This window comes from Cupressus sempervirens, chromosome 11 (genome assembly GCF_028749045.1).
Source record: "Cupressus sempervirens isolate cs-2001-9-10 chromosome 11, ASM2874904v1, whole genome shotgun sequence".
In the NCBI taxonomy this organism is placed as follows: Eukaryota; Viridiplantae; Streptophyta; class Pinopsida; order Cupressales; family Cupressaceae; genus Cupressus; species Cupressus sempervirens.
The window spans coordinates 469189929-469262017 of record NC_143128.1 but is presented as its reverse complement, the minus strand read 5'-3'; positions in this window follow the sequence as shown (position 1 = coordinate 469262017).

The following is a 72089-nucleotide window of genomic DNA, read 5'->3' as shown; positions in this document are numbered from 1 at the left end:
CATATTGGTATGCCAACATGATATCTTAGTTCATCTATGGCCCATGAGAAATGAGACCCATAAGCCACATGGTAGCAAGGTGCTTGCCCACTTTATGTAAAGGTCATTCACTTTGAAGAAGTGAGAAAGTGCTTGCCATAGATCTATGCAAGATCTGGCAGCATATAAAATTGTGGGATCCAATAGAAAACTAAGAATATATGGAAGTATTATAAGGTTTTAATTTCATTTATTTTTTATTTCCATGGTATTTGAATATTTTTTAAAATGGGAAGTGGTTGTTTATCATTTAAATTCAAATTCGGCAATTTTGGTGGGAAGGTAAATTTGGCCAACACCAAACAACATTGGAACAATTAACTACTGCTACCACATATTTTTTGTCTATTGTAGACTGAGAAATACAATTCTTCTTCTTGCTTGTCTAAGACACTAGTCTTTTACCAAGAAATAATGCTCCACCACTAGTGCTCTTCCTATCATCAACACTTCCTACCCAATCAACATCTATGAAGGCTTTCAAATCTAGATTGCCTCCTTTCTTATACCATAATCCATAGTCTTCAATACCCTTTAGATATCTCATGGTTTTCTTGATTGCCATCATGTTATTTTCTTTGAGATTTGCTAAGAATCTTGCCACCATACCAACTGCTAATGCAATATCAAGTCTTGTGTGCACTACATATTGGAATTTTTCAATCATTGATCTGTATGTGGTTTGATCTACCTCTTTTAAGTCATCATTTTTGGAAATCTCATGTCTAGTAGACATAGGTGTTCCAACTGGCCTTGAATCTTTCATTCCAAACTTCTTTAGTATCTCCTTGAGATATTTGGATTGAGTAATATAGATACCATCTTTCTTCTATTGGATCTGCAATCCAACAAAGAATTTTATCTCTCCAAACATGGACATCTCAAATTTTTTACTCATCTCTTCTAAAAATGCCTTGAATAAATCATCATTTCCTATATATAAAGTGTCATCCAAAAATATATAAGCTAACACAATCTTCTTGTCTGGTCCTTCTTTGATATATAGGTTATTGTTATCATTTGTTCTTTGAAAACCAAACTTTATCAACTAGTTATAAAGTTTTTCATACCAAACTCTAGGAGCTTTCTTGAGACTATAAAATACTTTGTGTAATTTAAATACCATATCCTTTTTGTTAGGATTCACAAAACCTTTAGGTTGTTCTATGTAAACTTCCTCTTTAAGAATTTCATTCAAGAATGCAAATTTTACATCCATTTGATAAATTTTAAATCCTTTATGTGAAGTATAAGAAAGTAAAGTTGTAACACCTTCTAATCTAGTGATAGGAGCAAAATTTTCACCATAATCAATACCTTCTTCTTTAGAATAACCTTTGCATACTAACCCTTCTTTGTTTATGAAAACTTCTCCATCTTTATTCAACTTATTTCTAAAAACCCACTTTGTGCCAATTATATTTTATCCTTCAATCTAGGAACAATAGTCCAAGTCTTATTCCTCTCTATCTATTCTATTTCTTTATTCATAGCTTCAATCCAACTTTCATTATCCAAAGCATCTTTCATTGATCTAGGTTCAAATTTAGCAAGCAGACATGTACCTTTCAATTTGTTTATTGTCATTATTCCATTTGACTTGTCTCCAATGATTTAATCAGATGCATGGTGCCTTCTAACATATCTTTCTAACATAGGTACTATGGATTTGGAATTTTTTCCACTAACCTTTTTATGATCTTCTATATCAAGCTCAAGTCCCACTGTCTATGACTCAGGTCCATTAGCTTCAATTTGCTCTAGCAACAACTTAGTAGCTTCTGACTATGACTCAATTCCTTCGTACTGTGACTCAGGTTGTATTGGTTGCAACTTGGTAGCTTTTGGAGATTTTAGGGACTTGGGAGGTGAAGTCTATTGACATTCAATTTGATTTGGAAATGTATCAAGTTTATAGTAGACAAACTTTCTATAACTCTCAACTTCTTTGTTGCTTTCTTCTTCACTCTTTTCTACAAATTCATCAATTCTTACATGTTCACTTTTTATGATGTTATGATTTGATAAATTCAAACATTTATATGCTTTTCTTATGTAGGAGTGTCCTAGGAATATGCCTTCATCACCTTTGACATCAAATTTACCTTTCCTAGATTCCTTCAAGATATAACATTTGCTACCAAATACTTCTAAGTAACTTACATTAGGTTTGTAGTCATACCATAGTTCATAAGGAGTTTGATTTGAGTCTTTCTTCAACTATACTATGTTCAAGGTATGGACTATAGTACTAATTGCTTCCTTCCAGTATTTGATTGCAATACTCTTTTCTATCATTAAAGTTCTTACACAATCCATGATAGATCTATTCCTTCTTTTAGCTATACCATTATGTTGTGGTGTAACAGGGGCTAATACTTGTCTCTTAATTCCTTTTTCAATGTAGAATTCATTGAACTTATTAGAAATGAATTCACCACCTCTTTTTGATCTCAAACATTTCAGCTTCTTTCTAGTTTCTTTCTCTACTCTTTCCAAATACCAGTTAAATTTTTGAAATGATTCAGACTTTTCTTTCAAATGCATTATAGTCATCATTGTAGAATCATCATCAAAAAAAAGAAGAAAATACTTATATCCACTATAGCTCTCTATCCTAATAGGTCCACATAAGTCTATATGAACTAACTCTAAGACTTCTTCAGAATGATAGTCCTTTCCTTTGAAACCTGTCTTTCCCATCTTACCAATTTAACAATTTTTGCATAGGTCGATATCAAGTTTCCTCATACTAGGAATACATCTTACTCTTTTCTTCTTTCTTATCTTGATTAGATTATCAAAGTTCACATAACATAACCTTTTATGCCACAACCAACTTTCTTCTACTTGAGCAATAAAACATGAACTTTCACTAAGATCTAGGTAGAATAGGTTACCTTTTGTTTGTTTTCTAGACCCAACCAGATTTCTTTTTACATCCAATAGCTTGGACTTCCCATTAATGAATTCTACATTGAATCTAATACTATTCAACTATGCCACACTCAGTATATTATGCTTTAGTCCTTCAACCCAATAAGCATTATCGCATCTAAGTTCATTGGTTAATGAGCTACAACCTTTTCCCTTTATGCAACATGATTCATTGTTTCCAAATCTCACACTTCCACCATCATAATGTTCTATATGTTTAAACTTTTGTTTGCCACCAGTCATATGATGTGAGCAGCCACTATCAATAATCTATGTAGTATTTTTGCTAACATGAGAGATAAGTGTCATTTTATCTCCTTCATTATTAGATTCATTTTTTATAGAGATATATATAATTTTGTCATTTTCATTACTATCTAAATATTTAGCCATAAAACAATATTTCTTACATTTTTCCTTGTAGCCCTTGAGGTTCTTGAAATCCTTCTTGCCTTTGTACTTGTTGTGCTTCTTTTCATCTTTGTCTTCTCTATTTGGACATCTTGTAGTAATGTGTCCAACTTCTTCACAAGAGAAATAGATTAAAGGGATTTTACCTTCATATTTTCCTTTGCCTTTGGGATACCTTCTTGCAAGTAGTGCTTCAATGGCTTCAAGATCACTATTAGAACTATCTTCCTTTTCACTTTGAGATTGTTTTCTTTTAGATCTTGTATCTTTCTTCTTGAGTGATACCTTGGCCTCAAATGCATACTCAAGATTGCTAGAACTAGTAGTATAATTATCATAGTTAACTAGTTCAAATGTCATCAATCTTCTAACTAGAGCATCCAAAGTTATCTTGTTATTTGGATCACATCTCCTTTCTTGAATAACAAATCAACTAATTACATAGATAGGAAAAAGGGTTATGAGTACCTTGCTTACCGATGTTACATCTTCAATTGTTCCTCCAGAGGCTTTGATAGCACTGACACTAGCTTTGATTCTCTCAACATATTTTTCAATGTTTTCATCCTCTCTCATGTTCATCTGATCAAATTGGCCTCTCAAGATTTCTACCTTAGCTCTTTTTATGCTATCATCACCTCCATATATATCCTTTAGTTTGGTCCACATGCCATGAGCAGTAGCACATCCTTTGACCTCATCAAACTCAACATAGCTAAGAGCTGATATAATATCAATCATCGTGATGTTATGATTTTTCTTTTCAACAATCTCTTCTATAGTCAATGTTCCAGTAGGAGCCTTGTAAGCATTTTCCAAGTATTTCAAATATGAATCACTAATGGTTACTAAGTGCAACTTCATAAGTTCCTTCCATACATGGAAGTTATTTTTGTTTAGCTTGGGAATCTCTCTCTTGTAAGACATCTTGATCTTTAGCTGAGGTCCTTGAAACCTTTCTCTACAAGCACCAAGAAGCTTTGATATTGATTGTTGGAAATATAAGAGTAACTAAGAGGGGGGGGGGGGGGGGGGGGGGGGGGGTGAATCAGTTACCACTAAAATAAATCCTAGATCCCTTATATGTCAATGCATAACATAAACTTCACTGAAAATATTGATGCTTGCTTAATACACATGCACTCGGTTTACACTAGTAAATGTTGTAACTTAGCAAACACTAAAATAGCAATAGTAACTTGAAAAACACTAAAATAGCAATAGTAACTCAGCAAATGGAAATCTTAAGATATTTTATGTGATTATCTTTATTTAACTTAGTTTCATACACATAAAAGGAATACTATGAACACAAGTGACACCAAGTTTTAACATGGAAACTCAATTTGGGAAAAATCACCAATTGCAACTAGTTATTGATTTTCACTCTTCTACAGTGAGCCCTATTAGGAGCCAACCCTGTTAAATGTTACAAAACACACTATTAGGTGTGACCCTATTAAATGATTTAATCACCATGTTAGGAGTGGTCTTGTTAGGGGTCTTTAAACACTTCAATCTAGAAAATCCACCTTGTTAGAGGATTTACAAATAGTTGTTAAGCCAACTCTGTTAAGAAATTTAGATCACTATCTCAAGGGTAACAATGAGATGACTTGATTTATGATGCAACTAAATTGATGATTACATATCTCAATTTTGGCTTGTATGCTTGATCTTTTCTGATCAAATGTATCTTTGTAGCTCAACAAGGATATTCTACTTATCCTTTTAATTCACTTCCTCTAAGAATCTTCAAATCTTATATTACTTACACACATTTGATCCTTAAATTGACCTTATATTTATATCTTACACATTATCAAGTCATCTTGAATACAACTTAGAATACTTAAAATTCATCTCCTTAGTTAGCTAGAACCAACAAATAAATCAATTGAACTCAATATGCCAAAACAAGAAAATCCTTCGTTAGTTGACCCTGCTCGGTAGAAACTAACATAGAAATTATTTTCTTGTATTCCAAGAGTTCCTTTGGTAACTAAGTGAGCTCGGTTAACAATGGTTCCATTCAATTTTTTCTTTATTAACTAAGTGAGCTCAGTTAACACTCAACTTCTACAAACTTCTTTTGGTCACCTAAGTGAAACCCATAGACATTGTCTTTCAAACTTGGAAAACTCTAGAATGCTTTGCTGACACAAGAAACTGTCTTCACCATCTGAGTGATCTTGGCATAGATTGACTGGCAATGATATGAAATTTTACATAACATTAAAGACAATACACAATTAACCAACTATATTCAACAAGTAAGAGAGGGGATTAAGGGTTAGGAGTTAGATAGAGAGAGAGAGAGAGGTCAAGGGTTTGAGAGGTAGGGAGAGAGGTTAGGATTTTGAGAGTGAGAGAGAGAGGTTAGGGGTTAGAGAGAGAGGGGGATTAGGGGTTAGAGAGAGGGGCATTAGGTATTAGATAGAGTGAGAGATGGGTTAGAGGTTTGAGGAGAGAGACAGAGGTAGAGGATTAGGGGTTAACATAAAGAGAGAAGGGTTATGGGTTAGAGGGAGTGGGTGTTAGGAGTTACTAAGAGATAGAGATAGAGGTTATATATATAAATTTAATAAAAATATTTAATTACATATGAATTTAGTTTTTTTATTGAGAAAAAAGGTTTTGAAGGGCTCTTTAAACACTAGACAATGAGATCTTAAACATTAGACATTAATACAATTTGGTGAAATAGGACAAAAAGAACAGAGCCAAAAACTGAATGAAAGCCAACTATAAAAGGAAAGCACATCAACCACTAATAGAAAATATAAAATAAATAGAGATAAGAGGAAATCAAATGGAATTTTACCCATTTTATTATTATTATTATTATATATAATACAACATTAAATTAGCATTATGCATAATCCAATCGGGTTATTTCTATGAGTGTAATCGGATTAGGTTATGTGGATTCAATATTTGTAATTCAGTCAATCATAACCTAGTCAAGCTTTGTCTAGTAGAGTAACATAGTTGGGTTTTTTTTGCTTCTAGCAAAGTAATTATGTAAACATAGAAGCTCAAGTCTATGCCTTAAAAACCCAATTAGGTTATTTGAAAAGCTTAAACCTACCCAAATTATGGTTTGGTAATAGCCTTGGGAGTTAACTCAAAGTCTTGGGAGCTCATTTTCCCTTCAATTCTATTCCTTCAAACATTTTTTCATCTTCTAAGATGGATTCTTTTCTTTTCCTTCATAAGGTTTCGAAACAGTGAAATAGGTATATCTAAAATCACCACCATAATCTCACATATCTTCTTAACTTTGTAACCATATAATTTTTTCCTTTTTTTGACAATATTAACATTATAAGCTTTAATTAGTTTTACCATTATCTTCACAATCCTCATAGACATATCTAAATTTTATTTAATAAATATTACTATAATCAACCAAATTCCAAATAAATTAAATATTATTGTTCTGCATTTCATTCTATACACTGTTTAATATTTATTTCAATTATTTTGATACAAGTTATGCCCAATGCATGAACAGGTACCAAAGTTTTAAGATTTGATCACTTCAATAATTCAATAAAAAAATACTCATAAAAAATTACAAAAAAAAAAAAAAAAAAAACTTTTAGATATCATTCTTAACTATCATCCTACCAAATATTTTCAAAATACTAAATGTAGCTATGTCTTTTATGTTTCACATGAAAACATATATGTTATGATTTTATTTTTTAAAATAAAAAAAAAATTTCTAGTGTGCAAGGTTTGACCCACCTAATCTTATCTATTTTGCAAAAACTCTAATAGTTTAGAAAAAATAATGAATATTATGCATTTATGAATGGGGTTAGGGTTTTTCTTAGAACTGACAGTATTCAACCTTTATATTACACTACTAGCAAAGTTCATACATGGGTTCATCCAGAGTGCATATCAAGATATCTGCAAAAATCTAAGCTATTCTTGCAATACTAGATCATGTGCACCAAATAGAAGTGTTGGCCTTGGTGGACTATTGGGTGTCACTACAACCTAAGGGAAGACTGATGTTTTTGCAACCCTTAGTTTTGGAGCCATCAATCAATATGATTGAACATAGATCTTTGATCATGGATTTTTTGTCCATACTAGTCTCGCATGATGACCCAGTGGATATTTGCACTGACCTCCTACAAGCATTGTTGATTGAGGAAACAAATGATCTCCAAGAATCACAAATAGAAGGAGTTTTACTAGGTAAAGAGCCAATGGAGGAATGACTTGTGCTTGGTATCAAAGTTTTGTCTTTTTTACTTTTGTATGATGTGAAGAAATCTAACCATTTTGATATTGTGGCTTGACAGGAAATTATGTCACCTAATGATTCAATTTAGTTGGTTTTCTACAATAGGTCCTCTTATTTATGCTCATTAATGAATTGGATGCCATTTTGGACTTGAGTGTAAGGGATTGATACTTTGTTTTCTTGTGTGAAATAGATTCAAACTTTGCATCAATTTGTTGGATACCATTTTTTTGGTTTCTCCATGATGTATATTTATAATGTGTATATTATAGCTTGTAAATATGAAATATATATAGGGTTTCTTTTTAATAAGTAACATATTTTTGCATATTTGGGTAGTTGAGTTGGTGAATTTTGTGATGTCTTGGGTATTTGAGAGGTTTGATATTTGCATAATTGACTACCAAATTGGTGGTTCATTAATGTTTGGTATGATATGGGCTCAACGCTTTTTTTCATAAACTCGTCATTTGATTCCCTTTATTTGGGATATCTTTTTTTATTCATATACTATTTTAATTTTGGTATTCAATAAGGATTGGAGGTTTTCTTACCAGTTCTTTCCTCCATGAACTTTAAACAAGTGTTATTTTCTTATTAATATATTATATAGTGGCTTGACACTTTTGTCAAAAAAATAGTTTAAAAAGTAGATTCAAAGCACTAAAATTTATTTATTTTACACATCTTTTGTCATTTTGAGTGGATAACACTCAAACATCTCATCCAAGTTCAAGTTTACCTAATTTTTCCAAAAATGGTATTCACTTATATCCCTCTTTTTGTACACTATCTTAGTGCACTTACCCTTTGGTAGAGAGGCTCTTCAAATTTGTGTTCTCCATTACTGCCATATTATTAATCTTAAGTTGGTTTTGACATATGAGTTACAATATACTTAAGTCATTTACATAGTTCATATCGAACAAGTAATACATGTCGAGTATAAAGTTGTCAGATAGTATATGTCAAGCCATAATATGAGCCGAGTAACTGGTAAGTGCCAAGTCACTCAAGTGTTGAGAAAATGGTATGTGCTGAGCTATTCAGATGATGAGTGATCAGTGGATACCAATTCATTCAGAGGCCAAGTTACAACATTGAAGGTGTAGTTGATGTCAAGCATCAGGGATTTCAAGTGTCGAGTTATACAATTTGACATAAATGTTTGTGATGGCACAAACTTCTATCTAAACCATTTTTGGGCCAACTCAAGGATTTTTTTATGATCTTTGATGATAAGGATGAATCTTAATTGTGAATCCCTATGCATTACATGCATCTAATTAGAAAAAGGGAATGATTAAGTGGAAATATGGGTGAATCACTACCATTGATTCATACCTAACCCTAAGTCACCTAGGTCTTCTTAAAGAGGAAAAACCCTAAACTTTATATGAATGCTTAAAGATAATTAAAGAGAGTTTGTATGTGCAAATAGAGAATTCATGGTGACTAAGATGCTATGATTTGATTTACATTGCAAAATTAGTTAAAGGAGAATAGAGGAAAGGAATTAGAAGACAACGAAGATACATCTGATCAGAAAGGATCAAGTATACATCAAGATAAAGGTGATCTAATATCAAGCAACATAGTGCTAACCAAAGGATCATTGTTGAGACATTCTAACAGGTGAATCAGTTAAATCTCTTAATATAGTAGTCTTGATAGGTTGTTGTAAATCCTTTAACAGGGTGCTTACTTTATTGTAAGTTAAATTCTTTTTACTAGGCATACTTTTAGCAGGGTGCTGAAATCCTTTAATGGGGTAAGATCTAACAATCTTGTAAGCCTTTAACAGGGTAGATCATGTTTCATGATCAAACATTGTAACCTTCATTCGATACACTTTAATATTGTAGTAGTAAAGATTTGTGGGTTTCATCCCCACCCCAATTTTACCTTCTCCTTGGAGGGTTTCTCGGTAACCAAATATCTTGTGTCATACACATTTTGAATATTTTACTTTCATGCTATGGATGTATATGCTTAATTTGGGATTTACATAAATTGTGAGATGGATGTGTGGTGAATGTTTTTGAGGTTGAAAGTTTTTTAAGTGTTGATTCACCCCATGCCCTCTTAGATTTTACTTCCCTATTGCATTTCCAACAATTGGTATTAGATTTGAGTTCTCTGGAAAATAAAGCTTTGCAGCTTTGAGGAAATATCTTGGAGATGGAAGTCTACAAGTTGGGAAAGACTATTGGAAACCAAAATATTGAAATACAACTTACCCTACATCGGTTAAATGAAGAAAGAAATGAGTTAAAGATATTAGTAAAGAGAAGGAAGGAAATTGATATCGAAGAGAATGACACACAATACCCAGAGATTGACACTATTAAATTATTTGTAGATGGAAATACCAATGAATTTGATACAATAGTTTCAAATCTAATGGAAAAGAATGGAACCCTAACTAAAGAGGTCAAAAATGTCAAAAGAGAACAAGAAGCCCAATCAGTATTACTATGTGAGGTGACCAAGCAAAAGAAGAAAGTTGAAGAGGAAAAAGTCATGATTGAAGATGAAAAAAGGATTTTGACCAATAGACTAGAAGAGAAAACATCAGAGGTAATTAGGATTGCTAACATGCAATTGGAAACTTTGGGTCAAATGATGATTGCAAATCATGAACTAAATGCAAAGGATATTGAGATCACAACACTGAAGTTGTAGAATGAACAACTAAGAAATGATCTAAAAAGAGAAAAGGAGTTTGTTAGTAGTTTCAACAAATCTAGTGAAGCCATCAAGTACTTTGAGCAATTGATGAGATCCTCTAGATCCAAAAATGATACTTCTAGATTGGGTTACACTACTTCTGAAGAAGGAGAATCATCCAAAAGTTGTGAAGAAAGAGGTAACAAAGGTAAGAACTCCAAGCCTACTTGTCATAATTGTGGTAAGATAGGTCATACTACCAATGTTTGTATAAGTAAGACTGCAAATCAAAATCTTAAGAAGAAGTTCATGGGTCATTACCACAAATGCAACAAACAAGGTCATTAGGCACATGAATGAAAAACCAAGACCATAAATATATGAAGATTTGAAGGATATCGCTATAACTGTCAGAAGTATGCACATAGACCATATGAGTGCAGATTCAAGCCTAAATGGCCATCAAAAAAGATAACAAAGGTAAAGCAAAATGGAAAATCTTATAATTGGGATTATAATACTAGGTATAGTTGTCACTATTATCAAGAGTATAGACATGTTACTAAAAATTACATAAGAACACATTTTAGAAGTGACTACAAAAGATGGTTGATTCAAACCACATATTTTAATTGTTTGAAGATTGGTCACATAAGTAGGAATTGTCCAACAAGCTCAAAGGCACCAAGCAATGGATTCAACAAAGGCAAAGGAAAGGTAGATGTTGAGAATGTTAGAGATGAGATGAACAAGACATGGAAGAGAAAGGAAGATTGTAGCACATCAAGTGTTCACCCAATGGGTCAAGTGATCACAGCACCTTAAATTAAGAAATCAAGAGGTATGTGGGACTAGTATTTAAAAGGATATACTATAAATTAGTACCAAAGATTTAGTTTTTAAAAGATTACATATGCATGAATAAAGATGTAAGGTGTTGATTTTAACTTGGAAGAAATCTTTAAGTTTTGCTATTTTTCATGATACTGCCAAGAATGAAAAGTTTCACTATGGTTACCGAGTGAAATTTTAGTTGAAGTCGAGCTATCAAAGGTGATAGTGTTGAATAAGCTCATAGTGGTTGTCGAGTGGAAAAGGAAACTTCACGAAAGTCGAGTGAGTTGAAATCTTTATTGAAGCTGATCTTACATTGTGTAAGCACTAAGCATTGAATGCAAGGTTTTAAAGTCTATATGATTGATTTCTACTTATTTGACATCATTCAAATTTGAAGGAAAGCACAAAGAGAAAAAGGAAAATTGAAAGAGATCATTCTAGCATTTACAAAAAGGATTCAACAATCACTCGACACCATCATAGAAAATTCACAAAGGTATTTATCATGTGTCAAACTATGCAATTTCAATTTTCACAAACCCTAGTTTACATAATAGCATCTAGCTCTTTAGCTCCTAAGGTTAAAGAGGGTAAAAAGGTTTTGAATGTACAATTGATAAGAAATGAGATCAAATAACAAAACTTTAGAGTCAATATTGATAGCTTACAAGAAAGAACCATCTGGTGCATTGTCGATGATACCACCTCAAGTTTTGATGATTCAAGATGTAAGATGTTGCTATGTGTGAAAGGTGGATAACATAGGAGACATGGAAATTAGGGAAATCTATGGGAAAATATGTGAAAACTAAGCATTGAAGGATGAATTCAAAATTGTAGAGAGAAAAGGGTTGATTTGTGTCCTAGATTTTCCAAATGTTTTCAAGATTGAATGGATTAAGATAGTTTTGAGTAGAATTTATGATAATTCTATATGGTTAGATAATGGATCGATGAAAATCACAAAGAAAATTGTAAATAGAGTAATAGGCTATCCAACACTTGACTGACCTAAAACCATGAGGAGTGAATCTAAAGAGGTCATTAAGAAGAATACAAGGGCAATGTGGAACAAACAAGGCATGGCAATTGATACTATCTCATATCCCCTAATTGCATTTGTAGTGAGGATGATAGCACATAAATTCTACCAATCAAGCAGACTCAATAGTGTACCTATTGAACCCTTGGTATTTGGTCTTTGATTGTTGTCATTGATATCAATAATGAGCATATGGTATGACTAAAATCATGTAATTCTCTTATTTAATGTTCTTCAATATTGTTCAAAACATTTTCAAGACAAATACTTAAGTGTTATACAATTAACACTTAATGCTCATATTGGTTTTGAAAACAGTTACAAAAAAAATAGTTTTGGTCTCTTAGAAGGTTGACAGGACTTTTTATCAAATAAGCCCCAACAATCATACCTTTTTGGAAAGGTCTGAGAGTTAACTAAAATGGGTCTTTATTAGTTTTTGCATAACAGGTGTGGAAAGAGAAAAAGTTTGTTTATGAGAAATAGTTACCAAATTGTTATGACAATTTTAGTAGTTTTGAGTGGTTTTGGTCTAATGGAGGTTTGGGGTATGTACTTGCCTCCATAATTTTTAATTTCTTAGTTTATAAGTAGAGGATACATTCCTCTAAAATATCCAATAGGTGGTTTTGATAGAAGTTTTAGAATTAGTGTGGAATTTCTTGTAGACCGAACAATTCGCAAGCAAATTTTTAACAGCAAAGAAGAGGGTAATGCTTTATGTTTTTTATTTCATATTTGTGATTTGATTTTCATTGTATAATTTTATCAAAGGTAGAATAATGGTTATATATTTCTTCTCCATTCATTCGTATTAGTATTTGATCAGATCTTTTAATGGAAAAAGAAAATATATTTGGATATTGGATGTTTTGAGGAGAATAGAAGTATATCCTGCATTGTATTTTCAACAAGAAGTTGAAACTAGTGATTCATGATTTGTGTTGTTAAAAATATGATCCTTTGATTTTATATCTCACTTGTTCATTTTTGAAGTTGGTGCTTCTTGTATTCATGAAGTTGGTGCTTCAGGTGTAAGGGATTGGTGTTCCTTGAAATTGGTGTTTCTAAAACAGGGTGTTGGTGCTTCCCAGAGTTGTAGCTCTAAAATATTTTCCCAAGAGGCCAATAAATTTTTAGATTCAAAATGGTTTTTTACCTTAAGGGTTTTCCCACATTAAAATATTATGTCACTTTGTTATTCATTAACTATCTTGCTCATGTGTTAAATTTTTACAACTTGTAATTGTTTCAAGTTTTTAAAAGTATTTTAAACCACTGATTCACCCCCCTTCTTAGTGGTGTTTGTATTCCAACAAGTGGTATCAGAGTAGGGTTCCCTATATCAATTTTAACAACTTTGGGTAGACTTTGGTTGAATGGAATACTTATCTTTTATGGCTCAAGATAGTTCTTCAAAGGTTCCTATTTTTGATGGATCTGATTATGCTTTTTGAGAAGTAATGACACAAACATATTTGTTATCTATTAATGTTGATATTTGGGCTTCAGTCATTAGTGGTTATAAAGTTCCTAATACTTTACCTACAAATCCTAATGAAAAGAGGAAGTATGAAACTGATATGAAAGCTAAATTTGCTATACTTAACATTTTATCTAAAGATGTTTTTGTTAAGGTAATGCATTGCAGTTCTTCTAAAGAAGTATGGGACAAATTCAAATACACATATAATGGTAATGATAGAGTTAAATAAGCCAAGATACTACATTTCAAATCAAGATTTGAAGACCTTAAGATGGGTAATGATGAAAAGGTAGAAGATTATCTACTTAAGATAGATGAAACTGTAAAAGGCATAAGAAGACTTGGTGAAAAAATTGATGATATTGATGTTGTAAAGAAAGTTTTGAGATCTTTTCCTGATAAATTTGATTCTAAGATATTTTCTATAGAAGAAGCTATAGATATTAACAAGTATATAATGGAAGATATTCATGGAGCACTTGTAGCTTATGAAATGAGAAAGTTTGGCAAATAGTAATCCACAAGTAAAGAAGTAGCATTCAAGGTGGAAAAGAAAGTGAAGCAATTCTCTTTAGAATTAGAAGATCTTGATGTTATTGAAGTGCATTTATCAAGGAAATTAAAATAAAAGAGCAGGAAAATACAAAGGTAAACTTCCTTTCAAATTCTTTAATTATGGTAAAATAGGACATTTTACATCTAAGTGTCCTTATAATAGTCATGATGAAGTAGATGATGAGAAAGAGAAATCAAGTAAAAAGAAATTCTATAACAAAAAGAATTTATTTAAGAAGAAGAAGAGTTTGATTTCTGATGTATCAGATAGTGACTCTAGTAGTTTTGAATGTGATGAAAATGAAGTTTCATTCATGGTTATAGAAACTACTTATCAAGTATCAGATAGTGATGATAATGTTGAACTTGTTGAGGTTAATTTAGAATGTGAATTTATTTATGCACTTAAAAAGATCAAGGAATTAAAAAGGAATTTAAGTGTTCAAGAAAATCAATTCTCAAAAGAAAAAGAGAACTTTGAAAAAGAAACTAAGGACTTAAATCAACAAGTTATAGAATTGAAATTACAAATTGAGGAACAAAAGAGAATTGTCTTTTGTCACTAAGGAAGAGTTAAGTTCTAAAGATCAGGAATGTACAAGGTTAATGAATGAAGAAGTATCATATAGAAGAAAGTTAGAAAAATATAAGAACACTACTTTGGATGATATGTTAAGGAAACAAAGAAGAATTGATGATCTAACAAGAATTGGTTTTGAACTTGGACAATGTTCTAGTGACAAGAAATATAAATCTTTATTCGAGATATTTAAATTTGAAAGTAAGGATACAAATTCAAATGCAGGTAAAAATTATAGATTTTAATCAGATTTATAATGATAAAAATTAGGTTATATCAAACACTCCATTCATGGGTAAAAGATACTCAAACAAGTTCACTTCTTTTTCTGATGGGTATTTATTCATGTGTCATCAACATGGACATAGAATAATTAATTATAGATACATGTCAAGGAAGTATTCAAAGATTCATTTTGGTTATTCCTTTCCTAAAATGAATAGTCTAAGATGTAAGAAATGCAATCTCTTTGGTCATGTTAGGAGTAATTGCAAAACTAAGTCAATTCAGAATGATCAATCTTATGCTAGTCTACAAGTTGATAAAGAATTTAATACTAAAGTGACTAAGATATGGAGGCCTAAGATTAATAAGTCTATTTTTGTTCAAATGGCTCTACATTATAAAGAAAAGGACTTTTGGATAATTGATAGTGGTTCTTCTAGACACATGATAGGAGATAGAATGAAGTTTGACAAATTGATTAACTACAAAGGTGGAAATGTTAGTTTTGCCAATGATTCTTCAAGGCAAATTAAAGGTTTGGGTTCTTTGATGCTTAGTGACAAAATGTACATTCATGATGTGTATTATGTTGATGGATTAAAGTAAAATCTTCCAAGTGTTAGTCAAATTTGTGATCATGGAAATGAAGTTGTTTTTGATGACCATGGTTGCCAAATCAAATTAAAATCTAGATAGTTGGTCACATCAAGTAAAAGATCTAAAGGGAATGTATACAATTTAAAAGATATCACAAATACTAACAATCATGAAGATGTTTTTCTTATGGGACAAGTGAATGAAAGTTGGTTATGACACAAAAGGCTTGGGCACTTGAATTTTGACAACTTGGTAAAAGTTAGTAAGCATCAAAAAGTAAGAGGTATGTCATGTATAAATAGGCCATATAATGTTATTTGTGATGGGTGTCAACATGGTAAACAAACAAAAGCATCTTTTCCTTCAAAAGAATATTTTTCTTCTAAACCATTGCATTTAGTACATACTAATTTATGTGGCCCTAGAAAGACAATGTCATTAAATGGTGAAAATTATTTCATGCTTTTTATAGATGATTATACAAGAATGACATGGGTAACATTCTTAAAACATAAATCAGAGGCATTTAACAAGTTTAAGATTTTTAGAAAAGTGGTTGAAAATGAGTCAGACATGAAGATTAAATGTTTATGACCTAATAAAGGTGGTGAGTTTACTTCAAATGAATTTTTTGATTATTGTGAAAAACATGGCATCAAAAGACAATATGTAGCATCCACAACACCTCAACAAAATGGAGTTGTTGAGAGAAAGAACCAAACAATGAAAGAAATGGCAAGGACTATGTTAGATGAATCTAAAGTACCAAATAGGTATTGGAAAGAAGTAGTTTAAACAAAATTATATATTTTTAATAGGGCACAACTAAGGGTAAAAATTAAGTACACTCCTTATGATTTATGGTATGAAGATCCTACATCTATTAAGCATTTTAGAATTTTTGGAAGTAGATGCTTCATTAGGAATTCTGATGATAAAATAGGAAGTTTTGATTTAAGATGTGATGAAGGAATTTTTTAGGATATTCTTCTCAAAGTAGAGCTTACAAATGTTTTAATAAAAGGTTGAATAAACTTGTTGAAACTATACATGTGAAAGTGGATGAAGTTGTGAAAGATAAAAAGGAAATAAGAATGGATAATACTTTCCTACAAGATAGTCATAAAGACTTAAAAGAAGTAGATAATAAAGTTGTTGAAGTTGAAGAAGAGATAAAAGATCAAAGAGAAACACTAGAAACTATAGGTACAAAGGCTATAGAAACAAGATTGAAGAAGTATCATCCTCAAGAATAGATTATAGGGGATAAACATGCACATATTCAAATGAGAACAAGAACCACATCTAGTGAATGTGCTAATCTTTGTTTCTAATCCCAAATTGAACCTAAATCATATAAAGAAGCTAGTATGGATGAGTTTTGGGTTAATTCTATGAAAGAGGAACTAAGTCAAATTGAAAAAAATAAAACTTGGGAATTAATGCCTAGACCTAAAGATAAAAATGTAATAGGTGCTAAATGGATCTTTAGAAATAAACTTGATGAAAATGGAAAGATATCAAGGAACAAGGCTAGATTGGTTTGTAAGGGTTATGCACAATAGAAGGTGTGGACATTGATGAAACTTATTCACCAATGGCTAGATTTGAATCAATTAGAATCTTTCTTACATATTCAACTTTCAAGGGCTTTAAAATGTACCAAATGGATGTTAAAAAAGACATTTCTTAATGGTTATCTTGATGAAGAGGTTTATATGGATCAACCTAAAAAATTTGAAAACAAAGACTATCCTAATCATGTCTACAAGCTAAAAAAGGTTGTTTATGGTTTGAAACAAGCTCTGAGGGCTTGGTATTCTAGGTTAGATTAGTATCTTATCAAAAATGGCTTTAGAAGAGGTGGTGTTGATAGCAATTTGTACATATATGGTAAATATGATGATTTTCTCTTTTTTTTTTTTATGTTGATGATATAGTATTTGGATCCAATGATGATGCTTTAAGTCAAGGTTTTTCAAAGCTTATGCAATCTGAATTTGAAATGTCCATGCTTGGGGAACTATCCTATTTTCTTGGGTTGCAAATTTTTTGATTGAAAAATGGTATATTCTTATCCCAAACTAAGTATGCAAAATAAATATTCAATAAATTTCATATGGAAGATTGTAAGCCTATGGGAACACCAATGATAAAAGGATGTAAACTTACTAAAAATGATGATTCTCCTTATATTGATCAAATTACTTATAGATCAATGATTGGTAGTTTACTATATCTCACAACTTCAAGGCTTGATGTCATGCATGTTGTATGTTTGGTTGCAACCAAAATTTCAATCTTCACCTAAAGAATCTCATGTTATGATAGTTAAAAGAATTTTTAGATATATTCAGGGTACTTTTGATTATGGAATTTGGTATCCTAAACATGATTATTTCAGATTTATTGCTTATACTAACTCAAATTGGGTAGGTTTTCTAGATGAAATAAAAAGTACTTCAGGAGCAGCATTTTTTCTTGGGTAACAGGCTAGCATGTTGGCATAGTAAGAAGCAAGAATCTACTACACTTTCTACTATAGAGGCTGAATAGATAGCCACATGTTCTTGTTGTCAAAAGGTTCTTTAGATGGTTCAAACTTTATCAAATATGAAAGTAATAGTGTCTAAACTAGTTCCTATCTATTGTGATAATTAGAGTGCAATCAATATTTCTAAGAATCCAGTTATGCATTCACACACCAAGCACATTGATGTTCACGATTATTTCATAAGGTAATGTTGAATTAGAATTTGTTCCTTCTTTAGATTAGCTTGCTAACATATTTACAAAACCTCTCTCAAGAGCCACATTTGAAAGGTTAAGAGCAAGATTGGGGGTTTTATCCCTCTCTTCTCTTGCATAAGTTCATAAATGAGTGATAGGTTTCAGCGGGAGCATATTTTTCTTCTCTTTTTGTTACACTAAAACCTTGGTATATCTCCTTTGTCATTGATGTCAAAGGGGGAGAAAAATGAAGAAGATGTCTACATGATGGATATACAGGTACATGTATACAGGTACAGACACAAGATAGGTACACATGGATATATAGGTGGAAGTTGGTATTGACATCAATGCCAAAGGGGGAGTGCGTTGAACCCTTGGTATTTGGTATCTGATTGTTGTCATTGATGTCAATAATGAGCATATGGTATGACTAAAATCATGTAATTATCTTATTTGATGTCCTTCAATATTGTTCAAAACATATTCAAAAAAAATACTTAAGTGTTATACAATTAACACTTAATGCTCACATTGGTTTTGAAAATGAATATTAAAAAAATAGTTTTGGTCTATTAGAAAGTCAAAAAGAGTTTTTATTAGATATACCACAACTATCACACCTTTTTGTCAAGGCCTCAGAATTAGCTAAAATGGGTCTTTGTTAGTTTTTGCGTAACACATGTATGGAAAGAGAAAAAGTTTGTTTATCAAAAATTGTTACCAAATTGTTATGATAGTTTTAGCAGTTTTGAGCAGTTTTGGTGTAATGGAAGTTTAGGGTATGTACCTACCTCCAAAATTTTGACTTTCTTAGTTTATAATTAGAGGTTACATTCCTCTAAAATATCCAATAGGTTATTTTGATAGAAGTTGTAGAATTGGCATGGAATTCCTTGTAGACCGAACAATTTGCAAGCAGATTTTTAACAGCAAAGAAGAGGGTAATGCTTTATGTTTCTTATTCCATATTTGTGATTTGATTTTCATTGTATAAGTTTATCATAGGTAGAAGAAGTGTTATATAGTACTTCTTCATTCATTCATATCAGTATTTGATTAGATCTTTTAATGGAAAAAAGAAAATATATTTGGGTATTGGATGTATTGAGGAGAATAGAAGTATATCCTACATTGTATTTTCAGCAAGAAGTTGAAACTAGTGATTCATGATTTGTGTTGTAACAAATATGATCCTCTATTTATATCTCACTTGTTCATTTTTTAATTTGGTGCTTCTTGTATTCATGAAGTTGGTGCTTCAAGTGTACGAGATTGGTGTTCCTTGAAATTGGTGTTTCTAAAACATGGTGTTGGTGCTTCCCAGAGTTGTCGCTCTAAAAGATTTTCCCAAGAGGCCAATAAATTTTTAGATTCAAAGTGGTTTTTTTCCCTAAGGGGTTTTCCACATTAAAATATTGTGTCACTTTATTATTCATTAAGTATCTTGCTCATGTGTTAAATTTTTATAACTTGTAATTGCTTCAAGTTTTTAAAAGTACTTTAAACCACTAATTCACCACCCCTCTTAGTGGTTTTTCTATTCCAATAGTACCATGTATTTCTATTGACATGGGCTATATGATAGTTAAGAAGGATCATACCTATGAGCTTGTCAAGTTGCAGATGCAACAATTGTCAAAAAATTGGGAGCAATAAGGAAGAGCAAAAGTGCACAATGTAAATTTGGTTCAATTCTTGTATGAATGCCCTTTTATGTTCAAAACACATTCCCCATATTTGGTAAAGTTTCCTGGAAAATAAATAGATTTATTGTAGTGTAGGTAGGTGGATTTATTGAGCAACTTGGAAACAATTCTAAGTCAATTATGACCAACTACTTTGAGGATTCAAGCAATCAATGAAGAAGAGATCAAGGATACTAGTTTCACTAGTTGAGAAACATTTCAATGATGTTTTCTTTCTATTTGACACTGATTTTACATATGTTCAAGCTATTGTTTCAAGGGTAAGGTGGCTAAGGCCACTAGGCTATAAAATCAATGTTGATGAAGCCTCTTTAGTAATAACAACACTACTGGAAAAAGATGTAGATGCTAACGCTACTTCCTTTAGGAACTATGACATGGCTAAATCTAAGGTAACAGTGGATTTGAAGATTACCTTAGTCATAAGAAAGAAAAACAAATTTTTCAAGAAGCTAAAGTAGAAATTTGGCAAAGGAGTAGATGAAGAAGAAGAAGAAGAAGATGATGATAATGATGATGAAGATATACATATTCAAGCACCACTAGCCTTAACTCAAGGTCAAGGAGAAGACCAAGCAAAAGAGGTAGAAATGAAAGAAGGTGCCGAGGGAGAAGATGCCAGTGAAGCACCTACAAAAAAAAGAGGAAAGATAAGACCCCAACTATTAGAAAACCAAGGAAGGTTGCAAAACCTAAGCCTATAGTTCCCTTTACAAGAGAAATCACAAGAGCTACTACCAAGAAGGTTCAAGAAGTAGATAAGGCAAAAGAGAAGAGAGCTAGATCAGCTAGCAATGAAGAGGAGCCTAAGAAAATACATAGCTCCAGCTCAATCTGATGAAGAGAGGATAGAATCTAATGACAACAACCAATTTCAAGTGGTAAGTCACTATCTTTCTTCAAATTTAGACAATATGTGTGAAAACATAAGGAATAATATTGATTTATCTGGTCTCACACATATTAAATTTGGTAAACTTGGAAAAGTTGAGATGAACCAAGTAGAGGAGTCAATATGTGCCACGATGGCAACATATATACAAACTCCAATTCAAAATGCCAACTCTCTACCAAAGGAATTATCTGATAGAGTTGAGAAAAAAGTAGCATGATAGTCTTAATATAGAAAGACAAATTAGAGAGACTACACTTGCAAGAGTGATGCCAGAATTGGATAGGGAAACAATGGCTAAGACATTAAAGAAGCATACTAGAAAATTTGCACCAAAATATACGGGATTCAACATATTGTAGAACAAGGTTGAGGATGTTGTACAAAAGACCACTTTGATTTGGAAATTATTATATGGTTTGACAAAACCCAAGGTAATAATGCAGGCACCTATTAAGGTAGGTGAGGAAAAAGATGAGCAGCAACAAGTAACCGAGGTAATCACAATAGACATTGAGATAGTTAGACAAGAGGAAGGCACTAAAACACATGAACACCAGCTAAGGATGAGTAGCAAATAGAATAGAGTGTACCAGATACACTAAAAATTGAGTTTTAGTCCTCTAACTGAGGTGAATATAGAAAGTGATACTATAAAGATTAAGGATTTTTCTAATACTATCACTCAGAACATCAATCCCCTTACAAAGGATGACTTGAAGAAGATATTGGTAGAATCCACTACCCAGGCTAAAATTTTTGAAAATCCTATATTGGTGAGTGTTGATGAGATTGAGAAGGCAGATAAGGTATCTGCTAGGGAGGAAGTACAAAAACAAGTGACATCTACAACCCCTCCTCAATTCACCTTGATACAACCTACATTACCCCTTGTGGTATATCAAAGGAAGGATACAACTACTTCTATCATTAGTACATCAGCAAAAATTACTCTAGTCTCATTCAATATAAAGGAAAGTGAACATGACAAGGGTGAGACAGTTGAAGAACATAAAGATGAGACAAAAAAGAGTGAAGGAACACAAGTTCTAACAGGTTAGGTAGATACTTCTACACCTATAGCACAAGATCAAGGTGCATCTATGAATGTAGAGAAGGCAAAGGATAAGACTAAAGAAATAGTTTTGACTACAAAATTCAAGGAGCAATTAGCAATACAAACACTAGTAACTTCACTAGAAACTACTATTCCTCCTAGTCAAGCTCTTCATAGGCCGAGTATCAAAGCTATACCCCTAAAATAATCATAGTCGAGTCCAAGCACATATAAGGTAGATGAAGCCACATCATTCATTAATGAGAACTTAGATGAAGTGATTAAGATGCCCAAGTTTGATTATGAAACCATCACTATTAAATAGATAAGCATACTCTAGGATGCTCTTACAAAGAAGAAGAATCAAGAACTTCTTAGACAGGAGCAAAGGAAGAAACAAGCTTTGATAGATGTCAAGGCATTTTTTCTTGATGCATTTAGCCTGCCAACACCAAAAGCAACAAAGTTGATCATGGAGCAATTAACTAGCTTAGTGGAGAAGCTAAATGACATAGACCTAGATTCAAATGTAAAATTACTTGAATGGTCTTAAAGGAATTTTCAACATAAGGTTGATGAAAATATATCAAGTGATATTGCACTATCACAGGTTGAGTTAGCAACCAAAATTAATAGTGTGAAGAAGGTACTAGAGAATATTTTCTCTTTGTACACCAAACTGTGTAATCTCACACTCTTCACACAAGAAATAAGCAGTCAAATACGAAGTTTGGAGAGTCATATATAGTCATTTGGTATAACTCTGCTAAAATCTCTAGCTTAGAATGAGAAACATTTTAGGACTCTCCTGAACTCCCAAAGTTATTTAGCAGTATTACACACAAATGAAGCAAACAACAAGGCTAAATTTATTAGCATCTAGTATATTCTAATTCCACATATTGAGATATTGTACAAGGAACTATCCTCTGTTGAAACACCCATGAAGAAATATATGTATATTTCTACTCATGACAGCTTAGTTCACGCTATTGTTGAGTTGGCCATCTAGATCAAGTCATTGGAGGTAGCTTGTGATAATTGGGATGTTGCATTGAAAATCATGCTTGAGGTCCACAAATAATTTTTGGACATACACTCTAAGTGTATAACCCTTTGACATAAGTGTCATTAAAATGAGGGAGATAATGAAGTATGGGAGAAATAAGTAGTATGGGGGAGATAATATTTTTGAGAAAAGATCAGCTAATGAAAATCTACTCAACAAGAGGAATAATTTTCATTTAGATAAAAAACAACACAATCAACTTAGGGGGAGTTATTGAATTTTGAGGTATGACTAATGAGTCATAAGCATTTGCAAAATTTTGAAATTTTGAAATTTTGTATGTATGTGGATATTATCTGAGTTATGCTTGAAAGGCTAAAGGTTATCCATGCATGACTAAGTATTTTTCCACTCATGTCAGAGGGTGATATTGTTAATCTTATATTAGTTTTGACATATGAGTGATAATATACTTAATTCATTTACTTAGTTCATATCAAGCAAGTAATAAATATCGATCATAAATTCTTCAGATAGTATATGTTGAGTGACAGATATTTAGTATGAGTCGAGTAACTTGTAAGTGTCAAGTCACTCAAGTGTTGAGCAGATGGTATGTGTTGAGCTATTTATATGTCAAGTGATCAATGGATGCCAAGTCATTCAAAGGCCAAGTTACACCATTGAAGGTGTAGTTGATGTCGAGCATCAAGGACTTCAAGTGTCAAGTTATATAATTTTGACATAGATATTTTTAATGGCACAAACTTCTATGTAAACTATTTTTGGGCTCACTTTAAAAAAAAATTATGATCTATGGTGATAAGGATGAATCTTAATCATGAATCCATATGCTACATTCATCCAATCAAAAAATAGGAAGGATTAAGAGGCAATATGGGTGAACCACTATCGTTGATTCATATCTAACCCTAAGTCACCTAGGTCTTCTTAAGGAGGAAAAACCTTAAAAAATTTATGAATGCCTAAAGAGAATTGAAGAGAGTTTGCATGCACATATAGAGCATTCATGGTGACTAAAGTGTTATGATTTGAGTTACATTGTAGAATCAGTTAAAGGACAATAGAGGAAAGGAATCAGAAGACAATAGAGATACATCTTATCAAAAGGATCAAGTATACATCAAGATAGAGGTGATCTAACATCAAGCAATAGAGTACTAACCGAAGGATTATTGCTGAGACATTCTAGTAGGTGAATTAGTTAAATCTCTTAATAGAGTAATCTTGACAAGCTATTGTAAATCCTTTAATGAGATGCTTACTTCATTGTAAGTTAAAGTCCTTTAACCAAGCACACTTTAAGTAGGATGTTGAAATCTTTTAATAGGGTAAGATCTAACAATCTTGTAAGCCTTTAATAGGGTAGACCTTTCATAGGGTAGATCATGTTTCGTGATCAAACATTGTAACCTTCATTGGAAACACTTTATTACTACAGTAGTGAATATTTTTGGTTGCCATCCCCACCCCAATTTTAGCTTCTCCTTGGATATTTTCTAGGTAACCAAATATCTTGTGTCATACATGTGTCAAATATTTTACTTTCATGCTATGGATGTATATGCTTAATTTGGTATTTTAGTTTATATGCATAGATTATGAGATTCACCCCACCCCCCCCCCCCCCCCCCCCCCCCCCCCCACCTCTCAAAGTTTACTTCCCTATTTTATTTCCAACACATATAGTAGTAGGGTTGCAAGTGTAAGCATTGGGCCTCAAACTCTTAAGGATAAGTATACATTAAATTTCCTTATTGTTTCATGCATAACTCTGAGTTCCCAACCATCACTTGAGAAAATGGGTCAAAATAAGGAGAAGTGTGAGATTGTGAAAATGAAACTTGGGGATATTTGGTTCTATAACAACCTTCCATTTCATGCAAAAAGGTACCCATCATTTTAATTTCTATGCCTTGATTTTGTTTCTTTGAAGACTCAAGAGTATGTTAGATTTATTGTTTTAATTTTTAAAGATGAAATTTTTTTTTATTTAATTTGTTTAGGTCTCCTAATTGGAAAGTCATAGTAGGTGCAAGGAAACTTGCAACCAAAAAATGTTGTCATTTCAAAATAACCCATATTAGATCTGAAATAATATGAAATTAAAATCCACATGAAAGAGAATAGACAACATACCCTCAAAAAATGTGATACAAGATATACCTTTGGAAACTCTCATTGAGGGAAAAACCTAGCCTCCAAAAGTATCCATCACCATGTATTATTTTGCAAAAAACATCATTACAATACAACTATGGAAGCCTCCAAAGCCATAGCCATGACCAAATAATCTATGTGAACAAACATGAATCCACACATACCATGTCATGCTTCCAACCTTCACAAATGATCTGGTGGATAAATTGTCAAGCCTTGTCTTGCTCAACTTTCCTTTTTTCTTTGTTCTCCTTCTTATGCAACAACCACCCTTGTAGTTAGCCAACTCCCACAAAACCACCAAGTGGTATTAGATAAACTGTGTGCTACCAAACCCATTGACCCCAAATTTAATATGGGACATTTAATTATTTTCCTCAAAATTAAATAATTACATCAAATATTACCACAATGTTACAATACAACTCGTCAAGGAGATATAGAAATCTCTCCATGTTGCACATCCATCTAGGTGATCCTAGGTGCAAAATTACATAATAAAATAAAATACAATTTAACAATATTATGCAATATGTGCAACACCCATAATCTCAACATTAGGTGTTACTATTTGTAGTACAGGGTTCAAAGCCCCTAATGATGGGGAGCTAAAAGGTCATATTTTGATCGAAAAGGTGGTTATCGTCAAAGTCACAATTTTTAAGTAGCATGAGGTATAAAGGAGCAAGGATCACACTATCATTATTGATGGTTGGACTAGTAGAATAAGTATAACACTACTAAATTTTCTTGTCTTCTCATCAACTAATTGTAGAACTTGTACTCACTTCTTTTTTGTATTAAGTGAAAACAACTTCTAAAGGGACCCCAAAACCTTTTACAAAGTAGGTTTTAGGAGGAACCTAAAACCCACACTAAAATATATATTAAGAGCCACAAAGAGGAATAAATCATAGACAATACAATCCATAGATGAGGAAAAGGGAACAAAACAAAGAACTTTTCCCTACAAAAATAAGTAGTGGCAGTTAAAAGAGAAAGGAAATTAAAACAACCAAGTGCCCAAAAATAATCAACTCACCTAATTTAGGGTTTTTCTTTGAATCCTTCTTGTGATTTTTGACCCTATTTTAACACTTAATTAATTTAGGAAGGTCTATTAACACTACAACTAAGCTTTCCTTTAGTTAGTATGCTTTAGTTTAGCCCGAGCAGATTGAGAGTATCTAGTGATAACCAAGCACTATCATATAGGATAGGCATCATAGTATAAACCAAGTCAACAATGTGAACTATGTTTGAAATGTGGCTAGATAAGAGGAGTTAGGGTTTTCATTCATGGAAATATATATTTCAAGATGTAATGACAGTATATACTACTAAAGATTCTACTGTCAGAGATAGAAAATTGTCTAAGTGGTAGACAATTTCATTGGCAACACAGAGATTGCTTTTGTTGTAGTGAAGGCTACAAAAAATTTTGGCATGTAAAAAGTTAAGGGAAGGTATGTTTGAGTTTCATAATGATGTACCTAAGTATGTAGGTTAGTACAAACAATATGGACAAAGTTATAGACCAAATACTAGTAAAGACAATATGCACAGCAGAAAAAAGTACATAAGGAAAATAGGCATAAAGTGATAAGGAATTATTTCAGTCACAAAATAATTACTTATGTTTATAGGGATGACATCATAGATGTTTAACCTTAGTTAGTGTAATGTGATTGCGTTAAGCTAATTACACAAGAATTTTGTGAAAAGAAATGGTATAAGTAAAGAGTCACTTTATGAGAAGTATATGTGGTATGTGGTATGTGATATGTGATATATCAGTGAATGCGAAGCTTATGATATATATGTGAAATATCTATATGACATGCAAATTTATATGAAATGTCTGTGATGTGAATTTTGATGTTAAATCAGGCTATGAAAAGTATAGTAGTCAACAAGAAAGAGGTTTTTCTATCTATCTCTTTTGTATAAAGGCACTATATTGTATTATTGAATGTTTGAGAAATGGGCTCTTCTTGCATACAATTGTAATTATTATACCAACTCCTAACAGGGTTGAGGCTTTTAATAGGTCCTTGTCCTCTAACAAGAACTGAGACACTAAATGTAATTCATAGACTCCTAATAAGGTCGATATCCTTAACGTGATTCTTTTGTTTAGTGTATCATTTTGTGGGTTCTATCCCCACCAAGGTTTTCCCTTGGCCAGGGTAACAAATAATGGTATTATGAGTTCTCTTTGTGTGTGGTTATATTTAGTATACAACATTATTGGTTTACTTTCATATGCATGTTACAAAGTAATTAATAATATCCAATTGTGGACAAAATTTTGTAGAATACTAATTCACCCCCCCACCCCACCCCCTACGCTCTTAGAATTATTTGTTCCTAACAACTAGTATCAGATCTTAATTACTCAGAAGAGACTTAACAAGTTGAGTAAGATCCCTATGGATATGGAATATTTAAAGAGAAATCTTGAAGAACCCCTTGAGAAATTTGATCCTCTTACAAAAGAAAGATACAACTTGAATGAAAGATATGAAGATACGAAAGATTACATTGGTAAACTAAAAGATAAGATTGTTTATCTAAAATCTATAAAAGAATTAAAGGAGAAGACTAATTATAGTGATGAAATAGTAACCCTTAACCAAGAATATGAGATCTTGAAACATGAGTTGAAAATCGTTAAACTTAAGTCGACTCTTAAGAAGGATGACAATAAGATTAAACTAGATCTAAAATATGAGAATGTGGACCTAAGATCCTATTTGACTTAAGTAACATCTGAATTATATTCTATTAGAACAGAGCATGCAGAATTGGAAAAGTATAATACCATTGTGAAAGGAGAGTTAACTCAACCTAAGTAACAGTAAGAAAAACTTTATTCTAGTAGCGAGAAGATTGATGAACAACTATCTTTCCAGAGATCTTCTTATAATAAGACAAGTCTTAGATATCTTATTGGAGAAAAAACAACCAAGAAAAATAAAGTTAGGAAAGAACCAAATCCAATTTTTCAAAATCCTAAGCCTAAAGAAATTGATCAAAATAGGATTGAAGCAATCATATCTATGGAAGTATCTAAAGAAGTTGAACAAGTTAATCTATCTGAGAAACATGATGACCCAAAGAAAATAGAGCAAGTTGAACCATTTAAGGAGGCTAGATATGAATTTAGAGGTAAATGTTTCTTATGTAATTAAGTTGGTCATATGAAGAGAGATCGCACAGGTTAGTCTTTTAAACCTATCACTAATTTCCATTGTTATAATAGTCATGGTTTTGGACATAAAGCAATAGATTGTAAGAAACCTAAGTTTGATAGTAATAATGGAAATAATAGAATGTTTAGGGATACTAACCCTAGAGGTAATGAAAGAAGGATATCACAAATAAGATCTAATGATGGAGAAAGACTTAATCAAGGAAGGAACTATATTGTATGTTACAAGTGTAATAAAATTGGACACATTGCGAGGAATTACATCCCACTAGATAATTAGAATTGAACCAATTAAAGAAGGAATGAACTTGTATGTCAATTATGCAATAATTTTAGACAAACAAACAGATTTTGCAAAATGGATAGAAGAAATTTCAATAGGAATCCTAACTACAAAAGGAACAATAATAGAAATGATAGAAGAAATGATAATGATAGCACTAACAATCAGAAGGAAGCACTCAAAGAGAATTTTGAATAATTCAAGGAAGTATTTGTGAGAGAAAATGATCCAAACATTTCAGAAAAAGTTCTAGAAGAACAATTTTTTGATGCACCTAAGAAAAATGAAATTAGCCATAGTGTGTGATTCATCTTATTTGAATTAGCCACCTTTTATCAAAGAGAGAGCATCAAGAAGATGGAATAGAAGTTAGAAGTTAAGTTGAGAGTTGCAAAGTTAATGGGAGCTAGTAAAGATCCTAAGGAAGCTCTGGTTAAGAGTGCAAGTCATTTGGTGATCAAATGAATGGGAACGAAGTCAAACAAGTTTACTAGTTAAAAGAGCAGCAATTTCATGAATTTTGGTAGATGCACAATTAATGTGAAGTTAAATTTGAAAGATTTAAAGAATACAAAGAATTTTGAATATCATTCAATCATACAAAGAATTAAGGAGCAATTTAGAGTGAATTGATAGCGAGTAAAGGCAAATTTAAAAGTGTTCATTATGCCAAGTCAATAGTACCCTAGTTTCACAAAATTTAGGTATTTTGTGAAGTTTCCAAAATATTTGAATTAGTTAAAATAATGAATCCTATTGTTTGTGATGTAAGTGAGAGGCTGAGATATGTATTCAAGAAGCATCTGTTCATTTCCCAAGTGGATGATCCCTTAGGAGCATTTTTGCAAGTTCTAGAAAATGTTCTTCATGTAGAGGATACCAAGTCATATAGCCATTGTAAATTTGAGAGCATTGGAGACAATGATATACATAAGGACCTTGACCTAGTGTGTTAGGGTGATTTTTTGTTGAAATAAGAGTTCGCGCATTTAAAAGAACTGAACATTATAAACCACATGTTCTTTATAGAATTTGGCAAGCATGAATGAAGTAGAATTATTCTGAGTCACATTCATGAAGGAATTTTTTGATTTGGAGAGGTTCCTATCTTGATAAAAAATAATTTGATTCATAAGTTAACTGGTTTGTGCAATGAGGGAAGAAACCCAATTAATGAAAAGAATGTAAAGAAGATTGTAGAGACAAATCTAAAGACCAAATTAGGTGGTAGAAACATGAGGATTGACCAAATTAAGTAGACAAATGTTAGAGTGATCAACAAGATCATAGGCTACAAGATGAACCATAGTTTGAGATTGAACTTTGTGCCTATTGGATTCTTACATGCAGCATATATGATGACAGTTGAGAAGGATAAAATGAACATGTGTGACATATTGAGACACTAGTTGTTGGATAATATTGAGAAGCTTTAGAAAACTAGAAATGTAGTATTTAGATTGGAATCATTGTTGATTCATTTGTTCTTCCTAGTGATGAGGAAATTCCCTGGTATGCCTAGTAGGGAATGAGAAAACATGAACCAGTGCACTATGATCTTGGTGACACACTATTTTAGAAGACAAAATGAAGAAAATATTGTGGAAGATATTAGTAGAATAATGAGATAATTTTAATATACAATGAAGAAGAGGTATATAATACCACCCTTACTAGTAGAAAAGCACAAAAAGGGCATATGTCTCATAGTTGAAATAGATGTGACTTGCATGGAGGCAGTTATACCAAGAGTTAAGTTCATAGACCCCATGAGTTATGAATTGAGTGAGGAAATCATTAAAGCATATGTGAAGATCATACTAGAATCTAAGGAAGATGGGGATATTCCAAGATGGGGTGCTTGTGTTAAAAAGATCAGAGAAGTAGAGAACAACCTCTACAGCAAAGAGATCAAGAAGAATATTGAAAATAAAATAGAATAAATTCTCGATGAATCAAGAATGAGAAGGGAGGAATTTAATGATATTAAGGGTATGGCCTTAGAGATGAAAGATAATGGACAATCTAAGGTATTGATAGCTATTCCTATTTCCATAGAAGTACCTTCAAAGGGAGTGGCAATAGTAGGATCTGCCTCATAGATATCTACCATTCTCTATACCGCAATTACTCAAGTACAACCTACTATTGTACAACCCTTGAAGAAAACTGATGAAGATGAGGTAAAAATTATTGAAGACAAATAATCTACTCCTTTGACTAAGAGAAAGTTAGAGAGGCTAGCCAAGGTGAAACAAGAAGCTAAGTCACCAAATAAGAAAAGGACCAAGTAGCTATCTAGTGGCCCTAGAAAGAGGAGAAAGACACTTCAAATGATTGAATCTGATAAAGAAGAAAAACCTACTAAATAGGTAGTTGGCAAAGCAAGGACTGCCATAGGAAAGAAGCCTTGGAAGCCTAAGGTAGAGAACTTGAATATGCAAATTATTAATGACAATAATTTCATTCAGTTGGATAAATTTTATAGCACGTATAGTAATATGGATAGAATCCAATTAGAGAATGCAATAGTAAGAAATATGATTCTTAAGAATAAGGTATTTGAAGATGTTAAGAGACACATCCCAAAGGATTTATATAATAGATTAATTAATAAAGGAAGAAGATTCATTGGTGAGGATAAGAAAATCAAAGAAAACATGATCAAGAAACTTTGCAAAGTTAACAGTGCTGAATATTTGCAAGACATATTGAAGGGATTTGAGCCCTTGCTAAGGAACAAAAGAAGACACATTCTTCTAATGGGAGGAAATTATGAATATGTAAATAGAGAGATAGAAATTTCCATAGTCAAATATATGACTTATGTACCAAAGGAAGTAAGCACAAATTCAGGGGGAGCAAGTGCTATATATGTTGAACAGAGTACTCCACCAGTAGTAGCAGTGGAAGCTAAGGACACATAGATGGTAGGTACATCTTCATATATCTCCATTGGTGTAGACATAATGTAAGTTGGCACTGAAATTGTAATAGTAAACATTGTAGAAGATCCTTTCAAGGATCTTGGGCCAAACATTGTTGGAAATATCACAAATTACTCCAATTTTGATGAGGAGAAAGAGAAGAGCAAAAATGAGCACAAAGAGAAGAAGAGGAAAGCATATGAAAAGAAAGATGAAGAAAGAAAGAAGAGATGGAAAGTAGAAGATGAAAAGAAATAGAAGGAAGAAGAAGAGAAAAAGAAGAAAGAGAAAGAAGAGAAAAGAAAAAGAAGAGAACAGAAGGAAAGAAGAAGAAGATGGGAAGAAGAAGAAGGAAAAAGAAGATAAGAAGAGAAAAGAAGTAGAGAAGGAGAAGAAGGAAGCAAATGAAAACAAAAGGAAGGAAGAAGAAGAGGAAAAGAAGAAAAAGAAGAAAAATGAAGAGATTAGAAGGAAAGAGGATGAGGGAAAAAATAAGATGAAGGCCAAAAAGGATGACAAGTCAAGTTCACCCAACACATCTCTCACCCTAGCTGCTCTCATAGGTTTAGATGATGATGATCAATCAGAATTGATATCATTCCTTAGAAAAATAATTAGTAAGAACAAATAGTTAAAGATTTTACAAAAGACTCTAATGGAAGTCACTGATAAGTTGTAGGGGGTTATGAAAGTAAAATCTCTTGATCCTAACCTTGAGGATATAGAAAAAGCTATGATTTAAGCATTTTATTTTGAATTTACAAGTTTTTTAGAGGTTATAGTAGCACAAGAACAAACAAAGCATGATGTGCAGATGCTTGACACCATTTGTCAAAACATAAGAAATGACTTATTGACTCTTGATGCATGCATCAAGTCATTAAGGAAGTTCAATCTTGAAGGAAAAGCTTTGTATGCAAAGTGTGAAATGTATTTTTGCTTCACAAAATACATTGATAGCAAGCTTAAGGCTAAATGCACAAAAGTGGAAGCATTGGCAAGTTAGCTTAGTCAACTTGGTGTGTAGATAGAGGAAATTGAAGCATAGGTTAGCAAGGTCTATGATGAGATAAGTCTCATTGAAGAAAGGAAATCAAGGATAACCAAGAGGCTCTCATTTCTAAGAGAACATGTATCTATGAAGTTGAGCACATTAGAGTATTAGTTGTAGGAATGTCTATTAGTTAAGACATCTTTTGATAATTTTGTATACTTAGATCTAAATGTAGTAGAGATAGAATCTTATGGTTTGTGCACTCTACCGAGCATTTTAGAAGGAGTCAAGGACTCATGGAGAAGAGTATGAAGAGTCTTGTAGTTAATTTTGGTGATTAAATTTCTCACTTGTCAGCCTAAGAAGAGGTATGGAACACATTTTTTGACATGTAAATAAATTTTGACACCTTTGTCATTGATGTCAAAGGGGGAGAAGGATGTAAGAAAATTGTAAACATATGTAAGGGAGGGTTTAACTGTGTATATAGGAAATAATTGTAAAAGGAGAGATAAGAAATGATGGAAATTTGATATGTACTGATCCAAATATGTAATGATTCATCAGACATGAATAAAATTTTTGAGTTTTGAAGGACAGTTTTTGAGAAGTTTCATTTTTGTGTTTATTATTGTTTTGTATAACATTTTGGGAGTTAGCCAATTTTCCCATATGTTGCCATCAATTTCAAACAGCGAGATTATTGGAAAGGTGGCTAGGTAAGATGAGCTAGGGTTTTTATTCATGGAAACATATATTTCACGATGTAATGACAATATATACTGCTAAAGATTTTCCAATCAAAGATAGAAAATTATCTAAGTGTTAGACAATTTCACTGGAAGCACAGAGATTATTTTTAGTATAGTGAAGGCTACAAAGATATTTGGCATATGAGATGTTAAGGGAAGGTATATCGAAGTATCATGATGACATACCTAAGTGTGCAAGTTAGTACAGATAGTATAGATAGAGTAACAGGCCAAATACCAGTAAAGACAATATGCACAACAAAACAAAATACAACAAGAAAAGAGGTATGAAGTGTTAAGGAATTATTTTAGTCGTGAAATAATTACTTATGTTTGTTTAGTGTAATGTGTAATTGCATCAAGATGACTATATAAGAGTTTTGTGAAAAGAAATGGTATAAGTACTTAAAGAGTCACTTTATATGACGTATATGTGGTATGTGACATATGTTGTATCTATGAATGTGAAGTTTATGATAAATATAAAAACTATCTATATGACATGCAAAGTTATATGAGAGATCTATGATGCAAATTTTGATGTCAGATCATGCTATGTGAAGTACAATAATGAGCAAGAAAGAGGTTTTTGTATCTATCTCTTTTGTATAAATGTGTTGTATTGTATAATTACATGCCTAACAAGGACCAAGACACTATATGTAATTCAAAAACTCCTGATAGGGTCAATATTCTTAATAGGATTCTTTTGTTTAGTTGATCATTTTGTGGGTTCCATCCCCACCAGGGTTTTCCCTTGGCCAGGATTTCCCTAGTTAAAAAATAAAAATATTATGAGTTCTCTTTATGTATGGTTATATTTATTGTTCAACATTATTTTCTTACTTTCATATCCATGTTGCAAATTAATTAATAATATCCAGTTGTGGGAAAAACTTTGATTCATCCCCCCTCTCAGTATTATCTATTTCTAACAAATCAAGCTAGCAGTTTTCACCAAGTTTCTTAGTGTGAACCAAGCATCCAGTGTTCACTGAGTTCTCAGTGTGAACCAAGCATCACAGTGTCACTTGAGTACCAGAGTATCACCTGAGCTCACTAAATTGCCTAAGCTTCAACTTAACACATAAGTGCATAGTGTGACCCACAAATTAGCATTTAGTTAACCTGAATATGTAATTTGATTATTCTCTTATTTTGAAGCTGACTTGGAATGAAAATATTATTTGAAAAATATATAAGAAAGGTGAATCATTTTGTCTAATAGAAGGTGTGAAATACATGAATAAGAGAGAGATACAAGAAAGTAATGCAAGTGAATATGTAATACAAGAAGAAGATAGAGAAAATTGATTAGAAGGATACCAATCAGTATAAAGGGCAAAGAAGACACACATCTATCATAGTCAAGTGATTACAATCTTCAAGGGATCTATATCAACAAATCAAGTTACAAATTAGGATTATCTTGTTGATTGCATCCTAACAGGTGCATCAGGTAAATTCTCTAACAAGGTAGACCTAGTAGTCCTTTGTAAAATCTCTTAATAGAGTATATACTTCATTGTGTTGTAAAATCCTAAGTCATTCCTGATTCACCCCATCTCCCACTTAGTCACTTTTATGTCAATACATTTCCAACAATTGGTATCAGAGTAAGGTTCTCATATCACATGACTAACAACTTGAGAGTAAAGATCTGAGGAAATAGAAGTGTACAAGTTAGAGAAAGCTATTTAGAATGACAAAATAGATCTACATATGGCTATGGAACAAGTCAAGAAACTTAAGGAGAAACTCACTCACTCTCTAAAAAGAGGAAAAAAATTAGCTATGCAAATGAATGATAGTCTATGCATATAAGAAATAATAGAAGACCTTTACAAATAAAGAATCTTAGAAGAAGAAGATGCATCCATAGAAGATCTACTAGGAAGGAATACCATTTTATAAGAAGTAAGAAAATTGAAAAGATAGTAGGAAATTCACTCTGTTAGGCTATGTGAAGTCATGGAAAAAAAGAACAAAGTAGTAAATGACAAAGAAATGGAAGATGGAGATAAAAGATTGCTTGCAACAAGATTGGAGAAAAGACCAATGAAATATAGTAGCTATCTCAACATCAGGAAGGCATAGCAAATCAACTAGATAATGTAAATCATGAAATAACCAATCTAAGAATAAAGAATGATAGACTCCAAAATTATCTAAGAGCTGAAAAGGAACTCAATGAAAGAAGGTTGAGGTTACAAGAAAGTGTGAATCAATTGTACAAACAAAATATGAATAGACCTAAAGGTACTATTGGCTTAGGGTATATTGATCAAGAAGAATAATCACAACAAGGAGCACAAAAGAACAAAAGGTCTAGATGTAACAATTATAAAAATAGGCCATACATCAAAAGTTTGTTGGAGTAATGTTATGCAACCCAAGTTCAAAGCTTATTTCTATAATTGTAACAAGTATGGACACAAGGCAAATGAATGTAGAACCAAACCAAAATTTGAAGGAAATTGTTTCTCATGTCACAAGCATGGTCACAAATCTTTTGAGTGCAGATCAATTTAATGGAATCTAAATAATCAACACAATGGAACTAGACAAAGAGAATTTAATGGTTGGTACTACAACACATGGGGAAGATTTCATCTATATGGAGAATATGACCACATTAATGGATTAAATTGTGTAAGGAAACACTTTAGGAAAAGTCATAATAATGTAATATGTATGTATGCAAAAAGATAGGTCATTTAGAAAGAACCTGTATGAATCAAAGTAAATTAAATTTTAGTGAAGGAAACAAAGGGAAAATAAAGATTAACAAGATCAAAACTCAGATGAATCAAAAATGGGTAAGGAAATTAGAGGAAGCTAAAAAAAATTTATGGTGAAGGAAACAAAGGTAAAAAAAAAGGTTGAGGAGATCAAAACTTAGATGGATCATAAATAGGCAAGGAAATTAAAGGAAAACACAAGGCAAGACAATGAAACTATTGTCATCCAAACCAATGAGTTGGCTAAAGCATCCACATCTAACTAAGTATTCAAGGAGATGGTGGGAACTATGAATCCAAAGAAGTTCTTACATCATTTCAAGATAAGAAAGAAAGATCAATCCAAATTTGCATACTAAGATGTAATAGGACAAGTAGAGGAAACTAAGTTTTAACGTCTAAGTTGAAATTTAGTTGTAACTAAGTTGTCAAGCATCACCAAGTCAAGTTAGGTTGAACCAAGCTTTACAATGGATAATTCATGTTGGCCACAAGTTTGAAGACCTTTCTGAGTCATCTCACCTACCAAGTACAAAGAAATTATTAGGCACTAAAAGTTTAAATTTTTATTAAATATGGAATCAAGGCTTTATTTTCTCACTGTGAATTTAGAGAACAGTTTGAGTAGAGTGATTTTTGAACCCCCAAGCAATCAAGAGAAAATTGTTGTGTTATTGAGTGAATTTGTAGAAGTACATTTCCAAAAATTATTTTAGGAAGGTTATCTATCATGAAATTCCTTATTTATCAAACAATGGCATTTAGCTCTAGTGTGAAGGCAAATAAGGGTTATAATATGTTGGTAAAGAATGTGGTATGCAAGACACCAAAGTTTGAGCTCTATCCTACAATTGTTGAGAAAAAAGACCCCATGGGAGTTCACTCAGTCATCTCTCTAAAGCTACTATTGATCCACAATATTAGGTCATTTTATCATCAAGTGACTCAAGAATTGGTTCTTTCAAGTTAAATGAAGCATTTGGCATAATGTGTGAGAATGGAGTGTTGAAACCTGAACATAGACATTTGGAAGTCATGGGTTTGACTCATACGCTGCATATGCCATGGAATTTTCAAATTAAGTGGATCATATATGTTTTGAGTAGAGTTCATGATATGTTGTTCTAGATTGAGAAACTAGTGAAGATTACAAAGAAGATGATTCATTAAGTCATAGGTTACCCAATGCTAAAAAGACTTGAAACCATCAAAACCCTAGCTCAAGTTGAGCTTTAAAAGAAAACCCTAGCTAAATGGGATGGTAGAGGTATGAAGTTAAACAATGTCACTAACATAGAAATCAAGTTTGGGATCCATGTCATTGCCCACAAAATCTACAGCTCAAGAAAACCTAATAGCATATCCTATGAGGTAGTTGACCTAGCATATAAGGTTGTGAAGAACAATTTATCTTTTGACCTAGTTGAGATGTAGCTAAGTTAATTAGGAAAGAAAATGGAGAGAATTTGGGCATCAAAGAAGAATGTTTGTAAGTTTGGTTCTCTTCTCATAGGTTTGTTCTATGTTCAAAAGTTCTTTCCTTCTAAGGGTAATGTGGTGTGGAGCAAAGATAGACCTTTCATATACTAGATTAATGATTTCATCAATGATTTAGGAGAAAATTTTGATGGAATTCTGGATGCATACTTTGAAAACTTTAAGTAAAAGATGCATGATAGATATAGGATTTCTTAATAGCTGGTTGAGCAATATGAACAAGATATTTGCTTCCTAGTTGACTGCAATAACACTCATAATCAATCATACCTAGGATAGAATGGATAAAACTATTGGGCTATGAATTAAACATTGATGACACCAAGGACATCATTGAAGCTCTATTGAATGAGCCAAGTGATCCTTGTAAAAGTTAATAGGATCTCTAATAGGAAAAATATATATTCTTTTAGTATGAAATACAATAGTCTAAATTGAATTTGGACTCTTGATATATGACTATTTAATTATTGATAAGAACACTCAAAGTATTTTGTATTTGGATCTGTAATATATAAAAATAATATAAATCAGTTTTGAAAGTTAGATGCACTTTATAGAAGACTAGATTGTGGATGATATAAGAGAATTCTTGATTGTGATTGATGTCTATAACCCATGATCGGTCATCTATTTATGTTTGTATGAAAAGGCTCATGATCTTGTATTGACATGACTCTTATGTGGCCCAAGGGCCATGTAGATTCATGGCCCTATGGTTCAATGAATTTGAATTAGTTAAGGCAATGGATACACAATTAACATTGCCTGATATAACAATGAGTATATATATATATATATATATATATATATATATATATATGTATATATGTATGTATGTATGTATGTATGTATGTATGTATGTATGTATATGATGATGATCATAGATTCATATACTTAAGATAATATGTACTTCACTTCTACTGAAGCTACACTTTAACACTCCCTCTTAGCAAGGGAGAATTCAAATATCAAAAATTTCTCATGAACTCTAACATGGTATCAATATTAATGATATCCATCCAAATAACAAATTATCTAACTTTAACACTCTGAAAAGTGACTTTTCAAATAACTATAATCACAATTTTATAACTCTATCATGACATGTATTATGATCTTCAGCATTCCAAATCAATAATTTAAATTGCAGTCAGATCATAACATGTTTCTATCAATGACTTCTGGCATATTTGGAACAACATAATATGTCATGATAACAGGCCTATCATTTGTAAGATCATCACCTTACAATGATTACCTTCTTTGTGTGTGTGTGTGTGTGTGTGTGTGTGTGTGTGTGTGTTGTGTGTGTGTGTGTGTGTGTGTGTGTGTGTGTGTGTGTGTGTGTGTGTGTGTGTGTGTGTGTGTGTGTGTGTGTGTGTGTGTGTGTGTGTGTGTGTGTTTGTGTGTGTGTGTGTGTGTGAAAGATCATCACCTTTAATTACATATCTATTGAATTAGAAGCATAAAGACACATTAAAATTCAAACTTAAATTCAACATTCAAAATTATAGTTAGATCATACGAAGTTTTCCTCTAAAATGTACCAATTTCATCTTAGCAAGAGGTTTGGTAGGAACTCCTTTTTTTTGCTCATTTGTACTAATGTAATCTAGTGTAATAACATCTCAATCTACCATATCCCTAATATAATGATAAGGTATCTCAATATGCTTAGATTGATTGTGAAAAACAAGATTTTCTGAAAGCTTGATAAAACTGTGATTATCATAGTGGATGATAGTTAATTTCAAGGATTTCTTGGATAGCCCAACTAGCAACTTTCACAACCATATTACTTATCTGGCTCCCATGTGTCATGCCTAAAATAATGAGAGAAAAACACACCAAAAAAAAAAAATTAAGGTTAATAAGTCTGCTATGTTGATACATGTTTGACTAGGACTCACATGACACATTAGGTTTTGACATGATCCAATAAAGTCATTTTACAATTTAAACTATAGGTATATTGAAATGTAGACATAGGGTTTCTGTAGCAATACCTTAATTCCTTACCTAAATATTTATTACTCAAGGATGCTTTAATGTTTCATGATACCATTATAAAGAGATACACTATCTAACCCTAATATAGCATCCCCACTAACTATCTTTACTAACTAACTCATTTCACTTTCTAATCAAAATGATCAATTATTTAAATAAAGAAACCTTCTACAATTTAATTAAGAAGTTTTAAAAATAACTAAAACATTAATACTTTTAAATCATAAACTAATTAAACATACCATCACAACTATTATCCACTAACTAATTTCTAAAATAACATTACTTTCCTAAACACAATCTACTTCTAACCCTTTTAAATCTTCATTAAAAATATATTAAAGTAAAATAAAATAAACTAAAACAATACTAATTCTATTTACTAAAAAAAAATTAAATAAAACCAAACTTAAATAACTTCCAAGCATTCTTAATTACAATCCCTAACCAACTAACTAACTAATCCTAACCATCTAACTCCATTAAATACCTTTCTCTAACACCTTTTAATTGAAATAATTACTAACTAATTAAAAAATATTAACACAAAAATAAAACTAACTAACTAAAAATACTAGCACAAAAATAAAACTAACTATTCCTAACAACTATCCTACCACCTAACTCCTTTTTACCTTACCCTAACCTAACCCAATCCCACTTGGCAAGTGGGTCCTCCACCTAACCTCCCTACACAATCCCCAAGTGGTGGTATGTGGCCCAAGTGGGCTTGTGCACTTCCAAAACTATAGACATGATGCCTAAGTGGACCTAGGAAGGTACGAATGGGAAGGGGAGGTGCAAGTTTGACTAAAGCCAAACAAGGCTCTATCCTCCAATCACATTAAAGTGGGGAAACTTCTATGTTAAACTACTCTAAATTCTCTTATCTGACCAAAATCTCATCCTCATGCACTTGGATGTAATGTGGCCACTTTTGGGGAGAGGGGAAAGTGGGGTGACATCATCACCCATGTGGTGGATATTTTTTGGGAGTTATGCAATAAAGTTTATTTGGTGAGAATAGGATAAGGTAAGACAATTAGTTTTAGTTTATTAATTTATTTTTAATTCATTTTTAAATTACATAATCTTTTTCTTTAAAACGTATCTAAAGATATTAAATGGGATCTTGAAAGGAATATTCTTTGTTCTAAGAGGATTAAAAAATTTCTCATACAAAGGCCAGAGAACATTTTTTCTCTACAAGATTTTTTTTTCTTGAGTCTCTTTTTTTCCCAAGTGTTAAATTTTTAAATACAATCAAGTTTACATGGCAAGATGTTTTTTTTCTTTTCATTTTCTAGGATGAATTAGAACATAGTGTTTGAAGTTATATTTATGCATTAAAGAAGGAGTATATTTTCTTTTCAATAATTATGACAATACAAATGAAATACCATTCATATACATCGAATTTCCTTAACACAATTCGAAATTCAAATTTCATAACTTTATATAACATCATTTCATCTAATCATAGTTACTCATATGCATATAATTTAAATTATAAAGAATATAAAATGAAAGGAAATTGCTCTCTCTCTTTTTCAACATATTTGGGCTAGCCACTTCTTATTCATTTTATTCAATAGGATCACTATCCCAAGGAGAAGTCTCCAAGACATTTGAATACAAATACCAAAACCCTAAATCTAGGTTGGCTCCATAATAAGGTAGCCACTACAAAATCTACAAATTACATCAAGGTAACCATGGAGAACTAACTCTGACTGTATGACAAATAGATTCAACACAAGGACACATACAACCAAATACTCTCATCTTAGGTTTACTTAATAGTTTCATCATCAAACCAAACTAGGGAGAAGGTGGATTTTTCTAAGGTAGGAGAAGTCAATCACAACACCAAAATAGATGCCCCTTTCGAGGCTATAATCACAAGAACTTGTTTTCTTTCACTTCTTAATTTCCAAAACACAAAATGGTTTATACTGATGTGTAGGGGGCCATATCACCCTACTCTCCCTCTCCTCATCATGAGGAGAGACTCTGTACTGCTTGGAGTCCAACTGAAGCCCTCCTCCTATACATGTCCACTTCTGCCCTATCTGAGGGTGAGTAATGCCAACACAACCCTTACACTTTCCCTCATAAAAAAAAAAAGTAAAACACAAAAATAAAAAATTTAAGAAACCCATCACAGTCTCATCCCTTATATGTTTCATCATACATAGGAATGCACAAACATGCAGAAAGCCTACTTAAGCAATGAAAAATATAGCATGAAGAACATAAACTTGAAGGATTCTTACCTTCACAAATGGTTATGAAAAACTTAAATTTTGAGAATAACTATCCCTTCTTCCTTCTTCAATACTAGCTTTACTTTCTCTAAATGTAGAGATTGGGTGAACACTCTTCAACCCTCAAATTTGCAACTAAATAGACTTCTAACTCAACTATCGAAAAATTGCAATAACTCCATACTTGACTAAGGCCTTCTAGGGCCTTCTAACTTAATCCTATCATTAAGGCTAACTTTATGGTGGAGTATAAACTTGTCAAACTTATGGTGAAGTTCAAATTTTTGCATTAAAGTAAAAATCAGATATGTGGGTAGTCACAAAAGTCAACAAAAGGGTCTAGAGGAGTCAAAAATGTCTCCAACTCATACACATACCCCCTAGGCACTTGGTTTTCATTAATTTTGGCCTCTAGATTCATTTTTAGACCTATTAATTGGCTTCAAATAATTGAACTCTCTAAAAACCTTAGGAATGAAAACTTACCACTAAATCCTAATTAGGGTAATTAATCCTAGTTACCAACTAATTAGTCTTAAGTTACTAACCTAGTCCATCTTAGATTATTAGATTACTCGGCTAACCCTAATTATTATGTTGATATACATATATGAATTACGAGTGTCAAGTGACACTATAAGATTATTGTTACAAAACATTAAACACTTTATGATTATAGAATGATACACACATTCAAATTATGATACAAATGAAAATATGAAACAACAGGTTCTACATCTTTCATTAGACTCAACCCTAGGTTTCATAGATTGTACATAGGGTCAATTTCCAATTCTTCATTAGATTTCGTAGCTAATAATCTTTCACATTGAATTCACACATCAGTAGTTTGAGAAAAATCACATGCATATATTTAAAACTTATCTGGATAATCATATAAATCAAAACATCAATCTTTCATATAAATAACTATTATCTCATTTCTATTCATATATTTAACCATTAAAAATTACATAATCAAGGTATTAATCATATTCCTAATCCTATATTAACTTACTATACTACATCATTAATATGCATGTTCATAAAATATTAAATAACATGATTAAACGTGTCAAAGTAAAACATCACATGACATAAAATAACATAATAATGTCCAGTCCATCCGACAATGTCTTGACATATCATGTCATAATGTATCAAAATAACAATGTATCAATTGTACTGTGATGGGTCAGGGCGAGGCCTCACATCCTCCCCCACTAGGCATGAACTTTCTCCTAGAGTTCATCAAAAAGATATGGGTACTAGGATCTCATCTATGTTTCATCCTCCCATGAAGTCATGACCTCATCATAACAATTCCACTAGACCCTAACCTAGTCCAATTCTTAGCCTTGAAGAGCTAGGGTCCATCGGCCAATAATATGGATAGGATTCAGTGCTAACTACCCATCTGAATCCACCTGCAAGGCATTCCAATCTATAATGTGAGACTCATCATAAATATATCCTCTAAGTATAGAAACATGGAACACATCATGGATGCATCATAAGCTAGGTGGCAAGACTAGATGGTATGAAACTGGTCCTATCCTCTCTAGGATCTCAAATGATCTAATGAACCAAGGTGTCAACTTAGAGCCCTTTTTAAATCAAATCAAACTCTTATGTGTTCAAACTCTCAAGAAGACTTTGTCTCCAACCTTATACTCTTGATCTATCATCTTTGCATCAACATACTTCGTCTACCTATCGTATGCCTCTCTAAGGCACTATCTAATCAAGGTCACCTACTGCTCCATCTTTTTGACTAACTAAGGACCAATAGATATTTTGTCCTTAATCTTATCCCAACTCAAGGGTTTTCTAAAAGGTCTTCCATACAAGGCCTTATATGGTGGCATTCCTATGGAGGAATGGTGCATATTGTTATAGGAAAATTTGACAAAATACAAGTATTCCTCCTATTTGACCTAATGGTCTATTACATACATATGTAACATGTCCTTCAATACCTAATTCATTCACTCAATCTAACCATTAGTCAAAGGATGGTACATTGTACTAAAATTGAGCCTATGTCTAATGTTTCTTGTAATTCTCTCCAAAAGGATGAAGTGAACAATGAGTCTCTATTTGAGATGATTTTATGGGGAATGTCATGAAGTTTGAAAATGTCCTACAAAAATACGTGAGCTATGTCTCATACTATGTATGCAGTACACATAGGTGAGAAGTGGGAAACCTTGATCAATGTGTCAATTGTCACCAAAATGGCATCATGGTGGCGATAAGACATGGGAAGACCAACAATAAAATCCATAGATATAGCATCCCACTTCCACTCTGCAATATCATGAGGCTGAAGAAGTCCATCAGGATGACAGTGCTCTTCCTTCACCCTTTAACACTCAAAGCATCTCGCAACAATGCTAGCAATCTACAATCTCATTTCTAGCTAGTGATATAACTGCCTCATATCTGCATGTAAATTCTTAGCACTAGGGTGTGCTGCGTAAGGTTCTTTATGAACCTCAAAAAACAATGAGCTCTTGCAAACCCCCAATGGAAGGTAAATAATTACATTCTCTATGATGCAAAAGTCTATTAGACTCCAATGAATACTTTGAGTACCTCCCTTCTAAGGGTCTCTGAGAATGCACCAACTGACTAACTTCTACATAAATCTCATATGTTGGCAAATGATGTAGGATCCACTCTCTTAAATTGGTGCAAGTAGTCACATATGAAAGCTCATTGTGCCTTCTACTTAAGGCATCTACAACCACATTCTCCTTTCCCTTGATGTAATGAACATCAAAATCATACTCACAAAGGAATTCCATCCACCTTCTTTGCCTAACATTAAATTTTGGCTATGTAAATATCTACTACAAGCTCTGGTGGTCATAATGAAGTTCAAATCTGTAACCTAGAAGAAAGTGTCACCACCTCACTAAAGCATGAACAACTACTGAAAGCTCTAGGTCATGAGTAGGGTAATTGAGTTCATGAGTCTTCAACTTTCTAGACTCATAGGAAATAGGTCATCTATCTTGCATAAGGACTTTCCCTATACCATCCAAAGATGCATCGGTCCACACCACAAAATCCACAAAAGGATCTAGCATTACAAGGATTGGTGCACTCATCAGGGCTCTCTTGAGCTCCTAAAAATCTCTATCACCCTTCTTTTTCCACTCATACTTCTTCCCCTTTTTTTAAAGAGATGTAATTGGGTGTGCCAAACTAGAGAACCCCACAATAAAGCATTGGTAACATCCTACTAGTCCCATAAAACTCCTTAGTTTCATGACACTGGTGGTTGCTGGCCAATCCATGATGGCCCTAATCTTCAATGGATCCACTGAGACTCCATCACCTAATATAACATGACCTAAATAATGTATCTCAGGTTTATAGAATGCACACTTTGACAAGCTACCATACAATTGGTTCTCTCTCAACTTCTGCAACACTTGTCTTAGATTTTTTTCATGCTCCTTCTCATTATGAGAATATATCATAATATCATCAAGGAATATGACCACAAACTTATCCAACAAGGTAAAAAATACTTCATTCATGAGGCTCATAAATATGGATGGAGCATTTGTGAGGCCAAATGGTACCTTGGTGAACTTGTAGTTGTTGGAATTATAAATGGAAAACATATACTTCTAAGAGGGGTGGGTTAAATCAAAAGTATTAATCTTTAACTAATAAGACTTTTAATTCTAAAACAATGCATGCATAAACATATTGAAATAACATGTAAAGTAAATGCATCCACATAAATGCTTGACACCAGATATGATTCCACAAAAACCCTCCAAATGAGAAGGTAAAACTAGGGTGGGGATGACACCCTCAATTCTCCACTATTGTAGCAATAAAGTGTCACTTGTTAAGGTTACATAGTTTGACCATTTTTATGATCTACCCTGTTGGCCTGATTTTTCACCATTCAAAATTTTTGCATATTACAGTGAAAATTTAGCTGCTTATTCGAAATTAGGGTTGTGTTTTAAGATTTGTTTTCCCTAAATGAAAAACCCTTAATTTCATGTTACCCTAATATTTCTTGTGCTTCATATTTCCAAGGGTAGGGTTTCATTTGTTTGAATTGAAAAATGTACTGGAAGTTTTAGTCTTTTTAAAATATTTTATTTTTTGAGTATATCTGTTAAAATTCCTTTCCTAACTATTTTACCCCAGTCAGCTTTGTTCTAACCATGGTTATTTTCTTAAGTATTGGTGAAACATCTTAACTATGGTGGTTTATTTGGGCTAACTATTGATCTCTCCAAGATCAACAGTGGGCACATTCCCGCAAGATGAAAATGCTCAAGGTTTAAGTAATGTAGACAAGCACCTTTGCGCCATGTAGCACTTGGTGATGTTGAGCTTTCAAAATGCACCACAAAGACTGGAGAATTTCAAAACCTATCAGAACTTTTACAAAATTGTCAAAGAACATGCAACTTTCTAGCCATATCATTGGTCGAATCATATAGTAGATTCACTTTTGGGCATCACATCTGTATGTTGTTGATCTTTGGAAGATCGATGGCATGCGCTTTACCACTTGATGAAGGTGCAAAGTTTTTAACTAATGTGGGCAAGCACCCTAGTGACACATATCCATGATGACATCATACAGGATATTCATGCAGTTCAAAGGGCATGGGTTCTGTACACTGTTGATCTCTCCAAGATCAACAGCGGGCGCATGCCCACATTTTCAAGATGCTTGATAGATAAATATTGTAGGTATGCGCCCTCATGATGCATAGCACAGTGTGACATCATGGTTCCACCTTTGTCAAAAGATAATAATAGCTTGTCTTTCATGGAAGTTATCAGGTGAGTTGGAATGCAGAAAAAGTATTTCATTGGTCCATTCAGTTGACTAGGTATACAGTCATATAAGATTTTTGATCATCATAGATTTAAATGAGATCAACAGCTGGCGCATGCTTGCATTAAGAAATTGCTCAGGAAATAAGGTATGTGGGTATGCACCTTTCTACCAAGTGGCACAGTGGGGCCAAGGATTAAGGGAAAGTGTTGAGTCGTGCCATGCTATATGACACATATGCCAAGGTGGAAATACCTTTGGTGTGGGCATAGATTTTTACAATTAATGCAATTAGATTAGTTAGAGCACGTTGATTAAAAGATGATATTCTATTGGTTAAGCCAGCTGAGTGGGCCATCAAAATAAAAGGATTTTGGCTCATCGTCAATCAGGGTAAGATCGATGGAGAGTGCTTGCCCGCAATTAGGAGATGCAAGGTTTTTAAATAATGCAGGCAAGCACCCTTTTGACAAGTGGCAAAGAGATTTGAAAATGAATATAAAAATAAATTCAAATATTTTCAATGCTCAAATTTTCAAATGGTTTAAATTTTTTAATGTTTTCAATAGTTTTATATAGTTTTACTATATAGATCATTTAAATTTTTATTTTATGCTCTATTCAGTTCGGGAGCCAAAATTTTGAATTGATCTCAGGAGGGCAATTTTTGTCCAAAATGTACACTATAATATACTATTGGAATTGGCAAGAAATAAAAATTTTCATTTTTAGGATCAGATTTTGTGCTGGTGTTAGCTAGTAGCAGCTATAGGCAATCTTGTATTCTCGGGAGCTTCTTAGTCAAATATGTCGATTTAATGTCATAGATGAAATTGCAATCAAATTTGGCCATGATTTTGTTATTTTTGACTTCTCTAGAAAATTAAAGGATGAATAAAATGTTTTTGATGGTGGTTGAAGTAATCAAGTGTTTTTGTCAACAGCACAAGTGATTTTTATGGAAAAGGGAAAAAGTGACATGTTGAGATCAGATTTTTGGGGCCTTAGTATAGATTGTGATGATTTCTTTATATCCCTTCATGAGATATTTGCATATTTTTAAATGGGGATATATCATATATTTTGGCATCATTTATGGTTTTCAAAGTGCAGGTACATGAGGAAGTTTAGTTTCAGCAACTCCAGATTGAAGACTCTTTCAGTGGGACACATGTCAATTTTAGGTTAGAGACCCAAAAGGATTTCCTCTCCTATATATCTTCCTTTTCTGGTGATTGTAAGGGTTCCAATTCTTTGAATATTTTAGGAGGATTGTGAGACTAGTCTGGTTCCAATTTCTTAAGTTTTCAAAGTTGTGATACCATTTTCTCAGTGTTCTTATGTTATGAATAGCACATTATATCTCTTTTGAAGCATTTTCATATTACACAGTCATTCTTTGTGTATTTTCTAAGTTTTGATATGTAGATGGTGTATTATTTTTAAGAAAATTAATGCAAGAACTTCCCCTTTCTTAGTTTCATTATGATTCTCATCTCCTTCTTATATTATCTGTAATGGTTTGTGTTTGAGAACAAAGAGCTTGAACTCAGTTGCAATCCCTTAAGGTTGTATATCAGAATAGATTTTTTGTTGGAACAAAGAGCCAAGTAAATGCTTGTTTATACTGATAGGGTTGCAAGTTACACCAAAAAGATATTATCATAAGTACAAGAGTTGTTATGAAGATTGATGTCTGTTTGCAAGTCAAATAGATAGATCATATGTCTGAATATATGAGTATATTTTAGGTATCCATCTGTATGTTAAGTTTTAGTTGATTCCTAATGGATAAGGGATTGGTCAGCTTGAAGGATACATGTTCTCTATTGTTGCATACTTGGATGATGTCGAGATACAAATCTTAATCGAATATATTTCCTTTTGTGTTTAAGAGTTAAAAGAGTTTTTCCTCACTTAGTTTATTAGGTTCATGTGCTCTGTTATCAACTATTTCACCCATGAATGCTTGCATAAACATAGAAGATTAAGGGATTTTATCTATTTTATAGATTCAGTTGTATGCCTTTACACTGGTACCATATAAAAAGTCTGAGGTCCAACTGCCTAGGTATATCAAAGCCTAAAGAAGAAGAATGATTTATCCTTATAGTTGGCCCAAGACTGTAGTCAAGTGCATCCATCATAGTAATTTTTTAACCTTAGATGTATTGGTCTGGTTTCTTATTTATTTCCAAAAACTATTAAATTAGGAGCCAACATACCCTATGAAAGGCCTACCTTGTTAAAGGCTTACAAGAGACTATAAAATCCCACCTTGTTAAAGGGTTTTAACACCCTGTTAGAAGTGTGTTTGGTTAAAAGACTTTAGAACATTCACCTGGGATGTCACCCTACTAAAGAATTTTATAAAGACTATTAAATCAACCTTAGTCCAAAGGATTTCACCCTGCTGATACAATTGTTAGAAAGTAATAGTAGAATGTTTGATCTAATAACTTACAACTTTGCCTTGCTGATTTCAAATCACAATTTTTTCCATCTTGATCCTCTTGATATGTTATAACAATGTTGTGTCACTTTTCCTTTGTTATGTGAAACTGATTCTACAATTCTTTCACACTTCTAAGTCACCTTGAACACTTTCAAATTAATTCACCCCTTTTCTCCCTTCAATTATTTTCTCACATTACTTCCTCATTCATTCATTCACATTGAATTATGCGGCTTCATCTTCCTTAAAAAGACATTTGGTGGCTTAAGGTTAGGTATAAATTTACAACCAAGATTCATTCATTTTCCCACTTAATCCCTTCCAATTTTTTAATTGGTTGCATGTTGATTACATAGGAAAACCAAATAGATTCAATCTTATTTTCAAAGCTTCAAGATCTATCCATAAGTTGGCATAAAATAGTTTAGTAATTTTTTTGTGCCATCACAAACAAATAGGTCCATTCTGTGTTACTCGGCACTTGATAATACTGATGCTTGGCACTTATTTTAATTCTATCTGGCTTGGCACCTAAATTTTCTCAGCATTGACTATATGCTTGACACTTGAATTACTCGGGACATGAGTGACTCAGAACTCATTGCAACCCAACATCTATGCATATTATACTTGGCATGTGTTACTAGCTTGACATGAACTTACTAAATATCTTAAGTGTGTTGACACTCAATTATCAAAACCAAACTAAGATCAACAATCTCCCACTTTGACATGAGTGTCAAAAACACTTAACTATATATAACAAATCTAATTTCCTTGAGTATAATATATACATAGTTTGACATATATACTAAACTTCAAAATTTTCAAAACTCTGTAATAGACTCATATACCTCAAAATTTTGCTCAAAATTTTCTAACTTCCCCTGAGTTAATGTGCTTGTTCTGTGTACAAAATATCTTCTCTTCTCTGAGTAGATTTGCTTCATGTTGATACTCTTTGTCTTCAAAAATGTTGATACTCTATTTCTATCTAATATAGTCTATTTCTGATCTTTTGTTGTTTTCTTCCCCTTTGTTTGCTCTCCCCCTTTCAAGTTATCTCCCTCTATATACTAATACTCTTTATCTCTCCCCTTGCATACTTATCTCCCCCTTTATGCATTATTATCTCCCCCTTTTGACACTAATGTCAAAGGGTCTATACACTGATTGTGTATTTGTCCAAAAATTTCTTGTAAACTTCCATTATAATCTATAGAGTAGCATCCAGGTTGTCCAATGCAACATCTAAGGACTTTATTTGGATAGTTGTCTCTACTGCAAGGTGAACTAGTCCATCCAAAGTTGAAAGATTAGGATCTTTCTTTAATACTATTTCTGCATAAGCTAGTTCCTTTTGGAGTATTCCCATATGAGGGTTAAGGGAGGCTTGTATATTAATCAAGTTGGCTCTTATGTTAGCCTCTTCTTTTGTTAATACAACTAGTTGATTTTGTGTTTGAAGCACTAAATGAAAATGCTTCTCACTCTGAGTTGGGCTCTTAGGTAATTGAATACTTGAGAGTTTTAACTTGGTCTCTAGGCTCATAATCCTATGGCTTGTTTCTTGTGTGAAGAGTGTGGGATCACACAATTTTGTGTATAATGAGAATATGTTCTCAAGTACTTTCTTCACTTTCTCAATTTTGGTAGCCAACTCAACTTTTGATAGTGCTATTTCACCAAATATTTTCTCATTAACTTTCCCTTGAAATTTCTTCTTATCCCATTCCATAAGTTTAATATTAGTATCCTGGTCTTCATTAGTCACTTTTTCCACAATTTTTGATAGTTGTTCTAATATGGTCTTGGATTCTTCAGGTGTTTGCAAGCTAAAGGCATCCAAAAAGATGTCCTTAACCTCTTGTAATACTTGCCTTTGTTCATACTCTTTTCTAAGTATTTCTTGTGTTTTATTTCTCTCCAAGGCTTCTTGCATTATACTTATCTATTCTAATGTCATGGTTGCATAGTCAAATTTAGGTATCACTATCTCTTCATCTAAAATTGCATCACCATAGTGAAATACCTTGGAAACCTTGGATGAGCTAGAGCCTAATGCTAAAATCTGCAATGGTATTGCATTAGTGCTCGACCTTTGAAGGACTTTTTTTGGAGAACCAAATGTTTGTAAATTTACCAATGTTTGTATGGCTTCTTTCTCCTTCTCCTTGGGTGTTTCCTTTTCTTCATCCTTGTCTTGATAAATTATTAATATTTGACCTACTCCCTATGTTGGTGTATCAGGTACAAATATCTCTATCTATCATGTTTTTGCTTCTGAAGTTTTCTCCTCTTGAGCAGTTTGTGTTTGTTGTTTAGCCATGACAATTTTTGCAGTAGTATCAACCTTTGTAGATGTATCATCTAATATTTGTACTAAAGGTTGACCATTAGTAGCTAAAGGGATGACAAAAGGTAGTTCTCATGTATTCGCCTTGTCCCTTTTTGTATCAACTACTACCTTTTGAAGTTCATCCACACTGACCAACACTGGGTTCTCATATAATCTAGCTTGTAGTGCGGTTTGGTCAAGGATCTTCTTTAGATCCTCTGCAGTTAATGGGTTGATGTTATGAGGTGAACTATCAGGAACATCCTTTACTTTTATAATTTTTATAGGTGTGTTTGTGTCATGTGGGGGGCTCATAGCTAGCATTTGTGTGTCTTGCACACTCTATTTTGTTTGTTGCTCTTCAGCTATTGCCATTTCATTTGACTTCTTTGGTATCTCCTCCACAATGGGGTTATCCATTTCTTTTTCTATTTCTTCTTCCTTGTCCTTATCCTCCTCATTATTTCTACCCTCAAAAGGATCTAATTCTCCTACTTTAATTATAGTCAGGCCATATATTAATTTCCACATCTGCGTGAATTTCTTGACAACATCCTCAATTTTGTTCTACAAAATGTTGAACACCCTGTATTTTGGTGCAAATATGCTACCATATTTCTTATTGGCCTTGGTAATTTGTCCCTTTGATAACTTTAGCATCACTTGTGCTAATTTTGTTTCCCTTATTTCTTTCTCCATGTTCAAGCAATAATGCCACTTATTCTCAAAAATTGCATACAATTCCTTTGGCATTGTATTATCCAATTCAAGAGGAGTGTTCTTGAATTTTTCCATCATGGCATACACTAACTCTTCTATCATATTATGGTCTTCTCTACCAAGTTTTTCAAAGTCAATGCCTTTTAATCCTATTAAGTCTACATTGTCTCTAATGTTATCACATCATCTGTCTTTGCATCATCTGTCTCTGGTTGTGCTACGTACTTTCTTCTTGGTTTCTTCTATACTAGACTAGCCTATTCAGTAGCCTTACTTTTCTCTTTTTCTTTCTTCTTGGCTTTTTGAGTAGTTGCCCTTGTAGTGGCTCTTTTTGCTAGAGCTATAGGCTTTGTTGTACTTGTCTTGGCAGCCCTTTTTGCCTTTGGGTTAGCTGTAGGTTGTACCTTAGCTTTCTTTTTCTTTGACTCAAGTTTTGCTAGTGCTTCCTTGGTTTCTTCTTCACACCTTCTTCTTCCTGATCTTCACCCATGCCTTGAGTTAAAGAAAGAGGTCATTGACCTTGCACCTCTTCATCATCTTCTTCATCATTATCTCCTGCAGCTTCTCCAAACTTAGCCTTTAGTTTCCTCACCATTTTGTCCTTCTTTTTAGAAGTTAAGGTTGTCTTCAATTCCATTTCAACTTTTGATTTCACAACATCATAATTACCAAAAATATTGGCACTTTTTTCAATTTCTTCTGCAAGTGTAGTGATAGTAGTTGAGGCTTCATCAACATTAATTTCATATCCTAAAGGCCTTAGCCATCTAACTCTAGGTACATCAACCTGGATGGAAGTGTAGTCAATGTCTACAAGGAAACAAATATCATTATAGTGTTGCTCAACTAAGGAAACAAGAATCCTCAACCTTTATTTCATAGACTTCTTAAAGTCTTCAAAATAACTTTTCATTACTGATTCAAAAGTTTCTCCCATCTGTTCATTATATTCATTAATTTGAACTGCAATTGACATACTGGTCTTCTATCCTATTTTGCCAAAAAATGGGAATATATTTTGTACATAGAAAAATATACATACCAGTATTGAACCAAATTTACATTGAGCATTCTTTGACTTTCTTATGACTCCTAGGTTTTCGATTATCTGTTGCATTTGGAGTTCTACAAGATCATAGGTATGATCTTTCTTGACAATCTTATAGCCTACATCAATTGCTATACAAGGAACACTATTTAGTCTTCTTGACTGATAGAATTTATGTGAAATAACCCTAATGGAAAAGTCAATTGGATCTATAACTATGTCAATAGTCATTCCATGCTTGTTCCACTTAACCCCTATGTTTCTCTCAATTTCCTCTTTGGAACTGATCACCAATGTCTTGGGTTGATCTAGGGTTGGATATCCAATAACCCTATGTACAATTCTCTTCATAATTTTAATAGTCCAATCCTCTAACCATAGACATCCATCATGTATTTTACTCAAGACTATTTTGATCCACTCTATTTTGAAAACTTTTGGGAAATCGAGGGCATGGGTTAAGCCCTTTCTCTCTATAATCTTGAATTCCTCCTTCAATACACCATTTTCAAACAATTTTTTGTATGCTTTTTTTATTTCCATGTTTCCAATGCCTCTTGCCTTACAATTAATTACAACCTTAGGTGGAATCATAGATAACGCTCCTGTTGGGTCATTTTTATAAGCTACTTCTATTATAGCCTTGAAATTTGGTCATTTGACCTTGTTGCTAACTAATTGAACATTGAACGCCTCATTCTCTTTTATAGTTCTTGAACTTGATGCCATTTTGATAATCTAGGGTTTTAAAAAATATGAAACTGTGTAGCTCGACAGATGAAGAATACCTTTAAAATTGATGGATCGATGCTTGATCTTTACTATGATCCGTGCAAATGCTTCAATCTCACTTTTGAATTGCTTCTTCACTCTGCTTGCTCTTGCTCTAAATTTGCAAGGATGAAAAATATGTGGAATTTGACCTTATACCCTTTCAAAATATAGCATTTATTGCATGGTGCATGTACAGCTATAAACTCAGCTTCAATACTATTTATGTTTCTCTCAGCATTCATTGATTTTTACCATCACTCGACAACTACTACTGACTCACCTCCAACTAACTTTGGCTATTAGCTCGGCATATACTAGTATTTTACTCAGCAATTGAAGAGGACTTTTCTCACTTGGTAGTAATGTGAAAACTTAAAGATTTGACCTTGGATTTTCCTTATTATCTTGCATCATCTTCCTTTATGCTAATATATCTTTTTCAATACTAACTTCTTTTGCAACTAATGTATGATGAAACATTTTAAATATTATTCCCTCATACCTCTTTTTAGCTTAATGTGATGAGGTGTGACCACTTGACCTATTAGGTGAAGTGATCCCTTCTTCTAATGTGTTGCATCCATCTTTCTTCTTCCATGTTTTTTATCATCTCTCCTCTGGTGTGTTCAACATCTACCTTGCCTTTTCCTTTGTTGAACTCTAAATTAGATGCCTTTAACCTTTTTGGGCAATGCTTACTGATATGACCAGTCTTTAAATAGCTAAAGCATGTAGTTTGACTCAACCATCTATTGTAGTTACCATTGAAGTGTGTTCTTATGCAATTCTCAGGGATGTGTCCATACTCTTGACAATAACGAAAGCTATTTCTTATATTGTAATCCTAGTTATAGGAATTTTTTCTATCTTCTTACCTTTGTTGGCTTGCTTGATGACCATGTGAACTTGGATCTATATTCAAAGGCTTTATGTCCAAACTTCTGACAATTGTAGTAGCGTCCTTCAAATTTTGGTGCATACATGGTTCTAGTTTTGCATTCATGTGCCTGATGACCTTTTTTTTTGCACTTGTGATAATGAGTCATGTTCTTTGGCTTAGCATTCTAACTAGCATTCTTACTCCTACAAACATTTGTTGTATGTCCTTTCTTACCACAACGATGACAAGTAGGTTTAGAGTTCTTACCTTTATTGTTTATTTCCTTAGTAGCTTTGGATGATTCTCCTTATTCAGTGCTTATGTAGCCCAATCCTAATGTATCTTTACTAGATCTAGGGGATTTTAGTAGTTGCTCAAATTACTTGATGGCTTCAAGTGGCTTGTTGAAACTTTCAGCAAACTCCTTTTCTCTTTTCAAGTCATTCTTTAGCTATTCATTCTATAGCTTTAGTGTGGTTATTTCAAGGTCTTTGACATTCAACTCATGATGAGCATTCATCATTTGGATTAAGGTGTCCAATTACATGTTTGACATCCTAGATAGCTCTGCTAACTTTTCCTCCAATCTATTTGCCAAAATTATTTTATCTTCTTCACCTTGTCTTCTATAGCCTTCTTCTTTTGTTTAGTCACCTCACACAGCAGTATAGCTTGTGATTCTTGTTCCAACTTGAGATTTTTGATCTCTTCAACTTGTGCTCTATTGTTTTCCATCAAATCTACAATTGTTGTATCAAATTCACTAGAGTTACCATCTACAAATAATTTTGTGGTGTGAATCTCTTTGTATTGTGTGTCATTTTTTGTTATAACAATCTCTTTCCTTCTCTTCAATGAACTCTTTAAAGCATCCATGGCTTCATTCAATTGTTATAGTATGAGATGAATCTCAATCTCCTAGTTTTCAATGGTCTTTCCCAACTTGTAAACTTCTATATCAACATCTTTTCTTTGAGCTATAAAGCTTCTTCTCCTAAGAACTCATCTCTGGTACCAATTGTTGGAATTACAAATGGGAAACATATACTTCTAAGGTAGGGGGGTGAATCAGAAGTATTAATCTTTAACTAATAAAACTTTTAATTCTAAAACAATGCATGCATAAACATATTGAAATAACATGTAAAGTAAATGTATCCACATAAATACTTGACACTAGATATTATTACCCAAAAACCCTCCAAATGAGAAGGTAAAACTAGGGTGTGGATGACACCCACAATTCTCCACTACTATAGCAATAAAGTGTCACCTATTAAGGTTACATAGTTTGACCATTTTCATGATCTACCCTATTAAAGGCTTACAAGAGACTATTAAATCCCACCCTGTTAAATAATTTTAACACTTTGTTAGAAGTGTGCCTGGTTAAAGGACTTTAGAACATTCACTTGGAGTGTCACCCTATTAAAGGATTTTACAGTGACTTTTAAATCAACCTTAGTTGAAAGTATTTCATCCTGTTGATATAGTTGTTAGAAAGTAATAGTAGAATGTTTGATCTGATAACTTACAACTTTTCCTTGCTAATTTCAAATCACAGTTCTATCCATCTTGATCCTCTTGATCTGTTATGAAAATGTTGTATCACATTTTCTCTATTCTATGAAACTAATTCTACAATTCTTTCACACTTACAAGTCACCTTGAACACTTTCAAATCAATTCACCCCTTTTCTCCCTTCAATTCTTTGCTCACATTACTTCCTCATTCATTGATTCACATTGAACTATGGGGCTTTTTCTTCCTTGAAAAGACATTTGGTGGCTTAGGGTTAGGTATGAATCTATGACTGAGATTCATTCATTTTCTCACTTAAACCCTTTCAATTTTTTGATTGGTTGCATGTTGATTACATAAGAAAATTGAATAGATTCAATCTTATCTTCAAAGCTTTGAGATCTATCCATAAGTCAGCATAAAAATGGTTTGCAAAGTTGTTTGTGCCATCACAAACAACTAGGTCCATTCTGTGTTACTCGATACTTGATAATACTAATGCTTAGCACTTATTTTAATTCTTTCTAGCTTTGAACCTAAATTTTCTTGGCATCAAATATATGCTTGGCACTTGAATTACTCAACACATGAGTGACTCAACACTCATTGCAACTTGGCATCTATGCATATTATACTTGGCATGTGTTACTAACTCGGCTTGAACTTAGTAAATATCTTAAGTGTGTTGACACTCAATTGTCAAAACCAAACTAAGATCAATAGTAGTGACCATACCTCATACAAAATCTAGTCTTGTGGATATCACTATCCACAATCCTCAACTGATGATAACTTGACTTTAGATCTATCTTCAAAAATACTTGATCACCCTATAACTAATCAAAGAGATCATCAATCATGGGAAGTAGGTATCAGTTCTTAATGGTTACTTTGTTCAACTATCAATAATCAATATACAACCTAAGTGATCCATCCTTCTTCTTTATGAAGATCACTGGTGCACCCCAAGGTGACACTCTAGGTTGAATATTTCCTTTCTGTAAGAGTTCCTCTAACTGAGTCTTTAGGTCACAAAGCTCATGAGTAGTCATCCTATAAGGTGCTCTCGATACTGGCTCCACTCTTGGCACAAGATCCATGTGAAAATCCACCACTCTAGGTGGAGGCATACCAAGAAACTCTAAAGGAACTACATCTGCAAATTCTTGTAGAATTAGAAAGTCATTGAGGGATGGCTCTCCCTCTAAATCTTCCTCTCTATCACTAATGGTGATAGTGAACAACTAACATCCATTTTATATGCACCATCTAAATTGCATAGTGAAAATCATACAAAGAGATACTAGTCTCATCACTCTAAAGATCACTCTAGAGATCCCATATTCATCCACACATTCTACACTATTTTTTCGACAATCTATCCTAGTGTTGTGGGCATAAAGTCAATCCATGCCAAGGATAACATCATATGAACCTAGAGGGGTAATGTATAGATCATAAATCATGGTCATGTCTCTGATCTAAATTTGGTAATTATGCACCATGGAACTAACTGACACTCTAGCTCCTGAGGCCAACTCTGGTTCCCAACTAACATCCTACCTAACTGTCACTAGCTTGCAACACTCCACTACATATGGAGATATAAAAGAGTTAGTAGCTCTGGAATCAAATAAAACAACAACCATACTACCTTGTATTATACCTGTGGCCTCGATAACTATGGCTTGATACTCAGCCTAATGGTTTTCAACTGTTGTAAATACTCGGTGGGATCTACCCATGTCACCAACTATAGGCTTTGAGATAGCCCCTCATTGATCACTATTTGACTGTCCATATGAATACTCTCTAGCTATATGACCCATGCCACCACAAGTGTAGCATGGTCCTTGGGTATAAGCTTGTACCCCCCATGATTTGGATTGCTATGGACCCCTTGACCCACTAGATCCATTATATCCACCCTTAGAAGACCGTTGAGCCTTTGCTAACTGAGACTATGGGGTGTGTGCCTTCTAATCCTATCTAGGACCCTATGACTACCATTTCTTGGGCTTAGAGCCACAATAACCTTGTAAGGGTTTTTGTTGTTGTAGTTTCTACTGCTGAGACTATTGGCCCTTAGAGGACCCTGCTGCATAGTTTTGATTCCCTTTCTAAGGGGTTTCTATTATCCTAACTATTGAGTAGAGTTTTGGTTCTATAACCAATCCTAAGACTCTTGTCTACCATGAGTGTCCTTAGCAACTAGTTCTATCTGAACTACTTGTCTAAAAGTGGTAGGGAAAACCAAATGGACTGCACCCTGGAGTGTGAAATTTTAGCCCATGATGAAGCGATGGACTCGCAATTTCTCATCCTTCATGTATTCAACATAAGGAAGGAGCTCAAAAAACCTACTCTCATACTGAGCTACTATGAGGCCCCTTTAATGTAGAGTGAATTTCCTCTATCTGCTCCTATTTGAAGTGCTCAAAAAGGTACCTCTCTCATAATCTATCAAAAAATGTCTCCCATGTGAGGGTATCCATCCTCACTCCTCCTATAGATTTCTCTTGTTGCCACCAAATGAAGGCATTCTCCCTCAGCTGATGGACTTCCAGTTGTACATTCAAATTACTCCCATAAGGACATAATCTAAAACACCACTGTAAACTTTATAACCAGGCCTCTACTATTGCTTTGTCAGTGGAACCAATAAATAATGGTGGCTGGAGTTATATCAACTCCCTGATCTCATCTCCTACATATCTAGGATGTCTATCAAGTGGTGTTCCTAACTAATGTATTGACTTGCCCTCATGATCACCCTATCCCTTAACCTGCCTTGATGGGGGGTTCCTACTCCTCTCTCTGCCACTTGCCCTACCTCCTCTGGGATCCTATGCTTCCCCTTTAGAAATCTATTGCCCTGGCTATACTATGGGTGGTATCCTCTACTAGACTACTCCAATTAGGGTCTAGAGGGCATCCAAAATATCCTAATTTGGGTTTGGAGGTGGTGGTGGTGGTTGAGGTGCTAGAGTTGATGGTTCACCTCCTGTTCCACCCTACCACCAACTACTCGATGATGTCTACCTCATCAACTATTTCATGTAATGAGAGGCATCATACAAAAATTAAATATTTAGATAAGTTGAAACGTAATGGTTTTAGGTTCCTAGTGTTGAAACACGAACTCTGATACCAAAATGTCATGCCCAAAATAACGGGGCAAAAACACATGGAATTTTTTAGTTTTTTTTAATTTAAGGTTAATAAGTCCACTATGTTGATACATGTTTGACTAAGACTCACATGACACATTAGGTTTTTACATGATCCAATAAAGTCATTTTACAAGTTAAACTATAGGTATGTTGAAATGCAAACAAAGGGTTTCTGTAGCAATACCTTACTTCCTTACCTAAAGATTTATTAATCAAGGATATCAGATGAAAGGAAATTTCTCTCTTTTTTCCAACATAGTAGGCTAGCCACTTCTTATTTATTTTATTCAAACACCTAATTCAAAGATTCTATTGGGAAAGAACCAGGGAAGAAAACCCAATGTCACTGTCATTTCAAAAATAAGTTTCACAATGAATTTTACAACAGGATCACTATCCCAAGGAGAAGTCTCCAAGACATCTAAATCAAAATACCAAAACCTTGAATCTAGGTTGGCTCCATAACAAGGTAGGGACTACAAAATCTTCAAATTACAACAAGATAACCATGGACAACCAAATTTGATCGGAAGACAAACAGATTCAACACAAGGACACATACAACCAAATACTCCCATCTCAAGTTTGCACAACAGGTTCATTATCGAACCAAACTAGGGAGAAGGTGGATTTTTTCAAGGTAGGAGAAGTCAGTCACAACACCAAAATAGATGCCCCTTTCGAGGCTATAATCACAAGAACTTTCATTCTTTCACTTCTTAATTTCTAAAATACAAAATGGTTTTTATAGATGAGTAGGGGCCCATATCACCATACTCTCTCCCTCTCCTCATCATGAGGAGAGACTTCACTACCCAAAGTCCAATTGAACCCCTGCTCCAATACATGGACACTTTTGTCCTATCTGATGGTGAGTAATGCCAAAAAAACCCTTACAGTTTCCCCCATAAAATAAAATATAAAACACAAAAAGAAAACATTTAAGAAACTCATCACAATTCCATCCCTTACATGTTTCATCATACATACGAATACACACACATGCAGAAAGCCCACTTAAGCAATAAAAAATGTAGCATGAAGAACATGAACTTGAAGGATTCCTACCTTCACAAATGGTTATGGAAAAATAAAATTTTGAAAAGATCTATCCCTTCTTCCTTCTTTAATCCTAGCTTTTCTCTCTCTAAATGTAGAGATTGGGTGAACACTCTTCAACCCTCAAATTTACAACTAAATAGGTTCCTAACTTAACCACATAAAAATAGTAATAACTCTAAACTTGATTAAAACCTTTTCGGGTCTTCTAACTTAATCCTATCATTAAGACTAACTTTACGATGGAGTATGAACTTGTCAGATCAAGGTGAAGTTCAAATTTTTGCACTAAAGTAAAAATGAGATATTTGAGTGGTCACAAAAGTCAACAAAAGGGTCTAGAGGGGTGGAAAATGGCCCCAATCCATACACATACCCCCTAGGCACTTGGTTTTCATTAATTTTGGCCTGTAGGGTCATTGTTGGACCTATTTATTGGCTTGAAATATTTGGACTTTCTAAAAATTTTAGGAATGGAAACTTACCACTAAACCCTAATTAGGGTAATTAATCATAGTTAGCAACTAATTAATCTTAGGTTACTGACCTAGTCCATCTCAGATTATCAAGTTACTCAGTTAATCCTAATTATCATGTTGATATACATCTATGAATTATGACTATCAAGTGACACTATAAGATCACTTTTACAAAACATTAAACACTTCACAATTATAGAATGATACACACATTTAGATTATGATAGAAATGAAAATATGAAACAACTGGGATTACATTTTTCATTAGACTCAATCCTACGTTTCACAAATTGTACATAGGGTTTTTTTTTTTTTTTTAAGGGGTAAACACTTTGACCTGGAGCTATGAACTAGTGAGGCCACAAATGGGGGACCTCATCCCCATTAGATTTGAACCTTGATGGCAAGGATAACAACTCAACAACTTAACCATCACAACATGCCACTATCGGCAAATTGTACATAGGGTTGATAATTGATTCTTTGTTAGATTTTTTGGCTAATAATCCTGCACATTAAATTCACACATCAGTAGTTTGAAAAAAATCACATGCACATATTTAAAACTCATCAAGATAATCACATAAACCCTAACATCAATATTTCATATAAATTATTGTAATCTCATTTCTACTCATATATTTAACCATTAAAGATTACATAATCAAGGTGTTAATCATATTCTTAATCCTACATTAATTTACCATACTACAACATCAATATACATGTTCATAAAATATTAAATAACATGATTAAGTATCTCAAAGTAAAACTTCACATTACATAAAATAACATAATAATGTCTATTTCGTTTGACAATGTCTCGACATATCAAGTCATAATGTATCAAAATAATAATGTATTAGCTATACTATGATGGGTTGAGGAAAGGCCTCGCACCATAAATGAGGTTATATATTATGCATTAGTGGAGCTTAAGGAAACTAAATATTGTTTTTTTTTTAACCAAAAAATCATTGTAGACCCAAGACTGAAACAACATCCTATGGTACTCTTATGTCTACTATAGTTGTCTACCCAATTATAATTTGAATATCCATGAAGATTGATTTGAACTTGAACATATTTGAGTCTCATATGAACTAAACCTCTTAGGTATCATAAGATGTGCTTAGCTACCATAAGATTTATCTTATTTGGTTCACACATTAATTGACTCAAAGTCTTAGTTGAATAATAGATTTTGGTATGAGTATTAACTAAGTACATTAATGAGTTGATAATCTTCCTGTAGTAAGTAGGATCAGTAGGTTCAAATTCAAATCTATCTTTCTTTAGTTATGTAGATTAACTTCCATATGAGTAGTTATTGGTTTACAATCCATCATTCCAAACTTAGTTAAAATATCAATAGTTTATTTTCCTTGATTTAAGAAAATGTAGTTCTCCCTTTGCCAAACTTCTAGGCCTAGGAAGTAATGAAGAAAACCTAGGTCTTTCGTGTCAAATTTGGTTGTTAGTTCTTGTTTAAATTTATTTTTAAGATGTCCTTCACCTATTATTAGTAAGTCATTGACATATAATACAAAAATAATCATATCATCTCCATTTATTTTGAAGTATATGTTAGGATCAACTTCATTCTTGGAATACCCTAACTTTTGAGATAGTTGTCTATTCTTTCATACCATGCCCTAGGTGCTTCTTTAATGCCCTATAGTGCTTTCTTTAGTTTACATAGTGAGAATTTTTGTCATGAGTGATGAATCCTTTTAGTTTCTCAATATATACTTCTTATTCAATTTTATTGTTTAAGAATGTTGTTTTGGCATCCATTTGATGTATCTTCCACCCTTTGGATGTTGTAATTCCTATGATATCCCTAATAGATGTGTACCGAGCTACTGGAGAAAATGTTTCTTCATAATCAATTTCTTATTTCTATAAGAATTAGCAAGCTACAAATTTGTCTTTGTATTTTTCAATGTTATCATCAGGTGCATGCTTGATTTTGTATAGCCATCTAGAAGAGACAACTAATTTATTCTTAAGTCTAGGTACAACATCCAACACATCATTTTTTAGTATTGACTAATATTCTTCAATCATTGCATCTTTCCAATATTTGTTTGATAAAGCTTCTTCAACATTTGTAGGCTCTATTTTGATGAGTTCAAAGAGTAGAGCTGCATAGCATGAATGATTCCTTGTTCTCTTGTTTTCTCTAACTACTTCATTAGGTTCTATATATTTTTCTTCTATCATTTTTCTATCCCAAAGTGGTCTCTTTTTATTGTTATAATTTTCAATATTCTCTAAATTTGGAATAAAAGGTGTAATATGTTCAATATCACTCTTTCTCACATTCTCTACCGAAGGATTCTCATCTAGTTCAGTAGTAGGTTTTGAGTATGATTCATCAATGTTCTTGGAAATATTAAAGGAAATGTTTTCTTGAAATTTTATATCTCTACTAATTTCAATAGTTCTTTGTCCAGGGACATAGATTCTATAACCTTTGTTCAATTCACTATATCCTATGAGTTGTTGAAAATATGAGGTAGGCAAGATTACTAAGAGGAGAGAGGTGAACCAAGAACCAATAAAATTTAATCTTACTTCACCAATTAATCCTCCATATAATATTTTGATCTAATTGCATGAAATGAAAGAATAAAAGCAAATAAATATTCATAGAAATTTGACATAAGATATGGTGACCCAAAAACCTTCCAAATATAAAGTAAAACTAGGGTGGGGATGATACCCACAAGTTTTATTATTGCAATATAAAGTTGGCCTATTAAGGCTTACAAGTGATCACTTTTGATGATTTTCCTAGTTAGGAGAAATAAGAGATGTGAGGTCCACCTTGTGAAAAGATTTACAAAATATACAATGAAGTATGTACATGGTTAGGAGATTTACATAAGACTGTTAAGTCTACCTTGTTAAAAGATTTGACTGATACACTTGTTAGGATGAATCAGTGGCTGATCTCTGATCTACAACTCTGATTTGTTAGTTGAGATTCACTGAATTGTAATGATTACCTTGTTGTGATAGATAAATCTTTGTTGTCCCTTATACTTCTTGTAGCCTTCTTAATTTTCACTTATGCTCATCATATACTCTTCACATACATACTTGGATATCATACAATACATTACATATGTACCAATCCAAATCATAACTTACTAAAGTCAGCTACAATACAAGTTTCACCAAAATCCACAAAGGTGATCCAACTACTGTAACTCGGGTTCTAAAGAAAAACTTTGTGATGTTTTGATACTCAGGAACCATTGGCAACACTCAGAATTGTCTGACACTCTATTGATGAAAGACTTGGTTTATACTGATCACTTCCAAGTAGCTTGAACTTGGTGAATGCTACAAAACATGGCATATACTAAATCACTCGATTGACACTCCATGGATCGGTCAACACTAGATTCACATCACTAACACTACAAGCTTGGTAGACACTGGAGAACATGGTTAACACTATGTAACTTAGTTGACACTATAGAGCTCAATTAACACTAGAGTTTTCATCACTTGTATTGAATAAATTGTTAGATACTGCTACACTTGGCATGAACTGTACATAGGTTTTGAAGCTCAATAGCAACCAAGAAACTTAGTAGTAACTGAATATTGACTAAGTGTGAGTCACTAATAGACACATTGACCTTAATGTCAACAATCTCCCCTTTTGGCATGAGAGACAAAAACACTTATCATCCCAAAAATTGAATACTCAAAATTACAAGTCAAAACATTTTTTTATTACCATTCTATGTCTACAACTTGGTAACATATCTATTTTTCAAATTTTCTAAAATTACTTTTGTAAAATATTTATTATGCTTATCTATTCATGTATCTTGTATAATACTATACTGCTCCCCATACATAAACCTTATATATCTAGAGTACTACTCCCCCATACATATATTCTTTACATGTCATCTTTATACATATATACATTCATCTATACTTCTATAGTTCTCCCCCTTTTTGACATAAATTATAAAGGTATATACCATATGTTAATACCAAAATATGCCCAGAATTCAAAGTGTACCTTCAAGATTAATGTAATTTTCTTGTCCCAATTTTCTTGTAACACCTTACTTGAATGCAATGCAATATGAACCTTTGTTGATAACTCCATCATGTGATCAGCTATGGAGAAGTTATGTCATGGATGAGTGTCTTAGCATGTGCAATGTGTGTCTATAATGCATCCATGTTTAGAAGAATAATGCCTTGGATTTCTACAACTATGGCCCTGATCTGGCTTCTTCCTTTAATAATTTGGCTTGCAAATTTGTCATAAACTTGATCTTTGAATAATAAGAAAAGTTTTAGCTTAGGTCAAGTGACAACTAATGTCCACTTGCCTTCATGTCTTCATCTATTTTTGATAGTTTATCTTTAATTCCTTGTGTGAAGGTAGATGTATCACACAACTTAACAAATAATGAGGTGACATTATTTACATATATCTCCAATGAAATAAGAATAGTAGATAATTCTACTTGGTTTATTGCAATTTTTTGTGCTACTTGTTCAAATACCTTGTTCTCAAACTTAGATTTCTCCTTGCATTCACTTACTCTATGTCCATGCTTATTGTAGTTGTAGCATTTTCTGTTGAATTTTTATTTACCATTACTCCAACATTTTTTTGATGTATGACCTATCTTACCACAGAGATTGCAAGTAGGCCTTTGATTCTTTTGAGCTCCTTGCTTGGATGATTCACCTTCTTCTATGTATCCTATTCTAGCTTTGCCTCTATGTCTGTACTAACTTTGTTGATTCAATTGATTCAAACTTCCTTGATATTTCATCATCCTTTCATTGGTTTTCTTTTTAGTATTTAGATTATTCTATAGTCTTTCATTTTCTAACCTTAGATTCATGAGTTCTTCATTTACATTAGTGAGCTAATCAATGAAGTCTTCTTGCTGAAGGGATAGATTTTGAATTTCATTGTTCTTTTCTTCTATCTCTTCTTTGGATTTGTCTTTTTCTTATATGCCTTCACATAATCTCATTTAATGGATTTCTTGTTCTCTTTTTAGCTTTCTAACTTCTTCTTGAAGATTGGAATTCTTTTCTAATAGGTCTTTGATTGCTTCATCAGCTTCACCTAAATTTCTTTTAGGATATATATCTTCAATTCTTTCTTTAGTGTAGAGATTGTCATTTATTTATAGTACAAGATCTTTCCTTCTTTTCAAAGATTGAGAGAGTTTCTCCTTTTCTAATCTAGAGGATATTTTCATCAAAAATTGAATTATCTTCTTATCACCCATAATTAGCACCATGTCAAAGTTCCCAAAATTTTGAATCTAACACAACTCGAATGGGTGAAAAAGGAGTCTATATGCTAAAATTATGGCTAGTCAAAGTTAGGCCAAACACTGGATCAAAGGTCATTAGAAAGGAAAAATTTGGAACTCTCCAAAAATGGATGAGGTCGACACCAATTCGAAGCTCTTATTGAGAGGTTTCTAGAAATATTCATTTCATCAAAATCGAAGCCCAAACACAAAAGTTATCCTTGGTCAAAGTTGTCGTCAAATAGGCATATTAGGGATTGACCAAAAATAGGCATAAAATTTTGATCATCTCCAAATTGGTTGAAAATGGCATCAAGTTGAAGGTCTCATTGCCACAATTCCAACATCATTTATTTCATCAAAAATAGAGTTCATATGTAGGAGTTATGGTCGGTCAAAGTTTGCCCCAAAAAAGGGTTGACCAATGATGTGGCATGTTTGTACAATGACATCAGCATGGTGATGTGGAAACTGCACAATTAGTGGTGATGTGGCATTTACAATCAACAAACTAAGTGACATGGCATGTGACATGCTTGACACAGTGGCAAAAGATCTTATTTTTAATGCCACACGGCACGTCAAGATGGTACCACATGGCACCTACATGGCAGAAGGGGGACCAAGTTTGTTTTAGTAAAATTTGGCTTGGATTCAAACCTACAACCTCCAAGCTATAAGTCTCTGGCTAGTGGTCATTGCGCTACTAGTTCTCTTCAAAACCAATATGGCACACATTGTATTTAAACTTTATTCCATCGAAATCAGCTATTAAGAGGCTGCCAATAGCGTTTGAACCCCGACTAGTTGGCCCATGTAAAACAAAGCCCACCATTGTACCACATAAGCGGTTAAAATAAATAAGGCAAATTTTATATTTAAACTTTGTTAAAATCGCCAACCCCTTTAAAACAAGGGTATTTGTTATTTTGTGAGGATTTTGACCCCCCAATTTGGTGTAAGCCAAATTTGTACAATGGAAAAGGTAGTAATTATGAAATCTAATTTGTTAATAGGCCTATATTTAAAATAATTTGTTTTGGTCTATTTTGGGAAACAAATTATGTATAAAAGAGAGGGGTGATTTTTTCTTAGGCCCATTCCGAAGAGGCCATTCCAGAGGAGAGAATTCTGGGCATGCCAGAGAGCATTCTAGAGGAGATTTTCTAAGTGGATATTTTTCTGAGAAGCCATTCCAGGGGCACTCAGAATACACTTCATGTAATGTAATGATATTCTATGTCTACAATTGAACCTTTTTAGGTGAATTCTTCCTTGCTCTTTAGTAACTAGTCTTGCACCTTGAGAGCTTGTATGCAAGATGGTTCGAGTTAGGATTTGTTAATGACTTTGTGGATGGACTACAACATGTTGTAAATTAACTTTTAGAGCATCAATTATTTATTAGTCACTCAGTTGAGCTAGACCCAGAGACATAGTTTGTTTAGTCAGACGAACTCTGAAATCAAATTGCTTCTCTCTCTCTCATTCTTTATTTCTTGTGCTTATATGTGCTATTAGTTTTACTTAACTATCATTTAAGTTCTTTATTCTGCATTAAACTAAATTGAAGTGGTCAACTAAATTGGCATAGAGTTTAGTGTTTTAACGCATTGCACTAGCACATTAAGGATTTTAGAACACTCAGTTTCTCTAGATTTACCTTTCATCTAGTTCATGTCATTCTTAATGTTTAATGTATTTTTAGTTAAACATTAGACATTAAGTATCTGTACACTTTGATGCAAATTTTCACTTAGTATATAATTGCCTGGATCATAATTAGATCACGTGGTATCAAAGCTAGTTTGGCAAGTTGTATAAGAAGTGATTGCAGGTGTAATTTACATAATAACATCAGAAAAGGGAGAATCATCTAAGATGGAATTGACTCCATCTATGGTGGCAAGTATCCACTCTATCACTGTGAAAGTGGAACTACTCATCCAAGACCATCAAGAAGAAGATGAGAGAGTCCAAAAATTGGAAGAAGCTAATCACCAACTTTGATTAGAGAATGCAAATCTTTAAAGACTTCTAGAAGAGGCTAATAGGTAAAAGCAAAGCCTAGATGAGATGTTTCGGAGGGAGATTATTGGAAGAAGTCCTCTTTGTTTAGAGAGTGTTGGCATGTGGGAAATGAGCCCGCGATCAAAAGGAACTTCTTCATACTCTCCACTCACCCCACTTGGAAGTATGAATGCTTCATCAACTATGAAATCTTTGCCAAAGCAAGGATTCCCTTGTGGCCATGGAAAAGTGGCTAATTATGGCTTGAAGGAGAATGCAAGCCATTGTTCTTTTTGTGAACAAATGGAGTACCTAAGATAGTTCCAAGCCCCTACCAACCACAGTGGTTGGATAGAGGTGTCTTCTACATCAAAAAAATAGAAGGAACTTGAACACCACTCTATTGGAAGATTTGAGAATCACACTAAGGGAATCAGTAAGAAACTAATATCTAAAATGGGTTATAGTGGCAAAGGCCTAGGTATCCATGAACAAGGAATTACCCATCCCATTGAGGCAAAGCAGAGGCCTCGAAAGCAAGGATTGGGATATAGAGGAACTGACAAGAACTCTGAGGCCTTGTTGAAGACAAATTCTCTAGAAAATGTTGAGGTTGATTCTTCTCTGAAGAAGAAGGTCAAGACGCATGAAAGGATTCAAAACTTCTGCAACCATTGTCAGATAAGTGGTCATTGGATCGAGAAGTGTTGGAAGTTGCACCCAAAACTCTGATGCTCTCCTAAGTTCATTGTAGAATCTAGTTAGCCCAAAGTAGACAAGGTAGGAGTCGAGATGGTACCTGACACCACCATGCAAGAGACCAAGGCACAAGCAATGCTAGTAGTTTCCACCACTCCTAAGGCAATCCTAATGGAATTGCAATAGAGCAGTGAGAAACCCAAGAAGGGAGGTTTTGTTGAAAAACTCTATAAGAGTTGGGAATAATTTTCAGCTAACTAGTGATATTAGCTTTATGGGTATTACCTTTTTAGTACGGTAAATGTTGATAGTAAGCTAGTGTGTTTATGAGTATATGACTCTAAATAAATTTGTATGTATTGAAGTTGTATAATCCTAGGGTTGAGATGTTTATATGGCTATTAAAAGCCATATCTCTTGCAATCCAAAAAGGAGGATACTTTGAACTTCTTATTACATAATTTATTTGGTGTGAGGCTCTTTAGAAGAAGCACCTGTTACAGCTAATGTGATTCAGAGTTGTAGAGAATGGCTAGCCAATGCCTTTAAAGTTCTTCATTTTATGACTCGGTTAAAGATGGAAAGTTGATTACTGATGTTCCTAGAGGTCTTTATCATGACCTTGATACATATGCAAATATTTGGAGCTTTCTAGTGATGCCTTTAGTTAGCCATTCCGAAGAACAAAGGTGAAGGAATGTTTTGAGCTAAGGCTTTATTACCATCACTTGTGTAGTTTGCAAGAAAGAAGGAGCATCAAAAGTGACTAGGCTAGAATGTAGACATGAACTACCATCATAAGAAGCACTGAGTGACAGGTTTATCATGCTCAATTTTTCTTCTTTCTTTATGGTTTTTTTCAAGTTTCGTTTGAACTGCACCCCTTTCTTTAAAATTCCTAGTGTGACTCAAGTACGAGTCCCCTTGTGAAAAATATGACATGAATGTTTTCATGATATTGTCAAAATGTAAGACCTTGAGAAGGAAGAATAGATAGTATTGAGGCATAGGTGTATTTGACCAAGACCAAAGGCTAATTCAAACATTTTCGTGGAGCTTCAAAAATGGCAACAGAATTGAGATCAGTGATAAGGGAGTTAAAGGTTCTACAATATATGCTTTTGGAGGACCAAAAGCCTTTTCAGTGGGGACGTCTAATCTAGAAGATATTTTCATCAAAATTTGAAGTATCTTCTAATCGCCCATAATTAGCACCATGTCAAAGTTCTCATAATTCTAAATTTGACAAAACTTGAACTAGCAAAAAAAGAGTTTGTATGCTTGGGTTATGGCTAGTCAAAGTTGGGTCAAACCTTGGATCAAAGGTTGTCAGAAAGGAAAAATTTGGAACTCTCCAAAACTAGATGAGTTCAACACCAATTAGAAGGTCTCATTGAGAGGTTTTCAAAAATGTTTGCTTCATCAAAATCAGAGCCCAGATGCAAAAGTTATGCTTGGTCAAAGTCATGGTCAAATAGGCATATTAGGGGTTGACCAAAAATAGGCATGAAAATTTGACCATCTCCAAATTGGTTGAAAATGGCATCAAGTTGAAGGTCTCATTGCCACAATTCCAACATCGTTCATTTTGTCAAAAATGGAGTTCGTATGTAGGAGTTATGGTCGGTCAAAGTTTAATACAAAAAAGGGTTGATCAGTGATGTGGCATGTTTGTACAATGATGTTAGCATGGTGACATGACAAGTGCACAATCAGTAGTGTCATGGCATGTACAGTTAGTAGACCAAGTGATTTGGCATGTGACATACTGGACACTGTGGCAAAAGATCTTATTTTAAATGCCATGTGGCACGTCGGGATGGTGCCACGTGGCACCTACATGGTGAAAGGGGGAGCAAGTTTGTTTGAGTAAAATTTGGCTTGGATTCAAACCTACGACCTTCAAGCTGTAAGTCTCTAGCTAGTGGTCATTGTACCATTGGTTCTCTTCAAAACCAATATGGCACACATTGTATTTAAACTTTATTCTACCGAAATTGGCCATTAAGAGGCCACTGGCAGGGTTTGAACCCTGACCAGTCAACCCATGTAAAACAGAGCTCGCCATTACATTGCATAAGTGGTTAAAATAAATAAGGCAAAGTTTATATTTAAAAAAATTTTAAACCGCCAACCTCTTTAAAATAAGGGTATTTGTTATTTTGTTAGGATTTCGACCCCCCAATTTGGTATAAGCCAAATTTATAAAATGGAAAATGAAGTAATTACAAAATCTAATTTTTTAATAGGCCTATATTTAAAATAATTGGTTTTGGCCTATTTTAGGCAAAAAAAAATTGTGTAAAAGAGAGGGGAGATTTTTTCTTGGGCCCATTCCGAAGAGGCCATTCTAGAGGAGAGAATTTCATGCATGTCAAAGAGCATTCTAGAGGAGATTTTCTAAGAAGCCATTCCAGGGGAACTCAGAATGCACTTGATGTAATGTAATGATGTTCTGTGTATGCAGTTGAATCTTTTTAGGTGAAGTCTTCCTTGCTCTTTAGTAACCACTCTTGCACCTTGAGAGTTTGTATGCAAGATGGTTCAAGTCAGGATTTGTTAATGACTTTGTGGATAGACTACAGCATGTTGTAAATTAGCTTTCAGAGCATCAATTATACATCAATCACTCAATTGAGCTAGACCTAGAGACATAGTCCATTTAGCCAGATGAACTCTAAAATCAAATTGGTTCTCTCTCTCTCTCATTCTTTATTTCTTGTGCTTATATGTGCTATTAGTTTCACTTAACTATCATTTAAGTTCTTTATTCCACATTGAACTAAATTGAAGTGGTTAAGTAAATTGGCATAGAGTTCACTATTTTAATGCATTGCACTAGCACATTGAGGATTTCAAAACACTCAATTTCTCTATATT